The sequence below is a fragment of the Mastigoproctus giganteus genome, chromosome 3 (assembly GCF_048544385.1).
Source record: "Mastigoproctus giganteus isolate SK-2022 chromosome 3, ASM4854438v1, whole genome shotgun sequence".
Taxonomy (NCBI): domain Eukaryota; kingdom Metazoa; phylum Arthropoda; class Arachnida; order Uropygi; family Thelyphonidae; genus Mastigoproctus; species Mastigoproctus giganteus.
The window spans coordinates 2,345,250-2,399,596 of NC_143577.1; the positions used below are offsets into that span (position 1 = coordinate 2,345,250).

At 41.2% G+C, this 54,347-nt stretch overlaps 1 protein-coding gene and 1 non-coding gene across 2 annotated transcripts; one reads left to right on the top strand and one right to left on the bottom strand.

Moving 5' to 3' along the window:
- Positions 1 to 8,257: 8,257 nt before the first annotated feature.
- Positions 8,258 to 50,609, top strand: LOC150087610 (uncharacterized). Its single transcript, XM_090369825.1, has 7 exons — positions 8,258 to 8,270; positions 12,464 to 12,639; positions 19,799 to 19,890; positions 35,228 to 35,298; positions 42,866 to 42,927; positions 47,722 to 48,017; positions 50,561 to 50,609. The coding sequence occupies exons 1-7, from the start codon at positions 8,258 to 8,260 to the stop codon at positions 50,607 to 50,609; spliced, it is 759 nt and encodes a 252-aa protein (XP_090225951.1).
- Positions 46,836 to 46,907, bottom strand: TRNAW-CCA (transfer RNA tryptophan (anticodon CCA)). Its single transcript has one exon. It is a non-coding gene; the product is annotated as a tRNA-Trp (tRNA).
- Positions 50,610 to 54,347: the final 3,738 nt, after the last annotated feature.

Consider the following 54,347-nt stretch of genomic DNA (forward strand, 5'->3'; position numbering starts at 1 on the left):
CATTGAACACATTTATTGAAGTAAAACCACTGTTCAATAAAAGGCAATCCCAAGGATTGAAATAAATGTACAAAGTTCTAAACTGCCTTTCTTTAAATTCTATTTTACTGAGATATCAGTGCTTGGAGATATCACCTCCAAATACATTCAGAAGTGAATGGAAGAAACAGCCCCTTAATTCTGTGACTCGACTGTTACTGGATGAATATAAACTCGATCCTTTTGTTACACATCCTATGTTTGTGTTTATTTATTAAATTTCTTTATTGCTCCGCTCAAGAGCCACCCCCTAGCTGCTGTCTAGGGGGTTGATATTTACATTAAAGGTTAAGGCAGGGACATGTGTCCGGGATTACGTGGAGCAGATGTATGCTTAACCTGAAAGATTATTTTATTTCCACGTCAGTGGGCACCCTTGGAACAGCTGGTTCGGCTAGAAGGGTGTACATTATGAAAATTCCAGTTGATTTTACATTCATTGGAATTGCAAGAGATCAAAACGGATTGAAAACACACAACAAAGTAAAAATCAATACATAAAATGATAAACAATAAAATAAATAAATAACAAACAATAAAAAACACAACGTTGAATCCAGGGAAGCCTTTGCAGGGAATTCTTTTCACATAGCGCTTATTGTTCGTGTTTATAGAGTTCTCTCACTATGTTCTGTTTATAGCACTTCGAGCTGCAGAAAGATGAGGCATCGATTCCCAGGGAGTAATACATTCCGAACGTATTTGCCGGGAACACTGACCTAAGGTATTGCACATTTTGCAGACAACATTGTAGACAAAGTGTTAAACTTCACCGGGTTCTTTGTGAGGTCTGAGGGTTTGCAGAAACATCCCAGATGTCAGGCGAATCCATTTCGCTGCATAGAACTTGTTTGTGCCAAGGTGTAGATTCCTCTCTTTGACGTTGGTTTCCCAGGGTTTCATGCCCAGGTTTGAATAGAGCACGCTCCTATAGATGGTCAAAGGGTAATCCGTCCCTATCTAGCCATTTCAGGAGCTAATATTCAGCCCTCAAAAATCTCTTTAGCTGAGAAGAGGAGGCTCTTGACCAGAGTACCGAAGCGTAGAGCGGTACAGGTATTAAATTTCTTCGGACGTATTCCAAAAGAAACTCTCGAGGCCTAAGACCGACCAACTCCTGCCGAATTGCCCAGTACGCCGCAAGCGTTTTTAGCCTGGCCATCTTGAGGTGGTCTTTGAAAGTAAGCCAGTCATCCCACTTCAACCCCAAATCCGTGTGGGAGTGAACCTTTTTAATGGCGGTCCATTTATTGTGAGCATAATTTCATTAATAGTCCTCCTTTTTGTGAAGGTCATCTAAGCTGCTTTCTGAGGATTCAGTTTAATAATCCTGGAATTCAAAACAGTACTATCGGATTTTCACAGGCGACTGCGTCAGCCTGTACTGGATCATCAGATGTTTATTTTTCTGCTATGGTAGAACAAAGAACATGTGATCTGAAAAATGAAACAGGCTCCTCTCATCAAAAAACAAGAAGGTACAGTTACAGTGGACAACAAATACTGTGGGCTAACAAATATAGCATTGCCTAATCCGACGAATCCCGGGTCTCTGTTGTTTAACTCTGATGGAAGGACCAGAATAGAACGAAAACAGCAAGAGTCCATGGACCCGTCCTACCAGGCGTAAACAATGCAGGCTGGTGGCGTTAATGTAACAGTGTGGGGAACGTTTTCGTGGTGCACGTCAAGACCCTTGATAGCAGTGGAGTAACATTTGCATGGCACAGTCATCTGGAAATTGTTTCTGACTAGGCGCATTCCTTTATGGCCTCAGTGTGACCATTTGCGAATGGATTCTTCAAAAGAAGTTAATGCACCAAAGGCCACAATTGTACAGAACTGGTTCCCGGAACATGAGACTGAATTCAGCATATTGCTTGCTGGCTCCTCAGTCCTCAGATCTCAATCCAATTGACCATCTGATGGATGAGCTGGAACGAGCTCTTCAGAGTAGATAGACTAGCAACCATCCAATCTGCGATGTGGGTGCATTTCAGTCAACATGGGCCAGCATCCCCTTGGCACGTTTCCCATACTTCATTGAAACCTTGCCACGATTACACAGCTGGATCCAATAGAGTGGCCACTCGGTGTATTTCTTTCTTGCGCAACATTAAAATAAATCATTATTTACGGGAGTTGTACGAATTCTATTTGTCATTTTAGGCAATCACGGTATAGCCAAGTTTGAGAATCCTTGTCTTGAGGTATTTTTATTGTTCTCCTTGAAAGTGCGTGACTGCTGTTGCGTGCACATTTCCTTCACGACTTGAACTGAACCTTGCATTACTCTCCCACAGGAGGCGGACTAAGGCCCGAGTTCCAAGCGACTTTGTGGACGTGATCACGATGGTCTCTCTGGTCACCACCAGCGACAACGACGCGGAGTCTTCCAGCAACCCAACAATGAGCAGCAGGGCTCCCTCTGCCAGCAGGCGAAGACGGAGGTCATCAAGGAGAACGGGCGGCAGCTCTCTCTCCAGAGATCGCAGTAGGTACTTAAACACAAAGTTCCAAATTTAGATAAAATAAATTCTCAGCGGTGTGTGTGTGTGTGTGTGTGTGTGTGTGTGTGTGTGTGCACGCATGTTTGTTCAAGAGGCCTACCTGTACACGCTGGTCATCTTTGAGGCGTTTGGGGGCGGGATTGCTGGCACCTACCGGTATAGCACTTCATCTGGTGGGTGCAGGATTTGTGCAATATAGCACACACACACACACACACACACACACACACACACACACACACACACACACACACACACACACAGGATGGTTGATCCAGGTGTTGGTTGGTCCGTGGTGCCGAAATGGCCTGGCACAACACTTTTTTCAGGCCTGTCTCGCAGAGGTTCTGAGCTATCAGAGGAGTACTAGGTGGAGAATGGCTTTTGCCTAAGCGCCACCCTTCATACCAGGACACACACACACACACACACGCGCATATATACACAAGGGCTACAGCATGTGTGTATGTACATGTATATAAAACTTGTATATAAATTGATTAATATTGAGAAAGTATATACAGTTATGTGTTAATAAATAAAAAAAAATAATAAAAAACATCTGATGAAAAGAACCTCTTCCGCAAATCCATTAGTTTCCCACTCAACAATCTCGTTGCTCTTCCCTGTACCTGTTCCAGCAGCTCTGCAGCCCTCATTTTAGAAAAAAATGCAGATCTGCTGGAACGAGTACAGAGAAGGGCAACGAGGTTGGTGAGTAGAACAAAGGGATGTTTTAGCGAGAAAAGCTTAACTTCTGCAAATTGCAGTGTCTAGAGACTATGCACCTGCGAGGTGATCCGATTGAGATGTTTAAGGCTTTGAATGGATTGAGCAAGCTGAATACTGATGAGATTCTTCCTCTTGCTCTTTTGGATAGCACAGTTGGTAGGATCGCCGTCCTCCCCCACATCGGATGGAAAAGCTGGAGATCGAGTCCCGTCCATGACGGGAGGAAATTTCATGGGCCTTTTTCTCAACGTGGCTTAGTTAGTCTGTCTCAGACGGGGGTAGCATGGTTTTTCGTCCAGTAGACAGAAAATCGACCTCAACACTCACGCAATTTACAGACAATATACACGGAGCATGGCCTTATTCGCCGATGCTCCTAAAACCCTACTACAACGTCAAAGTCACCCTCTTGCTCAGACTACACACACACGAGAGGGCATGTGTGTAGTCTGAGCAAGAGGATGGCACATATGAGAGGGCATGAATTCAAATCGAGGAAAGACAGTCGTGACAGTTGTGCTCAGATTGAGAAAAGACAGATGTGTGGGAATTTTGCCTTTAGCCAGCGGGTGGTTGATTGCTGGAACAAACTTGCATATTTGTTGATAGCTTAAACAGATTCAAGGAAGAATTGGACAAAGAAACTATTAGAGGGAATGAATAAGTTGAAATAAATGACAGATGTACCGCATTCATTCGGACACTTTCTTGTGCACGAAAAAATCAGCAAGATTTCTTAGAGATCTGCTGTGGAAGGACAGCAGACAGACGCGTAATTCCTGGACGCAGACCAAGAGATCATCTATTGTCTTTTCCCCTCTCAGGAAGTTATGAAGGATCGGCCTGACCTCGTCCCTCTCGCCACATCAAGTAAGGTAGTTTGTTCTCAATATATATATATTTTTAATGGATTGCTTTGTCGGGAACCGATTTCGGCTGTCAGGGGCCTGAAGCACAAAGTCAAAGGTGGGCCTTCCCTACAGACACGTTTTCAAGGGAACCCTGCGAACCATATCGTAGACCGCTACTCTCAGCTAGGCTTCGTAAGCCAGTGTATAAATCTTCTGCTGATTCTCGTAAACCAAAGCGTGTCTCTTAGGCGCTCGTTGACATGTTGACTCGCCCCTTCAGCTGTGAATTTCAAAGGAAAGCGCACGAAATGGAGGCATTTCGAAGGAACTTATTTTCATCATTAAGACCATGTATTATATGTGTGTACAATTTATGATAATGTCAGGGAAATCATTGCTGAGAATGAGTTAGGTCGGGAAGAGATGTTCTTATCTAATAGGAGTGTATTTCAATTATTCCAGGAGTTTGCAAAGGAAGCCTTTGAATTGAGGAAACGCCTGTTAAACAGTTGAACCAGAATAGTGTGTTGGAAAGATTACTGAAGTGTGTCCAGAATGCTCAAGAGACTAATGGTGATGACGAGGAGGACTTTTATTATTTTTATTTTTTTTCTTATTATTTTTATTATTTTTATTTATTTATTTTTATTTTTCTTATTATTATTCATTTATTTATTATTATTTTTTTCTTTTATAAATTCAAACAACTGCATATGCATCTACTGCCTGTGTCATGTTTATCTCTTTGCTGGAACTTGAAGGGCGTGTAGCTGGTTTATGTTTTTCATTTTGTATTTTCCCAAATTCTCAACTACACGTTTTTCGGCTGTCTCTTTCAGGTCCTCTGATAAAACGAATTTAAATCAGCACCACTTTATCAGTGAAGCAGGGCGAAGAGGCAGTAGACCCCTACAGTGCCCTCTGGGCCAGTGGTTTTCAAACTGTCGCTCGCGATCCCATTCTTGGAGTGTTGCGATTCCTGTCACGAAATGAAGTTATTACTTCTCGAAATTTCTGGGAACTACCTGGGTGCTTAGAGGGAGGCCCCATACATTTTAATGCTTTTCAAAATCATAATATGCGATTACAATTATATAATATTATGCCTATCCACAATCCTTGACCTAACCCCCCCCCTCCACCCACGGATAAAGTATCTTTTATGGACACTGTATGTACACATAATTTTTAATGTCTATAATAATAATTATAATTATAATAATTATTTGAAATTGAAATAAAAATGTATACACGTTAACGCAATCGATGGCTCTTCACAAAAGATCGATACAATATTAATTAAAAAGGGGAGGGGGCCCTCAATGGCCTTCAATTCAGAAGACCTCCGATGGGATTAAGGCAACCCTTGCTATGTATTTATATATCTTTATTTTTTATGCTACACACAGCACGAAGAAAAACAATGGCAGTCACTCAGCTGAGGACGAAAGCTGTTCCCATATGATACGTCTTTTGTTGGATTTGCCCTCTGTGAGCTTCTTGTAGTCGCCATCCATCTCCTGGACGTTGTGGAGCAATGAGTACAGAGAAGGGCAAGATTGGTGAGAGGAACAAAGAGGTTCTTTTTCCAAGAGAGGCTTAAATCCATTCTGTCAGTTGCAGCATCTGGGACTAGGCACCTGCGAGGTGATCTGATTGAGGTGTACAAGGCCTTGAATGGTTTGAGCATGCTCAATGCTGATGGGACACATCTGCTTGCTCAGAGTAAGAACCTGAGGGGGCATAGATTCAAATTGAGGAAAGACTGTTGTACAATAGATGTGCAGAAGTTTGCCTTTAGCTAGCGTAGTTGATTTCTGGAACAGATTTCCATCTGTTGTTGTGGAAGTTGATAACCTAAATAAATTTAAGGCTGAACTAGATAAACATTTGGAGTGACCGGATGGGTGCTCAACTAATGCTAATCTCCTGGGCAAGAATCTGTCGCCTATTCTGAGCCTCCACGCCACACACTGGAGAGAGGGGAGGGCTCAAGAGTTTGGGGGGAATACTTCAATTATACATCTGTCAAAAACTTGGCGTATTGATTTCACCGCTATCATTTTCATTGAGACGAGTAAGTGGAGTGTGAAGATCCGTTCCGAGACTTTTCTGTAATTAATTATTTTGGTCATTTCTGGAGTGTGTGTGAAGGGTGGAAGTTTATGCTTGATAAGGACCCAGCGATGAAGCTCATACTCATCAGATGAGATGGTTTTTAGCGTGCTTTCCTTGCGACACCCAGATTTCAGATCCGTAGGTGATAACTGGCTGCAAAAACCGGTATATGCATTGAAGCGTGTACTCAGACTCTCTGCCATGAAGGAAGAGTTGTTTGACAAGCCATCTGATGCTGCAGACCTTGTTGTGATCATATGCAACATTGTGCTTAAAACCATGGTGCTTTAGGGTGTTTTATGGTCCATGGTGCTTTAGGGTCGAAGATAACGTCAAGATCTCTGTTCTTGGTTACTGGAGGGATCCCCGGAGTTCCATGGATTTCCAGGTTTAGTTGAATTGGGTGTGATTTAAGTGAGAACACTATTTGTGCTGATTTATCTTAAGAGAGAACTATGCTAAGTAAGTAATAAGATTCTTAAGGCTGTTAATGATGATTTCGGAAGCAGAATCAGGTCGGTCTGTCCCATGGATCCGATAGAGGAGCTTCAAATCGTATGCATAACTGATAAATTCCGTTTGCTAGTACAGGAATGGGTCAATGACAGCCATAAAGAGGAGCCCAGAAAGAACTCTGCCTTGGGGAACACTAACACAAACTTTCCTTGTGAATGATTTTTTATTCACAGTCATGTGAAGGACCCTTCGTAAGTAGCGACTTTAAGAGTTCTAGAATATTGCCTTTGATCTGGTATCCCTCCTCGAAAATCTGAAGGAGGGTCCCGATGTCTATGCAGTCGAATGCAGACTCGATATCCAGATAAACACTTTCCATCTCAGCCCTATCTTTTACAGTCCCCAAAAAGGTGTTGGTGGTTGCCAGCAAGTTAGTGATAGTGGACAAGGCATAATGAATAAATGGTGAATCATATGGCAGAACCTCGTTGGTTAAGATGGGGAGAAGGCGCTTCTCCATAACTTTGAGGATACTTGAGGCTTTCATCATTGGCCAGAACTGTGAAACTGAGGTGGCTCCTTATGTTTTGGGAATTGGTCGGACAATATATTGGTTCCAGGCCATTAGGAAACTTTGAGTGGTTAGGATTCCTAGGAGCGTATCTATGATGAAAACATTAACGCTCTTAAGGATAAATTGTGGGACCCTATCATATCCAGTGCAAGACGTTGGTGGGATATATTGATGGCATGGATAAGATCTCTTTTTGTAATGATGATGGAAGAGAGGACATCTCGTTGAGAACCTTTGTGAATGTTCTGATGCTAACTTTGGCTTAAATCTTGTGATGTAGTTCAAGCCATTCGATCGGATTAAGTTGTTGAAGGAATTCATGCCTTGCCTTAAACGGTGCCTTTCCTATCTTGATTGTTTTATCCATGTAGGCTTTCGTGGGTTTGGATTTGCTTCTGAAAACGTGGGCACGGGTTCTTGAGTACTCAATCTTGTCTAGTAGGTCTGATGTGGCTTTCCATTTTGCATATAGCCTTTGTTTAATCTGAAATTCAAGGCTGAGCTGTTGGTTCCACCATGCTTTGTTCCAGCAATAGATTGAAACAGTTTTTGACGCTGCAGTTCGAGCAATAGAATTCAGCCAGCAGATAAGAAAGTGCAGCGCGAGCTACACTTTATTATATTGGTTCAGAGCTACTTTTTTAATATTGGTTCAGAGTTTCCCGAGTAAAAATGGATGCTGCGAAGCAGCATTTCTGTGGTTTGAGGAGTGAAAGATTAATGGCGGTGTTCTTAACTGGTACCTGATGCTGACAAGATTCCCTTGATTTCGGGACATCTTGGCGTTTCAGGCTGGCTGGTGACCTTAGAAAGGGTGTCTGTTTCGTCGATTAGGTCTAACAGGTCTCTGGTAGGGTCAAAATTCTAGAGGATCAGACATACTGCAGCCAGATTGGAGGATAACAATCTGTGAAGATTTGTAAATAAATTTATTAAAAAAAAAAAAAAACACATTTGTACGCCGCTGTCGGGCGCAAATGCATAATGACTGTAAGTGAGGATCGGTACATGTACGCTAGTTAATTTTCATGGTAATAGCCAAAAAAGAGCTTCCACAAAGCAGTTCCACAAAATTCCATTAGCGCTTGAAATATGTTCAGTTTGTTTGTTTGCTTGAGATGCGATTGAGCATCATGCATCTCAAGGATTTAGGACAATGGCAGCCTCATCCGGTCTAAATTCATCCATTTAATCCATTAAATGGATGAATTTACTGGTAAACTTTTGTATACCAGTAAATTCATCCATTGATGAGAGTTTACTGGAAAACCTTTGTATACCAGTAAATAGAGAAAATAACTTAAACCTTTTTACTGTAGATTCAGTGCAGCAAGCAACCAAGCGTAGAAGATCCACATGCCCTAAATACTTCAGGTGATGAATACATTGGTGTTCAAAGAAAGTGCATCCCCTTAAAATTGTAATTGTCGTTGAATAACTAAATATATGGCAATATTTCTTACAATTGCATCAGATAAGATTAGATTGACACGCATAGGTGATGACGCAATATTGCTTCAGCTATGTAAGCACGCTCTGCAAGAGTTGCAGTCATTTCTTGCTTGTGTCAGGATGGCTAGCGTTTTGAAGCGCTTATGCCTTAAAAACCGTAAAGCTTCTTCGTCTGAGCTGAAAAGAGAATGGGAAAAACATACAGGAGTGGTAGCAAGTGCAGTAACAGTCAGAAGACGCCTCTTCAAAAAAGGGATTTGTCGTCCTAAGAAGAAGCCCCTCCTCACACAAAAAATGAAAAAGGCCCGATTAATTTGGTGTAAGGATAATATCAAATAGACCCCCGAGCAGTGGAAGTCAGTTATTTTCTCGAATGAGAAAAAATTCAACCTGCATGGCTCTGATGGGAGACAAACGAGACGTGGTGAAGAATACCATCCAGGCTGTGTGGTGTCTACAGTGAAATTCACAAATGATACGGGGGTGCATTTCGTATCACCTGCAGTTTATAAAAGTTTCCGTAAATGCCAATGGATACCTGGCTATATTGGAAGGAAAATTACTGCCAACCATTAGAGACCATTTCAACCTGCCAAGTAACTACATCTTTCAGGACGACTCTGCTCCTTGTCATCGGGGGCAAAAAGCGAAAGTAGGCACTTCTGTAGTTACTTTAGCTTCATTTCTGCATTAGAGTTCGAAAGTAATGTGTTTACGTTTGTTACAGGTGAAAAAAAATGGTTGGAAGAACGGTCCATTAACTCTTAACTGGTCAGGAAACAGCCCTGCCGGACCTGAATCCTATAGAGAACTGTTGGAATGCATCGTGTGGAATCTGCAGATGCCAGAGAGAAACCAAAGACTCTTCGTGGAAGCCATAATTGATGTTTGGAACCACGAACTATCAGTTGATTATCTTCAGAAATTGATCTTGTCAATGCCTCGACGGTGTGCTGATGTCATCAGGGCCAAAGGTGGGCGGTTCAACTAAATATTAGTTTGCACCTTTTCTTTTTGTTTTCCATTTAAATTGATAAACTGAAGCAGATTTTGATACATTTCAGCCATAATTCTCGTCGTGTTTTTATCAAAACTGTTGTATGTTGGTTGCAAATGCTCATTTTGGAATATTTTGAGAGCACCTGTCAAGTATTACTTAGCTTTGCCTTAACTATTAATAAATATCTTTTGTTTATATTTCTATTTGTGTCATCGCGAAAAAGGGTTAGAAATGTGAAATTCCTCGGTGATGCACTTTCTTTGAACACCAGTGTTTTTGTCCGGTGTTTGATTCTGGAGTTTGAGAATAGGATGAATTGATTTTAGCGGGATTTATGGATATTTTCTCTCTCTCTCTCTCTCTCTTTAGGTTTCGAATATAGAGTATAACTGTTTTGCGTTTGTTGTCACTTCAGAGTGATTAGTAGCGAGTTCAATGTTCGCTCAATGTGTTACTGGGTTTTTGAATTATTGGCATCCCCTCATGAAAATTGCATTTTGTGGATTGTATGATGATTAGCTGATATCAGCTTAAAAATTTCCGGTCATCACGGCAAGATATTTTATGTTTAAATTTTGTTAGATTTTTTCTTGTCACCTGTAGTCCGGTGTTTTCCTCAAATCCCATTTCGATTTGTATTAATCTTAATTAATCTTTGAGTTAAAAAGAATCCAGGTTTCGCATTGTTTCGTTAATGCTGGAAGAGTTAAATATTTTTTGAACCAGTAAAAGGTGGTCCGGCATATTATTAATATGTCACCTACTTTCGACTAATTTCAAAATTTTGTTTTTATCCTTTTCATAGTGGTAAGTCGAAATGCAATCCAAATTAGTTAAAACGTCCATTAATCTTTGTGGTCCATCGCGATTTTACTTCTTCTATAAAGCTGTTGCTGGAGTCTTTTTCTGTTGGACAAATTCTTCAATGGTAGAATTGACCCGAAAAGAGCAGGACTTCGATTATCCGCGAGGACTGAGGTTGACCAATTTGGTACTTTGGGCAATTAACTGCAAATCTGCCACATTTTATAACATTTCGCGAGAATATACAAAAACTAAGCAACTGACAAAAAAACAAAAAATATTTTGTGCAGAGAAGAATTATTGTTAGAATCAGAATATTTTGGCGATAAATAAATTATTGTGCGCAGTTGTAGGACAGGAAGTCATTACTAAGAGGATTAATGACCTCTCCTAAGTGTAGCGTGATTCGAGGAAAGCCGCGCCTTTTTGTAGTTAAAGAGAGAGAGAGAGAGAGAGAGAGAGAGAGATGTAGGAAAGCAGAGCACCTACCAGTGTAGGATTCTGAAATACGCGCCACCAACTTTAAGTAAAAATTAACGGAGGACGGTGTGAAGAAGAAAGCTGATTAAAGTGTTGGCTGATCTTGAAGAATTTATTGAGAATGCTGTTCGTGGAATGTGTTCATGAGCCTACTATCTCCATGTCGCAGCCATGTTAATTGTCTCGGACGAACGATTTCACCCAGAAAAACAGGCAAACCAGCCTTAGTACGCAAGCAGCTTTAATACACGAACTTGCCTTCCTCCCAGCAAATTTCGCACCATTGCATGCAAGACACATGAAATTTATGTGAAGAAAATTACATTTTAGTTTGTTGTTATACTTGCAGAAAGGAGGTAATCTCCAATTACATTTGCTGAATGCAATTACGACATTTTTGGATGCTGAAATGGAAGCAGAAGATAAAGAGAGAGAGATGGAACAAGTGATGGATCCCAAAATGAGCTATAATTTGGCCCTGATCACATTATAGCTCATTGGTAGATCCCAATCCCGAATACATTGGCACATCTTCATACCTGTCCCCTGTTCATTAAATTTGCATTACCCAATCTAAGGTGTTGCGGTTTTTTTTGTTTTTTTTCCAAGCACCGTGTATGTAAAATTATACTTCACCTTTCGTAATTGTCTTTACCCGGATTTGATGATTCTTTTAAGACAACAACGCAAATGTCCATTGTGCAAAAATTGTGCGTGGACGGTTCGAGAAACATTTCCAAAATTTTCAACATCTACGCTGGCCGCCAAATTCTCCAGATCCTGGATCCGAATGGGAATGTCTGAAATATGTTAGAAAGGGCAGTTCAGATCTGCAGTTCTCCACCAGCTGCAATCAGCTGAAAAATGATGGAAGGATTGCGAAATCTGGAGGTGGATTCCCTCAAACACGTACTGCAATCCGTGCCATGATGTGTGCGGGCTGTAATTCAGGCAAAAGGTGGCCCTACTAGATATTAAATAAAGGTTTCTAATTTTTTGGGCAGTGAATGTAGCGCTTAACACATTCTTGACATTACGTTTAATGCAAAAAGTTTTAAAATTTCATCTTTGTTCTTCCAAGGCTAGTTTAAGAAATGTTCGTATCATTTATTCTGAAATTTTGAAATAAGGGAAGGTTTTAGTTTGAGGGTTTTATGTTATATCATATGAGGTGGCGGAGAGTACAGACTAGCTTTAAATAAAGTTTATATTTCAATTATGAATGGCCTCTTTAATTTCATTTTGATGGTTAACTGGTATATTTTGGTTCACATTTTAATGGCAGATTATTTGAATGCATTCTAAAAAGAAATCATCGCGTAGTGCTATGATGGAATTCTTCCAGCATATCTTTAGATAACAACTTCATTCTTTGTGAATGAAGTTGTTATCTCAAGATATCTCAAGAAGTATTGCGTTTTAACAGGTGGACTTTTGTTTCATACAGGGCATCGTTCTCAAAGTAGGGTGGAGAGGAAAGAGCGACTACCGAGGACACCCCGGCCGCAGAAGCCACCCCCGTACAGAAACAGTGCTGTACCCAAAGGCGTCACTCTGCCCCAGATCAACACACCGAGATCACGAGGAGACGATTTCTTAACTGTTCCTTCCATGGTTAGCGAGGTAAGGAGTTTTACCACTCAAACTGCCCACTCGGTCAAGTGCTCGTTCGTAACGTTTTTTTTGATATCATTTACCTGAAAGTCGCGTGACGTTTGAGAGACAGAGAGAGGGAGAGAAAATATTTATCGCAACTAGATGAAATACAATGTTGATAAATGAGTACAGTTGCAACTGTCCGTCACGGCCAAAAGCCCTCACAATTAAATAATGAATCATGTACACGCGATATAAAAAGTAAAATATAAAAAGTGTAATACGGTATGCTGTCGTGGTTCCTCACATGATGCAAGTATTAATTGTATTTACATCTGCGTCACGTAAGCTCATGTTTACAATATACACACCAATGGCACTCGTGCCTTTTCTGTGGAGATGCGCTCTTGATTCAAGACGCGTGTGTATGGTGGGACTTTGCCCCCACACGTAGCGAACGAATTTCTTCAAAGCACAGGAGAGCTTGGCAGACGGTATGAAGAGGAGCACGAGCTTGTTCTTACTGGCTTCTGTGATTCGAGTGAGATGCTAAGACCTTTTTCCTATAGGTTTTATCCGTGCGGAACTTATTCAAGTCGGCATCCAGGTGCTGTACTTCCGCTAGCATTTCATTTTGGAGGAAGGGATCTGAGATCTGAAGCCTGCGATGCTTCGACCGAAGTTCTCGTTTCGGTATTCGCCAGTAACACGAATCCCAAATGGACGGGGTTGAAATTTGGCCCTTGATCATTTTAACTGTGGCTGCCGGTTCCTGTACTTCAATATTACCAGGTAGTCGCTGCTGAAGTAGCTAAGATCTTTAATTTAAGATCATAGCTAAGCTATGGGAAACATTTAAGCAGCCAGAATTCTGCAGTGGGGATTGGCTTCTTCGTAGTAGCTGCTGATGCCCACACTTCAGCGGCATAGAGGAGTAGAGTACAAATAACAGTTGTAATGAATTTACTAATTCTCTGAGGATCCTTGACAAGTATTAATTGCTGTTTAGCTGTCCATCGAACAGAGGCCGCCCTGAACGTGAGCTTGTCTACATACGCATAGAAGCGAAGTTTTGGGTCAAATACTATTCCCAAATCTGCGTGTGTAGGAGTGGCAGTTATTGCAATTACATCGAATTTCCCCAACACTCGATGGAATTGCAATTCCATCGAGTGTTGGGGAAATTCGATATTACTGTATTAATGAATGTTATAATGTTAAATACTTTAATAATATTTGTTCAAGTTTACGTCCTCCCTGGGGAGGGGAGAACGTAAACTTGAACGTGAACTTGAGTACTGAGTACAGGTCTGGAGGTCTTGTTTTAGGAAGGATGTAGAGTTGCTAGAACGAGTTCCACAAAAAACAAACACCTTTACAGTAGTTTGTTTGTTTTTTGTGGAATGATTGAGAGTCCATACATACTTTTTTCAGGTGTGAGGCGATGTTGATTGTTATTGATGTATATCCTCAAGGTCTTTGTTGGAAGCGATAGGTGTGAGAAATATTATATTGTCTGCATACCTGAAGATTTTTTCACTGTTGCGGAGAGGAGGCGCGTGATGGCTGTAAATAAATTTGCTGAATTCTCCTCTGAAATCACTGTACGTATAGTCGATTGACTGTACTTACAGTGATTGCAGTCCCCTGAACAGGCGAGCTCCTCCTTCTCTCACCTTATATATATATTTTTTTAATTTTATTTATTTATTTATTTATTTATTTTTTTTCATGTTGTTCTATCAATCAATCCTGGATTGGGGCTTCCCTGGGCCGGGGAAGCCCTTCTCCTCTTTTCTCCTTCCCTCTCTCTGCATCTTATACAAGTTTTTCTTTCCTCCCTGGGAATTCATTCCCCAGGGAGGAGGGTGTGCAGATAGGAGGGGAGACCTTGCCCTCCCACTGCTAGGGACGAGTACCCGGAGGAAGTCGTCCAGGTAGTCAAAAGGCCAAAACACAACATCACACTACAGAGCACACACACATAAGCTCACAAACACAAATTTTCTTTCCTGTCACTTTCTCCTATGCGGGATGAAAAACCTTTCTCTCTCTCTCTCTCTCTTGCTTGGCCTTTCATCTATCTTCATCCAGCATGGGATATTTCTATGTGGGATGAAATTTTTTATTATTTTTTTTTTTTTTATTACATGACACACACTGGCCTTACCTTGACAGAGTTTGTAGAAACTGAACAGAGCAACGAGGCGGAGATGAACTTCTGTTCTAGGAGCTGCCATACAAAAACACACACACAAAAAAAGAAAAAACAAGTACGTATAGTTGAGCAGCAAAGTGGCAGCCTAATGGTTATGACTGCCAGACCGCGTGAAAAGAGCCCCGGTTCGAATCCCTTCAATGACGCGCGGAACTTTTGTGGTATTTTTTCACTTAGTGCTTGAGTTAGTCGATCACAGCCAAGAACAACAAGGTTTTTTTTTTTTCCAGATCAGTCGAGCTTTTCGTCCGTCCAGCAAAACAGGCAAACCAATCAGAGATCGTTGGCAATTTAAGAAACGTAATTCCATTATCACACATCTTGTGAAGGGGTGCGATGTTACCGTTTCCCAAGAGGCATGTCCATTTGTTAAATAACAGAGAGGGGGTGGGACAACTTAATACAATTGCCTGAAATACTTACAGCATAAACCAAAAAAAAAAAAAAAATCCCTCCTCAAATCACCTGTCCATAGTCTCCAATAGTTTGTCTATTTTTACTTCAATTTATTCAAACTACCCACTTGTGAAACAACAGATGGAAGCTTGTTCCAACAATCAGCTACTCACTGGCTGAAGGCAAATATTCGCACATCCAAACTGCAACCAACCTTCCTCAATTTGAATTTATACCCCTTCACATGTAGTGTGAGAAAGAGGAAGATTACCATTAGCAATGAGTTTACTCAGTCTATTTATAGCCTTAAACACCTCGATCAGATCACCTCACAGGAGGCTTCTTCTTTCTTCTTCTTCTTCTTTTATAGTCTCCAGACGTAGCAATTTTCAGAAATGAAGCTTTTCTTGAGTATAATATCCTTTCGTTCCCCCTCATCAGACTTGTTGTCCTACCTCTGCGTCCGTTCCAGAAGCTCTACATCCTTACCTGTACTCAACGCAGCCTAACCACTGCCCGATACAACGAGACAATCATCTCCTGATCCCGTTAGCAAAATTCTTGTATATCATCGAAAATAAAACCCACGAACTGCCCTGGTATCCTGTCTACGTTGCTCAGAGATCTCATATCTCAAACGATCAATTTGATGTCGTTTGAGAAATGTGTGGTATCGCAATAACTCTTTGTTTTATGGCTCTCCTGGTCATTACCTTAGTATAAAACTCAGGCTAATTGCATTGGCCAGCACCATTTTTACGTCCACTAACCTGTCAGCGCTGCTGGAAGTCAATTTTTATGCGTAGACTTCGAAAGTAATTCTTAAAATTTCGGATCTCGCTACTGTTTCTACATGAGCAGGTTTTTCTGTCTACTCGTGCATCTTACTACGTACACCTTGGGAAGTGGATACGACACTGATCTCTTTTTGCATCACCCGCAAGTAATGTTCGCCACGCGCTCATAGATGGCAGTTATATTGTGGCAGGCAGACAAACGACGTTAACTGCCTCCCACCTCCTCCTCTTTCTCCAGTACCGATGACTTTCACGCTGTAAAAATAATATCCGGGCATTCGTCAATGGCAATACAATATAGCAGAAAAGGTCTCTTCTCTAACCCTGGACGAGAAGTTCACTTTTCAGAAGCATTTCCGACGAACGAGAATATTCTGCATTTCGGGCAATCCGGCAGGAATTATCAGGTTGCCAAAACGTGTCCCTGATGTAATAATAAATAATAAATTTCTTTAATAAGTTAAATGGCATGCATTTGTGATTCCATGTACAGACAACTAGAGGAATCTTACAAAACATCAACTATCCAAGTGACCAAGCACAGAAATGCAAAATTCAGCTACAAGTTAACCATTAAATCGCAATAGGGAATTAATCTTAATTAAAAAACAAATAAGCGTAACATAAAATGACATCGGCATACTAGGACCGGCACCTGCACACCTTTCCTTTACGTACAGAAAGATAGCTCAAGATGTCATCGCGATATACTTGTCAATAGACCACAGGTCAATGTCGACAAAGTCACATTTCGGAAGTGTCTATTGAAACTCTCTAACCTCTGACTCCTTGAGAACAAAGAGGGGGTTACTGCAGAGGTGTCTTCCTAGGAAACGCCAACCAACCAACCAACCAACCGCGTTCCGTATGTTCGTGTGATCATGCTTAGATGAGCAATGCCTTTATTTTTAGCACTTGGGCTCTGTGGACTGCATCGTGTGTTTAATGTTAGGGTCGGGCGCCACCTGTAGCTTCCCACTGCGCTGTATGTACGCTGTGAATGAAGAAATACATTTCATTTATTAGCACATAACTGTATATGCATTCTCAAGATATATTAATCAATTTATATACAAGATTTATACACAGATTTTATAAACATGCTCTTATATATGTACTGTAGTCTTTCTGTACATTTGATTGTGTGTCTCCTGATAAGAAGGGTGGCTCCTAGACATAAGCCCATCTCCACCTTTTACTCCTGTAAAAGCTCAGAACCTCTGCAAAACAGGCCTGAAAAAAGAGCGTTATGCCGGGCCATTTCGCCACCAGGGACTAACCAACACTTGGATCAACCATTCTCTGTGCGTGTGCGGTAATGCACAAATCCCGCACCTATCGGATGTAGTGCTATACTGGTAGGTGCCAGCAATCTCGCCCCCAAGGCTGCCCAGACTTGGTGGCCAGCGGAAAAAAAATAATAAAAAATTCCAACTAGGAACAATGCGCACTTGTTGGAACAAAAGCAACATTATACAATTATGTGTGTGTAAATAGCAAATATATACACTTAGAATGACATTAACTTAACAATATCACTTAGAAAACATTAACATTAACACTTAGATTAACATTATCTCCACTTGAGTCCATCCACAAATGCAAGCCTGCATTTGGGTGTCCAGGAGCAGAAGATCATCTCGCTGTAGACAAGAAACATCCTATAAAGATGACATTACACGAAGTGTTCTGTCGTCAAATGTGCAGCATTTCCCTTAATTGGTATCCTGCAATAGATTTCTTAGCTCCTGTCTTCTTTTAAAAACTTTGGCCGAGAATTCCTGAAGCAAAGCAAAGATGTCCCACCTCTGAACCAAGAGAGGTAAATTATTCTCCGTGAGCTTTGGTAACCTATTTAGTAATTCCTGCCTGTCTGAAGTATACAGTCCGCATTCAAGGATGACATGTCTCCAAGATTCAACCTCACCGCACGAACAGTAGGGGTCAGGTTCTAATCCTCTTTCAAATAGTTTCAAATGTGAAGAAATAGAGCACTACTGTAAATGCAAGGAAAGTGTTATGCGTTGAATGTGAAGTATTGTGTTGGGTTCTGTTATTATGTCCTGGCATTTGGCCGCAGGGCCCCTGCTGGAACGCCACGTTGCCCGCACACACACGGCTGTGGGCGTGTATTGCAGGTTGGAGTAGAGTGCAGATTTGGATGTTGTGTAGAGCTGGCGAGACCACAAATTGGTCCACTTCAGCACCCGGAATTCTGGACCCCATAGTTTCTTGAGGCTGGTGGGTGGTGTCGCAGACCAAACCTCCACGGCATAGAAGCGCGCACTACCGAAGTACGTTGCGAGGTATTTCCTGATTATTTGTTTATTGTGAGTCCCGCACAAATCTATTTTCATTCCACAGAAGGCGGGCGCCTCCGTAGTCATGTGGGCTGGAGCAGCAGCGCGTAGCAGACGCTTCTTGATTACATCGGGGTTCGAGCCTGTCACCACCAAATACGGAGGATACGGAAAGGTCAGGGAATGACCACCGCATATCCCCGGGGCAATATGGCCTTAGTTGCTAATGCTCCTAAAAACCAAATAACAACAACAACAACAACCGAGAAGGCTCGCAAGGCTTTGGAATACTGAGCTTGATTTTTTAGGAATTTGACACTTCCAGTGGGAGCCAGAACCCTTCCTGTTAATTCCTCGGGATTAACCGACACGCCAAAAAATGTATTAGGGGAGATGTTTACATTTTCTGCGGCGGTTTGTCGTGTTTGTGGATCAACAACCTCGCGTTTGTATGGCGTTTAACACATAATATCATCAGCATACGACAAGAACTTGATCCATAAGTGGAACGAATATTGTAGCGAACAGCAGAGCTGAGAGAGAGAGAGAGAACCACCTTGCGAGATTCTTACATCTTTGCTTTTACAGTCTGTACTGTTATTACACGTGAAGTGAAGCATTGTCTTAGATAGAAGCCTTCTTAGATCTTAGATATATGCCAAAAAATAACAAGATGTCTCACACCATTCTCTTTTGGGCTTTAGAAATCTGGTCCTCTTCACCAGTATGCCACCAAGAAAAGATCATCGAATATTGATCTTAAGATGGCTAAACTGACTAGGAGGATTGCCGTCCATTATATCCCGATCGATGTGACCCGCTAACATCGACGCAACTCCTTGGAATTCCCTCTTTCTAGGAAAAATACGTCGAAATTACTGACCAAAAGAGTTGATGCTCCCAAATGTCAACGATAATGTCACAAGTCCCGGATCGCGTCACAGGAGCACGCAGAATCCTCCCCTTTTACAATTTATACCCGTGTGAATTCATTGCAAATCAATATTGTAAATAATATTGCGAGTCAACAAACAATCTTGTAACTATCCTTTTTTGCACCACTCTACCTTGCACGATGTACAGGGGGTTAATCTAGAAAACAATAAACTCAATAAATAATAATAATAGTTTTTTATAGTAATAATAATAAAGGAACGACAGTTGTAGTAGTGTGAGTACGTGTGCAGTTTGTCTGCGCATGTGTTGCTTATTGTTTGTCTCTTCCGTATTAAGGGGAAGGACTTCACGAGGACCTTGGAGATTTATCAGTAATGTCCAATCTGCCACGATTGGAGATTCTTAAGAAAGAATGGACCGTAAGAAAAACTCTCCGATGACATAAATATCTCAGAAATAAAATGTGCGCGCATCATAGTTTAATTAAAGAATCCTGAAATGAATAAGACTCGTTTTAAGACAGCAGGTGCATTACTGAAGGATATTTGAAGTTGGCGTTTCATTGATTTTCTTTGCAGATGTCTAGACAGACGTCAGAGGACGAATTTGTGGACGAAGATGAAGACCACGAGAGCCGCTCCTCGTTTAGCCCCATTGACCATCCCGACAAGTAAGTGCCGCTGATTTCTCTCTCGTATTTTCACTTTTCTTGAGTTGACCACGCGAGCTTACAGGAGTAGCATCCTCCTAAAAGCTGGTTTCGTTTCCCCTTCGATGTTTCTATTCGTGACGCGATGTATTTTTACATACAGATGGATACGTTTTTGCGGAGGGAGGGAGGGACGGAGGGTGATTGAAACAATACTGCCATTTAAAAGAAATGGTATCGAAGGAAATTACATTTAAGTAGGAAGCACGTATCCGCATTGCGCTCGAACCATTTGGTTACTGTCTCGAAACGGACTCCTTTCGAAATGTTTTCAAGCGTGCACGAGAGCAAAATCCAAAGGATGTCCGGTCTTGCTCGTACCCGAGTGAATACGAATGAGAGCTCATCTGGTCCATTGTGTGGATTGTTGTGGAAACCTGATGAAGACGACGAATGGGACAATTTAAAACGTTTTTCAGTTTCGTATGGATTTCAACTATGAACAGATCGCTAAATGAAAACTCTTCAAACCAGTTGCTTACATTTCTTTAATTCCCGACTCTGTATTTTATGAATTGCACGTGTACACTTAGGGAGGGGAGGGGAGGGGAGGAGGAGGAGAGGGGGAAATAATAAGTTCCGGTGGAAACAAGTCCCGCAGCAAAAAGCTTGAAAATATTATTATTAATCTGTTTATTCGAGAAAAGGAAACCACTCCGGGACGTGAAAGTGCCAGGAGGGTGCTAAGTACATGTCAAGGTACGAGATACTACGGGCAGTGGGTTACATGCACTGAACCCGTAGTTTCGCCTCGAAATATTTTATTTACACATTTTATGTTTAATGCGGTATTTGCACATTAATGATTGCGTACGTACATCGTACAAATCATATATCCGGAATAACTGACGTCAGACCTCTTCCGGATAGCCAACTTTTCCGGATAATCGAACCGGAATATTTTCCGGCTAATTTTACCGGTAACATTAATTAATTTAATCTTGCCTTACGATTTAATTAAATTTTAAAAAAATTATAAACTAATCTCGGAAAAGAGAAACATCCATCCGGGCCTTTTTATTCAAAACATGAAAATTCGAAAGATTTTTAAACGCTCTCGGTTTTTTCGAAACCGAAACGAACACAAACAACCTGTGCGTCCCGATGACATTTGCACGCGCAGCAATTGTAACTCGCTCTTTTCCCATCTTAAAACATTTCTCTTTTAGTTTTTTTTAGGGTTTCTCTCGGTAAGCCTTCCACAATAAGCCCGTCTCAACAACATCGTAAACGTTTCTTTCTCTTAATTTGCTACGACTCAAGCAAACTTTCTTTTAAAGGACACCGCTGCCGATCCGCAAAAGGCTGTAACGATGGTGTATTCTCTCAAAAAATCACCGACGCTCATATATCCAAAAATAAATGGAATGCCCATCCCAATTGTCACCACACATACAGATCTGGAAATAATTTTTGACACCAAACTTACGTTCACGTCGCATATTGATTTACTGGTAAAGAGGATGAACTATCTACGATGGACATCCAAGCAGCACCTTTTGCGCGTCACACAACCTGCGACAACCGCACGATAATTAAGAACAACAGCGTATTCCGCCATATTGTACGGTGCTGAACTGTGGGCATCCACCACTCCTATCCACATTAGGAGAATATATGCGACTGAATTCTGGCTGCTGAAGTGGGCCAACAATAAGCACCATCTTCCTCATCAATTAAGGACCACGCAGCTTGCTGAACAACTGAAACTACAGCGTTTGCCAGACATTTCCCATAACCGACTCATAACTTCAATTAAGATGATGACGGGCGTGATGTCCTCACCGTGCTTCTGGCAGATTTGTCAGTGGCACATCCCACCATCTGCCTTAAGAGGCACCAAATCCCCGAGGATGAAAGCAAGCAGACTGAAGATGGCTGATAGTTTGGTACTAGCCAGGGTGTTCGAATTAATCCGCTGCCTATTTGAAATTGCAATTGACCTCGAAAGGCTGATGGAAGATCGAAAGTACAGAAAAAAATCTCGACATAGTTCGTTGAGGCTACTTTTGCCTAACAGTTCTGCGCGTTTTCGAATAGTGTGTACTGAATTATTTTTTTTTTTATGTGAACCCCAAACACGAGAGGTATTAGAACCAATAGTACTTAGTACCGTGCTTGGGTTGGAGGTTGAGAAGACGAAAGACGATATTTGTTGACATTGGACTTGAACTTCTGTAGATTGTAATTTTCAGGAAATACGTATGAAGGAAGGTTGTTCCAGAAAACGGCAGTTGAATGAATAAATGAGGAAGATGAAAAGTTGGTTCTGTGGGTTTGAAGTTGGACAATAAATGGATGTTGGCTGGTGGCGGCACGTGTTCGGACTGTTTTGAAAGAGAGAGCGGGAATTATAGAAGCCAATTCAGAAGAACAGTGCCCATGGAAGTATCTGTAGAAGAAGCATGCAGCAGAAACAGTACGTCTATGGAGAGACTCTGTTAGAGATGAATCATTAATTAACCTAACTGCCCTCTTCTGAATGGAATCAAGAAGCCTGAGAGAGGTTTTGGGGGCACCACCCCCAGATGTGGGAACAATATTCCATGGCAGGGCGGATTTGCGATTTATACAGAGTGAGCAGCTGTTTGGAAGAAAAGTAACGCCGAGAGCGAAAGAGAAAACCAAATTTTTTAGATGCAGAGGAAGCAATATTTGTAATGTGCTTGTGCCAAGAGAGATTATTATTATTATTATTATTATTATTATTATTATTATTATTATCTTTATTTTCTCCTAAGAGAACACCCGCTTACAGCTATTAACCAGGGGGTGCACATTCATATATTCAGATATACGTTATATACATAATTATCTATTTATAATTTTTACAAATCAGTCTTTATAAATTATACAAATATACATTGTCTAAATTATACAAATTATACATTTTCTAAATTATACATTGTATAATTAATTATAATATACATATCATTGCCTTATTTTACATGACAGGCAGATAGAAAGAGAGCACAAGCATAATTTCAATTTTACAAGGAACTAGAGAATGCTCACATCTACACCACTATTCTCACAGCGAGTTCACAGAAAGACAAGACGTATAAAATGTAAACATAACAGGAGCATAAACAGTCCCGACCAGTTCATTCTTCATTTTCTGCATACCCTTTTGTTTCCATCTGTGGGCTTCACTCAACATTTATAGGTGGAGTAATGCATTTTGAAACACTTCGGTCCTGTATCTCTTCTCTGTGCAAAGCTTTTCTGGGTCTGCTTGAAGATCGTTGAACATTTTAATGGTGTTAAAAGGAAAAAATCGCCGAAGGCTTTCCAGCTGTGTGAGCGCGCTACTGATTGGAAGGGATGTTGTTCTATTCTCCAACCTTTGCGTCATGCGGGGTCGAGTCAGCAGGTGGTCAGTTTTCGGCGAGTCGAGTCTCCCAGTCAGCAGTTTTGCAAGCGTGAGAATGTTCTTGGTCACAATAATGTGAGACCAAGGCGTGACATCCAAGTTGGCATATAAAATGGTTCTTGAGATTGTAAATGGCTGCGTAGTGATCCTGTTTAACCATCTCAGCATCCAGTACTCTAAACCCAGGAAAGCCTTGATGGTAGCATCTGGGGCAGAAGACCAAATCTGAGATGCGTAGAGAGGGATGGGGATGACGCATCTTAAAATATATCGTTTAACAAGGTCAGGGTTCCTGATACCTACCAGTTCTTGTCTGGAGGTCCATAGCGCTGCGTAAGTTTTCTTCTTTACATGTCCGAAATGGGGTGTGAAGTTTAGGTTTTCGTCCCATTTCAGACCAAGATCAATGTGTCCTGACTTTTTTGACCACACTGCCATTTACGCGTATTGATATGTGGTTTTTTAATACCTTGTTGGTGAAAACCATTTGGGCTGTCTTGTGTTCATTTAGTCGAAGCCCCATGCAATTAAGGTATTCTTGCAACTCGGCGATTTTGGAGTTTGCTTCGTTGTTGCGTTGTAAAGGATGTGTTTTGGTCATTCGAGGTGACGAAAAATTTCAAGTCGTCTGCATATACGACAAATTGTTTTTGATTTTGAGTCAGGAAGGGATGCAGTGCTGTTGCGAAGAGGGTAGCAGAGAGGACACCACCTTGTGGGACTCCCTGTTGACTTGGAAGGTCTCTTTGTAAATTCCATTTATGGCAGTGATGTGTCTCTCCCTCAAAGAACTCGTTATTATAGCTAATACGTGCCCAGTTATATGGAAATACTCCTCCAAGATGATAGTAATAGCCGAGATGGATATACTGTCGAAAGTGGATGCAACGTCTAAGAAGACAATGTCTAATTGCTGTCTGAAGTTAAGGGCGTGTTGGATTCGAAATAGAGTCTCCATGAGATTGGTGGTAGTAGATCTTTGTGGGATCACTGAATGAAGGTACTCCGGTCTATGCCCGAAGCAGTGATGGTTGATGGTATTTAAAATGGATTTCTCATATAGTTTTTGAAACGAACATCCAATTGCAATAGGCCGGTAGTCTTTGGCTGATTTAGGATTGTTATTTTTGGGAACAGGTTTAACGAAGTACGTATTCCATATCTTCGGAAAGTGGTTTTCACTTAAAATTTTGTGGAAAATGTGAAGGAGCAGATCTATGATGTATACACTGCTGATCTTAATCATGAAGAGTGGGAATTTATCAGGCCCAATTGTGGCTTTATTCTTGAGGCTATTCACAGCGGCTTTAATGTCATCTCTAGCGATACTGATTTGAGACAGTTCAGGATAGAACTCTGCCTTCAGTTTGCTGATTGCTTCACGGATTTTCTCTGTGTTGACTTCACTTTCAACTTGATTTTCTGCTAGAGGAGTTCCAAAGGTGGCTTGGGTCCATTCTGAGAAGATGTGCTCGGGCATTATATCCGTACGCCTTTTCTTATTATATATCCTGCTTCCTTTCTTTAAATGTGATCGCACCATGTCATAGTGAGCTTGACGTTTCAATCGAATGAACCGCGCTCTAGCTTCTTTATATCGAATATAATCAGGTGGGTGTTCAGTTTTTTTCCATTTTCTGAAGAGTTTTTGCTTGTTTTTGAAAGCATATTTTACCTGTAGACTAAACCAGGAATTTGCTCGATCGGAAATTTTAATGCGTTTTGATGCGCCCTCAAGAGCAAAAGTGCTTCTAAGGCATCGTCTACGGGGAGTTGGAAGAGATTTTGCCAGTTGAAATTCACGAGCCGTTTCAAAGTTACGTCTGGTTTTATATACTTGGTTGAGAAGATAACATCAGCGATGTTTTCCCTCCTCCAGTTCTCTTTTTGTCTACAAGCTTGACTTCTCAGGTTGGCTTGGATTGAGAGAGGGATGTGATCAGAAGCGAAGCGAGTCGTACTGTCAGTTAATGTGACATCTAGAGCATTTTAGTACACCAGGTCAAGGCGCTGTGTGCCTCTTGTGAGGGGCGTTTCAAGTTGTTTCATCGAGAGGATTTTCATAGTATCATCCAATACGCTCTTTGCATCTTTGTGCTTAGGAAGAGGCATGTTCAAATTTCCCATCACGATAGATTCTACATTTGGGTTCAAGTTTGCGACGAGCCAAGTAAGGAGTTCATTTCTGGCTTCGCTGTCATGGTTGGGTGGAAGGTATATAATACAAATTAGAAGTCAGGGTAATCCCCAAAAGAGATATATCATTTTGCCTACAAATCGGAGTGTCACCAAAGATAAGCATAGGAGCAGAAGAATCCTTTTTGCGAGATATAAGACAAGACTGAGTTTTAGAAGGATTGAAATCAACTAAGTTGTCTTTGCCCCACTGGAGAATTACCTGAAGATCGGCATTTAAGGAATTGGCAGCAGATTTTCGAGAAGTTGAAGCTGATTGAGCAGGGCAAGGTTTCTCAAAATGGAGAGTGGAATGCAATGTGCTATCTTCGGCAAAACTAAAGATAGCATTTCCTGTCAATGGAAGAAGGTCATTAATATACAAGAGGAAAAGAGTGGGGCAAAGAACTGAACCTTGGGGAACACCGACATTAGTGGAGAATTTAGAAGACAAAGAGTCATCTACCATCACCCTCAGTGAGCGATCAGAGAGAAAACTGGATAACCAATTACTAAAAACAGTTGGCAAACCATAAGATGGAAGCTTATTTAGAAGACCTTTATGCCAAAAACGATCAAAAGCCTTTGAGATGTCAAGAGCACCGAACATTTCCATTGAATTAGTCCATAAATGGGTAACATAAGCCAGAATATCACCAGTGGATCGACACTGACGGAATCCATACTGTTGATCAGACGGAAGGTTTCTAGGTAGTTTAAAATTTGGCGGTTAATTGGTTTCTCCATTACTTTAGAAAGAGTAGAAGTAATTGCAATGGGACGATAATTGGATGGGAGGATTTGTCACCCTTTTTAGGAACCGGCTGGATATGAGCAAATTTCCAAGCAGAAGGAAAAACACCTTTGGAATAAGAAAGTGAAAAAAGGTGGCAAAGAATAGGAGTAAGTTCAGGAGCACAGGTTTCGAGAACAAGTGGAGAAATACCATCAGGACCTGGAGCTTTCTTAGCATCAATATTCATCAAAATCCTTCTGATATCCTTTTGACGGAAGACCACAGGATGCATTGAATGGAGCGTGTTGGGAATGGTGGGAGGTGTTTTACCAAGATCATTAATACATGAAATAGAAGAAAAATGGGATTCAAGAAGGTCAGCTTTATTTTTGGCTGAAGTGACAACAGAACCATGTGGCATGTGGTTTGGACAGAGGTGGGAGCAGAGATGGGCAAAAGTTGCTGCCAATATCTTTAGCTAGAGACCAGAATGCTCGGCTACCATTAGGGAAAGAAGCAAGTTTTCTACTCTTAACGTGTTCAAAGTCTAGTTTGGACTGATTAATAACTGTTTTACAATTGTTGCGAGCTTTGGTGTAGGCAGAAAATGAAACTGAAGAATTAGAAACAAGCCAATTACGATATGCAACGTTCTTCTCTTGGACAGCCTTAGCACATTTATTGGAAAACCAAGGTTTAGATAAAGGACGAGATTTTAATGTGGAGTGTGGGATAAAGGATTCCATTTCTGCAAGAATAATTTCACTGACACGATCTGAGCAAACGTTGACATCAGAAGTTTTGAAACAGTAATCCGACCAAGGAAAAGAAGAAAGAAGTCTCGCAGGTCATCCCATTTTGCATTCTTGTAATGCCAAACAATACGAGGTTGGGAATAGCCACGAGATAAAGGTTCCATTGGAGAAGAGACAATCACCAAGTTGTGATCTGAAGTGCCTAAAGTGCCTTCAACCTTGTACTTAGAAGGGTTGTTTGTGAGAAAAAGATCAAGCGTGTTGGCTGTATGGTTAGGATTGTCCCGTATTCTTGTAGTTAAATGAACAATCTGTGCAAGGTCATTAGAAAAAAAGTCTCAGCATCTCGATCAGCTGGGTCGGTGGGACTAGAAAATTGAAGCCAGCTGGAGTTGTGAAGATTAAAATCACCAAGGAAAATTACCTCACTGTTAGGAAAGTTGGACTGGAGAAAGTCAAGTTGGAGAGAGAGGAAGTCAAAGAGTACCAAGTGACTAGTGGAGTTGGGAGAACGGTACGGTAGAGATAGCAGATGAATTTGACACAATGAGGCAGAGAGATTTTAAGCCAGAGAATTGCGTGCTTATGTGCACAAGTGTCTACTGTGTTTTCAGTAGTTGTTATTCTGAGCAACTTGCACGTTAACTTCCAGGACAGAAATGCCGCGTAAATTTAATGAATCTATATTTTCTATTTGTTTTTTATGTAAATCCCCTGGCATTTACTGCCGAGAAGGGAATTTATCATTCACCATCGTAACACCTTATTTAGTACGGTAGGACAAATGAAGATTAAGTATTTATTCGTCTTCAGAAAGTTTCTCGCCTCGAATATCCAGTTCACGTGCACCGTGTCTCAGTTTAAAGTTTTTCAGCCAACGTGTGCTTGCCTTAAATCTTCTTTACCTCTTAATTTTCCATTAAAATCCGACGCTTTTTCACGCAACATTGGGCCAGACATCTAAAGTTCATCTAAACTTCGGTTCTGAAGAAAATAAAATAAATAGCGCTCTCTAAAGTGGCATTTTCAGGGTTCAACATCGTCTTTTTCCTGCTAAAGAGTCAGCCTGCCAAATTATTCCGGATAACCGATGTTCTGCTGTATTTACAGTTCAGTAATTGCATTTACAACTTACATATTTACACAATTGTCAGGGAACGTATATTTTGCCAGTGAATAGCTTACCAAATTATTATTGTTCTTAAATTAAAGCGGACAATTTCGCTTTTACTCACAATTCTTTGGAATGATTTTTGGAACACTTTGCAGCCGATTCATTTTTCGGTAAGAATCCTGGAAGATCTCTTTCCGGTATGTTGCATCCTCACACCGTTTTTCGTCATCTCTGTGCAGATATGGAGTTAAATATTTTTGCTGCATTTGATGGGAACAATCTGTGCAGGCTATTAAGATTGTTCAGGACTGAACGCAGTGGATGATTTGCTCCTCCGCAACGTCTAGCAGTGGCACGTGATTTGACTAGAATGTTATCCAGGGCTGGAGCATCCACTCTGCCTGTGAGCATTTGTGCGAGAGTGTGTATGTTCCTGTTAATTGTCCGCTGCATCCAGGGTGTGATGTTAAGGTTTGAGTAGAGAATGGCCCTTGAGATGGTAAAAGGGTGGCCAGAAACTCTGCTGGCCACCCTTTTACTATCGCAAGAACCAGTACTCGATCCCAAGGACGGACTTATAATGCGAATCTGGAGCTGAGGACCAGATTTGAGAGGCGTTTTTAAACCGTAGGGAATCACCAAACCGTAAGGAATATACAGGGTCTGTCTAGAGTTCAGGGTCCCGAGCGCGTGCGAATTAAGGGGAAGACAGCAAGGAAGAAGAAGAATAATTCTCCCTATTTGGATCGAGGAGGCCTGTATTTTGCAATTTGGAGCCTGATATGCCCTCGTTTAAAAGTGGGAAAGGTCCTTAATGTGGAATGTTTCTGAAAAAAATCTTCCCCTTTGGTGCTGTTCGCTAAAAACCTTGGGGGTGTTAATATTCCCTTGTTTGGAAATGGAAAAATTGAATGAATTCTCTTTTTTGGTATTATTATCTTTTGGAGTGAGCTAGAGAAGTGACTCGGGGAGAGGGGAGTGGAGGCCCAAGGGAAGAGAAAGGAGGATCTGAGGAAGCTCTTCGGGTTGTATCGAAAGGTGCCGTGAGCCATCTGGTGAGCAACCATCGGATGCGCATTTTCCCTCCAATTCCAATTACTTTTCATCATTCCCCGAGAGTTCTTAATGGAATTCATTCTTTCATGTAATCTTTTCCTGTTTTCGGCAGAACTGGGAACCACACGAGCGTGTTTACAGCGATCCTTTCGTCTTCTGTCCATTTTTAACTATTGTAGTTACAGACAGTTTTACCCGACCGTCGTGTGGATGATGAGGGTGGCCAAATGCACTGGCCATCGGAGGTCCCACGAAGACTCGATGCGTCCGCTCCGAGCGTGCCCTTGAAGTGCCATGGCAACGGTGCAGCGCGTGTATTGTGGGAGATCCGAGCGGGGAAGGTTGACTTTGCGGCTAAGCGAAGCCAAGTAGCGTCACAGGCGCGATTAGATAAGGCGCCTGTTGTGCAATTACAAAACGGTTCTTGCTTCCAGTTCATCGACTTTAAGAATTTATCGGAACACAGCGGACAGACACACTTCCGGGTGGGCGGCAGCCGCTTATCTTCGCCATTAGCCGTTATCTCGCACTCGCGTGCGTGTACTATCTGTTGCTGGCTGACATCCCCTTTCGCGTGACGGAGCGAAATATCTCGACGGCCCTCCTCAGTCGGCGATAAATGAAAGCGATAACGGGCGGCAATTTCCGAAGCGAGATGGCCGAAATAGATTCCGGAGTGAGCAGGACGCATCCGGCAACCTCCCGCAGGAGCTCGGGGGGGGGGGTGAACGAGTGGCGATGACATCAGAGATTCCTACGACCATCGCAGGTAGGCATTCGTGTTGCGTTGTGTTGGGTTTTTGTTGTACCGCAGCTGTTGGGGAGGGGCTTTAGTGATCACCCTGGTGTTCGGCCTATGCGCGAAATGCCTACAGCTGAAGAAGAATTGAACTCGCCTTCCACAACGACCGACAAACCAGGAAATTGACTTTACGTGACCAAAACTGAAAAGAACAGGAGAAAACCCAAATTGATGAGGACAACATATCCACTAGGACAAGAGTTAACGGAGGATATCCCCAAATGATGTTGGACGGAGTGCAAACTTCAACCCTCCAATTGCACACTGGGACACAGGGTTCGACTAGGGCTCATATCTAGAACTGAAAGAAGCAGACTTGATCCTGAAACAGGCTGAAATAACATTTGAGAAAACGAAACATAAGCCAACCAAGTGGACTGGAAACCCAAACATCACAACCGAAATGAGCAGCCGCAACTGCTGCCACATGCCCTATTGGCGACCTGTGCTGGGCTCTAGTCCAACACACCTTTATTTCCCTTCCCTGGCAGGGGGAGGTGACATTGCTCCTGTCCCCTCCTCTCCTCGCCACCCCCTATTTTTCTCCTGGTGGGGCACGGGCATGCCCCACTGTTCTGCCTTGGGGTCGCTTTCTCTATCGTCCCCATACTTCTGTCTTTCCCCCAGTCTTCAGTCTCTCCCCCAACTCTGCCTATATCGCCAGCGACGCCCCACACAATGAAAAATTTTTAAGTGTCCAAATTCTCACCGCATACGTGAACCCCTTTCGGCTTAACTAGATTTTAGCGTTCATCACCCCCTATTTTTTTTTTTTTTTTTAATTTTCCATAGGCCCTAGCCACTAAAATCTCAGGAAACAAGGTGGCATGGCCTGCCAGAGTAAATAATTTCTCAATACTGGTGTATTGAGAAAACAACGATACACAACACTACACTCTAAAATATCCACACACTTTTAAATCTCTGGCCTTCCCAGTGAACTGGTACACCTACAATGAAAGCAACGCGGAGATGGGGGGAACCCCTGGTGCCGTTTGACACCAAATACACTTTACACTTTACACTCCTGGTATGGAGTCAATGAGGGGTGGAAAAGTGCCACGAGGATTATTGGACCATTCATCTGAGAAACTATCCTCAATTCCTTAAATGTCGCGGACGGAGGGATCGATAGCCTTGGACTGACATCCAAAAATTGGGCTTGCCAAGGCAGATTCTCGGTCTTCTCGAAACCGCTCTTTCGCACATTTGGTGAGGTGGGTGGTTTCACTTTCATCTGGAAAGCACTCCTTGTCCATAGAGATAAACGTCCAACATTTCCCGGTGCACTGGACTGCAAATGACGTTCAAAACGATTATTATTATCTGTTTATTTCCATAAGGAAATCACTCCGGGTTTCCTGTTGCCTTCCAATGGGATCAAGGGATGGACTGACGGTGTGCTACAACATGCCCCACACCATTCTGTCTCCTCCACCACACGGTAAACAACAGGACGGCTCCCGTAACTCGTGCAGTGCTCTCAATATGCGCTTAAAAGCCTAAATTACAATCACGTGACTTGCTTCCACTTCGTCCGTCGTTTGCGTTCCAGCCGTATTGTTGTTATTATTATTATTAATTATTAATTATTATTATTATTATTAATTATTATTATTAATTATTATTATTATTAACAGCTACAAAACAGCAAACAACGTGCCTGAGGGTGCAGCTACAAAGAATTATTACATAGCTTCAAAAAGCTTGGAGTATACATTTCCCAAAGTAAAGAAAAAAGTATATGTACAGATAAAATAAACTAAATAAATAAAAGGACTCATCCGTCCTATTTAAGTGAACAGGCAGAGCACTGGTATTTCTTCACACACAATCAGAGTCTTAGAACTTAAAAGAAGAGTCTATTTTAAGTCAGGTACCGGATGAGGTTAGCAATTTCAGTTGCCTCTTGAAGTGTCCGGGGGTGTCAAATATCTCCACATTTGTTTTGTTCATTGATCTTGCAGTCCTGTTGTAGAAGTTGTAGTATCCATAATTTGTACTCGCATAGGATGGTTTCAGCAGTGGATGGTTTCTTAGCGCTCTTGTCGGAGCGTTGAAATTTATTTGTGAGACGAGATGAGGGCAATTCAGGGTACCATTTAATAGTTGGTTAAGAAGGAGTAAATCGGCTTTATCTCTTCTTTTTTCCAGCGTTTCGAGTCCAAAGAATACACACCACTCTTGGTAGGATTTCTCATAGTATTCAAGGCCACTTTTAAAGCAAACGTACTGGATTGCTCTCTTTTGAATATTTTCAATTTCTAATTTTTGGTACGCAACATGTGGGGACCAGACCTGTGAGGCAAATTCTAGGGCTGGCCTAACATAGATTTTGTAAAGAAAGATGAAAAGTGCCAACTGATTGAAGTCTCGGTTAATTCTTTTCAGGAAACCTAGTTTTTTGCTAGCTGTCTTTACAATGTTAGAGACATGGACATCAAAGGAAAATGATTCTTTAATAAAGATACCTAAATTTTTGGCTGTACTAACTTTTTTGATTGCCTTGTTGTTGATACAATAAGAAAAATTAAGTTTGTTTTTCTTGTGTGCATTAGCAAAGCTCATCAGCTCACACTTGTTTTCATTGACTGCCATTTTGTTCTCCTTCAGCCACTGAATAACTCGTTGAAGAGCTTCGTTTAGGATGATGCAGTCATTGGTACTGCGAATTGCTTTATAGATTTTTATGTCGTCTGCAAATACGTTGATTTTGATTTGGTAGGCTCCAAGGGTGCTTGGCAGGTCGTTGATGTAGATAAGAAATAATAGCGGGCCTAAGGATGAACCCTGTGGGACACCAATTTCAGGACTGAAAGGATATGAGGTTTTACCTTTAAATGTCACGGACATTTCTCTACCTTCCAAGTAGTTTTCAATCCAGTTTAGTGCTTGTCCTCTGAGACCATAGTGATGCAGTTTGTTGATTAGTCTCTGATGGACTACCTTGTCGAAGGCTTTGCTTAAGTCAAGGAAGATGGAGTCGACTTGTTTCCCTTCGTCAAGCGCCTGGGATATGTTCGAAACAAACGAGATCATATCTGTGCAGGTGGAACGACCCTTGATAAATCCGTGAGAGTAATCTGACAAATTAAGTTTCATAAAGTTAAATAGCTGCTTCATTACAATGGATTCAATTATCTTTGAGAGTGTATTCAATTGACAAACTGGTCTGTAATTGTTGGGTGAGGATGGGTCTCCTTTTTTGTAAAGAGGGGTAACAATGGCCTTTTTCAGTTGAACTGGATAGATTCCACTCTCAAATACCAACTTTATTAAGTGAAGTAATGGCTTTATAAGTGTAGTTCCACATTTTTTCCATAAGACAGTAGGGATACCGTCCGGGCCTCGTGTGAGATCCTTTTTCATACTGTGGATTGTACTCAATAATTCTGCTTGGTTTATTTCAAATACTGTTAGGGTATCAATGTAGTTGAGAGGAAAATTTTCGTTACCTTCCATCCCGTCATCTGCTGTATCTGTTTTGTAAATTTCTTCAAAGCTGCTAGCAAGGTAGTCTGCCTCAGACAAAGATGACAATCCACTGGGAATATCTAGCGTGTTTACAGCCGCATTTTGATTTTTTGCTTTGAAATAGCTGAATATAGGCTTTTGCCTCGAAGACTCTTCTTTCGACAAAACACAGGTATTTGTTGTAGTCCTGTTTTAATGTCGTTTTAACCTGTCTTCTTAAGGAGGAATATTTATTGTAAAGGCATATTTCTTTATTTGTCTTAAACCTACTATGCATTTTTCGTTTTTTTGCCAGTAGGGATTTTAGTTCCTTAGAGAACCAGTGTGGGTAATTTTTATCAGGAACACTATAGCATGGAACAAGATTGTTAGTTACTTCATTAATGATTTGGTAAAAGCAGTCCAGTGCTTCTTGAGGATCATTGATTTTTAATAGTAATTCCCAATTACAGTTTTTAAATGCATAATTCATATCAGGCCATTTCACTTTATTGAAATTGAGCTTCCGTTTTTGTTCTAAATCCGTATTTTTAACTGATCTCTTCTTGATGGAAAAAGCCACAGGAATGTGATCTGATTTGAAAAGATTAGTTGGCTTAAAGACCACCAAAGGAAAGTTGGTGAAGACTAAATCCAAGTAGTTTTCATTTCTAGTTGGAAATTCACAGATCTGATTCAAATTTAGAGAGATGAAAATTTTTTGAAAAGGCATGTCTGGCCCTTAAGTGTCCAGACATTAGTTGGATTGGCATTACATCCATTATAGGCATGTGGCATATTAAAGTCCCCTAAAACAATTAAATGGTCTATTCCCAGATGTTGATCAAGAATTTGGTCGATAGTGATCTCAAATTCCGTCATAAGAGTGTTATCTACAGGTGGTGGAAGGTAGACAAGCATAACATAGCAGATATAAGAGCCACTGCCCAGTTGGAGAAAAATTCCTTCAATGTTAGCCAAGACTTTGATTTTTGAGATAGGAATCTCTTTTTGGCAGACGATCATGAGTCCGCCACCTCTCTTATCCAGTCTATCCCTACGAATAACAACAAAGCCCGGTGGGACCAATTCACTGTCCTTAACATCCTGAGTGAGCCATGTTTCAGCTAAGAAGTAGATGTCGTAGTCTTCTTGTAATATAAGGGAATAGGTGTCTTTATAGTTGCTATTGTTTAGACATTGCACGTTTTGATAGTAACATAGCAAATCATCTTGTAAATTATTCTTATTTTGCCGAACTGGAATCCTATTTTCCTGTATTTTCTTGATTGTCTGTAGTTGCTATTTATTTCCGTTTTCAATATTCGTAGGTGAGGATGGGTTTGTTGATTTTGTCCTTGTACTTACATTCTTGAGGAAAGGCAGTATCAGTGTTCCTTCAGTCCAGTTGTTAGTGTCCAGAATTCTTGCTTCGTTGTCCTCACTATATGAAACTTTAAAGGATGAGTACTCCTGTGGAAACCTTGCTTTCAGTTTGGTTACCTGAACATTTGACTTACAAAAGCTGTTAACGTATTCTTGTAATTCTCTTTCAGTTGTGTCCGGGGCCAACCTTGAAACAAATATAGCCTTGAGCTTTGGAATAACTTTAAGTTTTTTGTTTTTTGAAGCCCCGATTATCAATTTATTACCCCAGGAAACTGTGGACTATCCACCTCGGGACGGCAATGCCCAGAGGGTGTGAAATTTACTGATTACTTAAACCTCCATGGTCCTAATAAAGTGGCCAGGCAGTGTATGTTAGCCTTAGCATTAGACTCTGCGGTTGGATGTATACTCGTGTATGAATTGTTTTTGTTTATTCTTTCACCAGAATGACGCCTGCCAATCCCACAACGCTGACGGTGACCCTTCCCAGATTAACTCCTTCGGATGACCCCGGAGGTAAGTTTCCTCTCTTTTTTTTTATCTTAATATATAGAAAAAAATCGTAGTCAGTGTCCTTCAGATGTTGGAGTAGTTTATTTCTTGGATGAACCAAAAATGTTGTCTAAACTAGCGAAGGGGGCTTTGGCTGGAATTTGTGCAGAATTTCCAATCAAATTCCAGCTAAATAAATGGCTCTCTACTATATCGTGCTTGTAAATTGCTTGCTTGCTTGTTGCATAAATTATCTTTATTTCTTGTAGGAGACATCCGGTTACAGCTACTGGCCAGGGGGTGATCATACATATTTAATTATACTACAGAATACAACACTGTATACAATTTTAAAATACACGCAGTTGTCTGATTTATACAATATTTGTGAAACTAAATATATCTGTATTATACAATGCTAGAAATACCTGCTTAAGGCTTAATTAATATAAATGAGTAAAAACGTAATACTGCTATATTTACAGTAGATCGTAACTTCTGAATTGACCCATTCGGGGGGGGGGAGAAGATTCACCATATTTACAAAAGCACAAATATTTACAGCTGAACAGCGTACAACATAAAACAACGAAACTTCAGGTGTGATATGATACAATTTAATACAAAATAAAAACTTGAGAAAATTCTTTTACTGTTTCCAGCAGCCGGTTTCTTCTGTGGGTGATGTAGTTGGGATTCCTAAAGACCACTGGCTCGTGCCTGGGAGACGAGGTCGCTGTATCTGTTTCCTTACATCTCTATCTGCAGGTAGCAGCTTGTGCAGAGTTTTTATGGTGTTTGCTGGAAAGAATCTTCCAAGACTGTTCAACTGTGTAAATGCGGCCCTCACTATAAGATAAGAGCTGAGCAAGCGTCATTATATTCCTTGCTGTCCTGGAGACAAATCATCTCAGTAAGGATCTCTAAATTGGAGTATAATATAGCTCTTGAGATGGTAAAGGGCTTAGCTGAAATTCTGTTTAGCCACCTCAAGAGCCAGTATCGAAGCCTAAAGAAAGCCTTAATTCTGCTTTCAGGAGCTGATGACCAGATTTTTAACGCTTATAGGGGAATTTGGATAACGCATCTGTTGATATATTGCCTCATTAAACTGGGGTCTCTAATGCCTATGAGCTCCTGCCTGGTTATTCAGAGAGCCGCATACGTGTTCTTACGAATGTATGCGAAGTGCGAAAGGAAGTCGAGCCCCTCGTCCCATATAGTCCGAGGTCAAGATGTGACTGAACCTTTTGGACAAGGATTTCGTTTATCTGACTCGGCAAAAGCTCGAATCTCTTGAAGTCAAAATAACAGCTGGTGAAACATCATCCTGCGCACATTGCTTTCTCTCCTGGTGGGAAGCATTTCTGGAATTTCGATGGGCATGGAAAGTGAACCTTTTCTGCAAAGCGTGTCAGAACAATGGTGCGGTCCACTGCGAAAGCGAGACGCCTTTTTCGTAGATTCACAGGTACCCATAAGGTGATGTACGATCGAGGTTTCCCTTCAGAGCCATCGGCCATCATAAAAGAACACTTTTCAGCTGACTTTAAATTTGTGGAGGCGCCCGTACTTCAGGTCATCGCCAAGAAAATCACTGCCACATATGGAAACTGCACACAACCAACCCTCCTACTTAATAAAGATGAGCTTCGTACTGGATCCAAGGCTATATCCCCCTGAAACCCTCGTCAAACCCTTCCTAGATCAGAAGCCAGGAACCGCAATAAACCACCGACATCAACATCAAACGCAAAGCAATTAAAGCTACCAAGCTCCCAAGCCAAAAAAAACCGCATGAGAAATCAAATAACTTCACTGAGAACAAACTTAATATAATCTTAATAAATTTAAATTTCGTTTATATAATTTCGTTCAAACTTAATAATAGTAGATAATCTGACACTGATTCTATTTTATTGTTGGCTCTGGGGGATGAGCCCGAACATCGATGTAGGCCCCGTTTCTCCAAAGCTATTGTCCACCAGCCAATGTAAAACCCCTGGCATTGCTGCTGTGAAGGGTACATTGTATATACCACGTTTGTATGCAATAAAGATTATATATATATATATAATTGTCTCCATAAATCTACACGGATAATAATTTGAAACTAGGTCCGACTAAGCTGCAACCAACAAGATACGTTTCCCACCAGAGCCTCCCAAGTGCGTAATGTACTTGCTCCAAGGAGCAGAAATCCAGGAATTGCTGGATTACAAGCTAGGGGGAGTGCATTAAAAGGTCCAGGAAAATAACATCTGCGTTACGTTTCAATCAGTTTTTTTTTTTTTTTTATTTATTTATTTATTAAATCAGTTTAGTGACCCAATAAATATGGTCTGTACCCCTTACACGGCCATTCAGCCAGGAGGGCGATCCGTAATACAATTAATTATTTACCTTCCAAATAAACAAAGTTTACATTAAATATGATAAATATAAATCAGTTTTAACAATCGTCAACTTACACAAATAACAGCCACAAATATGAAATATTTACAAATTTCAGTCGCCGATTTAACAGTAAACAAATTTACAAATTTAGGTAGAGCTTTTTCAGTGGGAGTAGATGTCAGAGCTCCATCCACGTGAAAGTTTCCTGTAGTTTCTTTGTTCTGTGTCCTTTTGAGTCACACAACTTGTCCAGATCAATGGCTACTCTGTTGATCAGCGATAGAGTTTCCGGGGGACATAGCACTTAAACGACCTAGATTGTGTAGCCCTGTTTGAAGACGAAGCCGAGGGACCGTCTGGCAGCATCCTACTGTATTCTGGGGGCATCCATGCGTCCGGTTATGAGTTTAGTGAGTGTTAGAATGTTTTGTGCAGCAATCTGCTGTTTCCAAGGCATCGCGTCTAAATTCGAGTTGAGTACCCGATCTAGAGATGGTATATTCTCTCTCTCTCTCTCTCTCTCTCTCTCTCTCCCTGTTATCTTTTATTAAGCCATTTAAGGATCCAGTACTCTAACCCGAGAAATTTGAGCAAATAAACACGACTTAATTAATTTTACTTTATTATACTGCATTTAACTGGTAATTTTTCGAGTGGAATTTTGGTATTTGTAGAGGGCGTTTATTCAATAATGGAGGTACAGCATCGAAATGCGAAAGATAAAAACCTTGAAATAAGAATACTTTCGGAATATGAGAATTCAGAGTAATGTATTTTGGCAATTGCGTCATAACTGAAACTGTAATTATGCAGGTATTTATTTAATTGTCATTGGCTATACTTTCACGAATTTCTTTAAGTACATTAGACATAAAGTACATTAGTACATTTAAGTACATTAGGCATACAGGAAAAAATATCCCATTTGTTCTTTATTATTATAATACTTAAGATTATTTAATTATTATAATTAGTATTGAGGTCTATTAAGATTATTATAATACTTAAACGTTTGATTATAATTTGTATGATTTTTTGCAAATTTTAATGTGTGATTCTGATATCATCGAACGATGATTATTTTGAGTAATGTGGTTTGTGAACTGATTGTTTACTGTAGTATTTCAGTGTTAAAAATAAATATTTCCTTTTCTTTTCCTATTTTGTTTTCTCATATTGTCTTATTATAGTGGAAATGATGAATATTATGTGATATCAATTCGAAAATGTGGACAATTCGTAAATGAATTCAGTTAAACAAAATCTAATAACAACGCAAAACACAATTGTAATTATATATTCATTCAAATAAGAAAAAAAAACAAAGCTACATATGGCCAAAAAGACACATTGAGGTTGGCGTTAGTTGGATAACTCGAAATAACTTGTTGGGTTTTGGCTAATAATTAGCATTAGCATAGGCATATGATGCAAAAAAGCAAGCTTATGCAGCATCAGCCAAAAAAAAACAAAACCGCTCCCATTTCACATCTCCGTTCGTTCCAAATACCTGTCCAGCTGAGCCTTAAATTTATTTAGGCTATCAACCTCCACGACAAGGGATGGAAGTCTGTTCCACCAACCAACCACCCGCTGGCTAAAGGCAAATTTCCGCACGTCTATCCTACATCTGTCTTTCTTCAATTTGAATTTATGCCCTCTCAGGTGATTACTCTGAGCAAGAGGAAGAATCCCACCAGCATTGAGCATGCTCAAACCATTCAAGGTTTTATACACCTCTATCAGATCACCTCGCTGGTGCCTAGTCTCCAGACACTGTAATTTGCAAAATTTAAGCCTTTCTTCATAAGAGCACCCCTTTGTTCCATTCACTACTCTTGTTGCCCTTCTCTGTACTCCTTCCAGCAGCTCTACATCCTTCTTGAAATGAGGCTTCCAGACCTGTATACAGTACTCAAGGTGTGGCCTGACCATTGCCTTATACAAGGGAATAATCACCTCCTTATCCCTGCTAGAAAAATTCCTGTATATCATTGACAAGACACCATGAGCTACCCTTGAAGCCCGTCTGCACTGCTCAGAGAATTTCATATCTGCCTGCACAATTACCCCCAGGTCCTTTTCGTTCTCTACCACTGTCAGTGAAGTACCACAGAGTTGATACATCACTCTGGGGTTACTGCTTCCCATATGTAGTACTTTACATTTGTCAATGTTAAACTTAATTTGCCACCTCTCAGCCCATCTGCTCAACCTTTCCAGATCCTGTTGCAGCAGCGTACTGTTATTCGTGTACTTAACAACCCTGCCAACCATCGTAACGTCTGCGAACTTGGACATTAATACTGATATACTTTTATCAATATCATTTATAAATACAGAAAACAATAATGGACCCAACACTGAACCCTGAGAGACTCCACTAATAACATTAGTCCACGATGAGCAGTGTCCATTGATTACCACTCTCTGTCTTCTCCCACCCAACCATCCATTTATCCATAGCAGCAATTTGCCTCCAATGCCACACTGCTCCAATTTGTGCAGCAGTCTTCCATCTGCAACAATATCAAAAGCTTTTCTAAGATCCAATTATATGATATCAAAGTTGTTTCCTGCATCCAGTTATTTTGTGACTGCATCATAGTATCCAATCAAATTGGTCAGGCAAGACTTTCATTTAACAAAACCATGCTATGTCTGAGCTATAACCGAAGTCTTGTCTATATGATCCTGCAGTGCTTCTTTAGCCAGTGACTCTATTAATTTTTATGGAACAGAAGTTAAGCTCACCGGTCTATAATTACTTGTGTCGCCCTTTGATCCTCCTTTGTGAATTGAGGTCACATTGCACATCTCCAGTCGATGGGTACCTCCTCTGAGTCCAAAGAAGCTCTCATAATTATGGCTAAGGGTTTGCTTACGTCGTTTGCTGCCTTCTTTAATATAACTGGATAGAACCCATCCACCCCAGGTGCCTTTCTCGTATTTATCTTCAACAATATCTCCTCCACTTTACTCTCAATTATTACAAGATCATCTAGCTCACTGCCAGAGTTTACTTCACCTCTGGCATTCCCCTTCCCGAATAACTCCTCATGTGTGAATGTAGATGCGAAATACTCGTTGGGTTTGTTAGCCACCTGAGCAGGATCCTCAACTGTTGAACCATCAATATCCAGTGCACCAATCTGATTCATCCCTGTCCTTCTAGAGTTTACATAGGTAAAGGACTCTTTGTTGTTTTTCTTTGCATCCTTTGCCAAGGATTTCTCATAATCTGCCTTTGCCTGCCTAATCTCCTTTGTGACTTGGTTACAGACCAGCTTATATCTATCGTAGGCTTCCATGTCACCCGTTAATTTATATGTATCCCATGCATTTTTCTTCTTTGTCATATGTCTCATTAATTCATCTGACATCCATTTAGGCCTAAATGGATAAAATTAATTTCGAACAATATTTCTTAGTTGGTATGTAAAGCCTAGTAGTTTCCAAGATAAGTTCTTTGAATGCTTCCCATTTTGAATTTGCTGTTGGTAACATCATCAGTTGGTCCCACTGTATAGAATTTAAATACTGTCTCAGTCCATCGTAGTCGCCTTTACGGAAGCAATAACCCTTCCCTTTACCCCTAATGGTAGTTACCTCTTTGAGTAAATCCCACTTCAGCACACTGTGATCACTGCCACCTAGTGGTTCATTTATCTGCAGATTCTTAATGCATGAAGAATCACGATGCAACATGCTGGTGTAGAAAACAATCATCCAATAAATCCACAAAAGCCTTGCTAGTGTGCGAGTGACCAAACCACAAATTCCAGTCAATATCTGGGAAATTAAAATCTCCCATTATAAGACTCTCTGATTTACTGGCCCACTCTATTTCCCTGTACAGTTTCTTATTATACTCATCAGAGTCATTAGGCCTATAGCACACTCCTACTCTCAATTTTGATTTACCTAAGTTTATGTCACACCAAACTGACTCGACACTGCCCTGTCCATCGATGTCGACTGCCTTCACTTCCTTGGATTTTATGTGTTTCTTAACTAATAGCATAACCCCTCCTCCCTTCCTATCCAGTCTATCCTTTCTGTAGACGTTGTACTCCCCAAATTGCAGTTCTGCATCCCTTATATCTGTGTGACAGCACGTCTCTGATATCCCAACAATATCTGCCTTTGATGTTTTGAGCAATACCTCAAATTTATTTACCAAACTTCTAGCATTGGTGTACACGCAAGTATACATGCACCTGTTTCTATTCTTAGCTACCCTAACACAGCTAATGTATTTATTTGATCCGCAACGACTCCCAGCAGTCTCTGGAAATACCCTACATGTTGTTTTTCCGTAGTAGAGTTTCATATATTTTTTTTTCCAACTTTTAATCAACAAATGGAGTTTTTGAAGTATTCCGACTTCTTCAGAAAACGGGTGGAGGGGTTAAATCCCTCAATTTTCCATATAAATTATTTCCGTACCCCGCTGCGCCCCAGAGTATTATTCACTGAATGTGTCAATGTTCTGCCCCTAAGGAAACATTTCCGATGATCGAACTCCAGAACTAGGTTTTGACCTGGTTCTGGAGTTACTGGGGAGAGTCAAACGCTGGGAGAGAGGGCGGTAACTCCTTCCAGAGTACCGCAATTCTGATCTAAAGGGACAACTGATGTTCGTTCCATTTTTAAAATGGATTCGTCGATCGCAATGGACAGTTTAACGGCGTCGTCAAACTACTGGACCTTTTGCTTCTCACAATTTCATCCGACGATTGAGTGCAACCTGTTATCCGTCAATAATCGATTTGGAGGGCTCTAACCAGAATGATTGATGATCAAAACGAACCATTGACAAAAACCTAGCAGGACACAATCTGTTGAAAATTCGTTGCAGAAACCACAGAGTTGTGCCTCTTTATATGAGGTTAATTCTCCATCCTATCGGCTCCGTACCGTTGGGGGGGGGGGGTGTCACGGCCACATAATTCAGAGATGATTTGTGGTGTCCTTGATCCTTCATCCAGTTTGTGAGTCAGGATTTCGATGAGCCCGAATTCAGCTTTTCCGATGTGAAACCCCTGGCTATTGGCCATGTTATTGCGATGCAATAAAGAGTTATTAAGTTAAAGGCAACTCCGTCGGCTGAACATCCTCCGTTGGCCCGATTTGATCATCTCCCTGAATCAGTTGAACGGAGTGCACTACTTTTCTTTCTTTTGTGTTTCAGGTGGATCGTTGGTGTCTCCGAGAGATGCCATCAAAGACCATCCCGCCTACAAGACCACCACGGTAAGCGATCCTTTCCTTATCTTCATGTCCATTTTTGTTTTAAGATATGAAAAAAAAAAAAAAAAAAAATCGTTACCAAGCATATGAAGTTTTTCCTTTTTGCCATCCGTGTAGGCTAAATATGTTGATATTTTGAAGTTCCCACAAAACAGATACGAGTCCAGATACCTTTTCCTGGCGTGCGATCAAGGAGGCTGTAGCATTTTGTATACAGACCGCCTTTGATTTTCATTTTTTCTTGGAAGCCGTAATTAACGCAATAAACACTCCACACGAGCGCTACCATTAAGGTTTAATCCGCATTACATTTGGTACGAAATTTGAAATGATCGAGGTCGAATTCATTCGCGACACAAGGGGATCATTCCGGAGGTAACATAACCCCAACTACCTGGTGTACCACAGATTTCGATTTCCGCCCACTGCTTTTTAAAACTTATAATTAATGGGCGCTATAAAAATATTTAAACCGATTGCACTGATGATCTCAAAATGTGAAACGGTCATGTGGTCAGAGGAATCACCATACACTTTGCTTTGAAAAAGAAGAACTCTTTATTGGCTTGTAGGCGTGGGTTTACAGTAAAGGCTAATACAATCAAGGATAACATAGGAGAAAAAAAAATATATATTATTATTATTATTAATTATACAAGTATAGGATTAAACATTGGAGAAAACAAATTGCGAATTTACGTATGAAAATATATACACAACATCATGTTATCAAGTTAAATTATTCTCCAGGGAGCAGTCCTTTTACAGTGCTGGAGTCATCTGAGCAGAAAGTTGGAACAATGTAGTGAGGGATCCATGGCAGTGATGGACAGGTCCTCGGGACCAGGTTCTAATGCCCTGTGACGTGGTCCTCAGAAGGAAGTGGATGGAGTAGGTTCTGCCTGTATTTTTTATCCAATGCGAACTTTTAGAGGTCGCCATCCAAGGAGTATACGTACTGCAGCATTTGCACGGGTAAGAACCGATTGGATTACTTTAACCGGTTTGGAGTTGCCTTAGGGTGGCAAGAACCTCACGAGGTGATGGACCCTGCTTGCCTTGTTGTGTATGTATGCGGACGGCATTATCGAGGCCACGTTATGTCAAGGAGCTGGGTATATTCTTGGCGTGTTTACGCCATATCCTAAAATTTCATTACTTCATACAGCATGACCCCCCCCCCCACTATTTCTCACTATTGAATACACAATGAATTGTCAAACTAATAGAAAAAACTTATCTGCGAAAAGATCTAAACCTCCCAAAGACATCCTCGTTCATTTCAAAAATATACGTGGTCTCAGTTCCAATCTCAATGATGTCCATTTCCACTTGCAGTCTGCCAAAACTCATGTACTTTTTCTGACAGAATCCCGGTTATCAGTTGATTCAACGACATCTCAGCTGTCCAAATTGTTTGCTGTATGATTCCTTTCGCCTGAAAGGTGTTTCTTGTGCATACGTCCACTCTGATATATCATGTCAAAGACTAAATAATTTGGAATCTCCTCTGGCTTAAAATTCTCTCTACCACATTCTGTCAAATTCATCTGTTGCCTCTATCGTTCTCCGAACTCCACTAATCACTTGGAACTCTTTCACATCCTTTCTTTCAAACTCGACTTTCTCCACTCCAATTCTCCTAACAGTGAGGTAATTTTCCTTGGTGGTTTTAATGTTCGCAACTCCATCTGACTTCCGTTTTCTAGTCACAACAACCCAGCTGATCGAGATGCTGAGGCTTGTGCAATTTCTATTGACTTTGCATAGAATGTTCATTTATCTAAAAGAATACCAGACCAATTCTAACCACGCATTCAACATGCTGAATCTTTTTCTCACAAACAATCCTTATAAGTACATAGTTCGGGTGAGTGGTCCTCTAGAGCCTTTTTCCCGTGACCATTCTCGTGTTTTTTGGCATTACAAGGATGCAAAATGAGATGATCTGCAATATTTCATTTACTCGTTTCCTTGGTCGGATTAACGTTTAAAATCTGCTGTAAACGTTTTCTCAGGTCGTGTCAGTGAAATTATTCATGAAGGGGTATTATCCTTTATTCCACACTCCACCTTTAAAATATCGTATATTTATCTACATCTTGATTTCTCAATAAATGTGATGAGGCTGTCCAAGAGAAGAATGATGCACATATTGCAACTGGCTTGTATCCAAATTTCCAGGTTCATTTCCTACACCAAAGCTCGTAACAATTGCAAAGCAGTTATCAATCAGAAAACTAGATTTTGAATCGGGTAGGAGCAGAAAACTTGCTTCTTGTCCAAATGGTAGTCGAGCATTCTGGTCTCTTGCCAAAGCTATTGGCCGCAACTTTCGCCCATCTCTGCTCCCACCTCTGTCCAAACCAGATGGTTCTATTGCCACTTCACCCAAAGGTAAGCCACCTCCTACCATTCCCAGTACACTGCATTCAATGCCTCCTGTGGTCTAACGTCAAAAGGATATCAGAAGAATTTTGACGAATCTTGATGATAAGAAAGCTCCAGGTCCTGATGCTCCGCTTGTTTTCAAAATCTGTGCTTATTTTGAGATGAGAGCTAGTCATTTTGCATTTGAAGAGAAGAGGCAAACTTGTGGATGGAGATCATCAGTGACTGGGAGTTGTCAAAGAAGACAATAAGAGAGTCATTTGCTGATTCTGTTCAGTGGACTGAACTTCATAAAGTCTGTAGTGGCAGAATCAAGGCGAAACGGTGTAAGGTTCCTGACTTGTCTACAAGGAGCATTGAAGTTGATTTTATTTAGGATATCAGATGCTTCATAAGTTCCAGTGATTACTTTGGCTAGAAGGGTGATGTCAGCAATAACTCCTTAAGAGTTTCTGATCAAAGTAACCACACAGCGATTCATAGTACACTGTGCGATAAAATAGAGGATTACGGAACGTAAGGTAACCGATAAAACTTTTTTGGACTGCTTCAATTTTGTTAATTAATGTCGAAAATTACTGATGGCTGAGCTGAACTCAAGGACTGGGAGAACAATGGTTATATAAAGGATGACAGCATATCTGTAGTTTTTGAACTCGTAGGCGTTCCGTTTGATAAATCCGAGTGTTTCGAAAGCTTTGCATCAAATTTAGCACTGCTGGAGAAGAGAATCCCCAAGTCGTTAACCCAGTTCACGCCTTTCGATGATCACAGAGTTACTAATGTACTCCGTATTTATTAGTTGTGGAGATCTGCCGGATGAGAAAGAGATTACTTTGCATTTCGAGGGATTAGCAGGGGTTTACACCGTGGGAAAATCGTTTTACACCATGTAAAACGATCTGACAAATATCCGTACACCAGAAAGCGTATCTTTTCTTATATGCTGATGATATCGAACTTTATGAATTGTGCAAATTCACTTAAACTACATATTCACTACATTAAACTTCGGACATTGCTTGAATGCTTTTGTCGTTGGACCAAGTTAATAATCTACGAATAAATATCGATAAATGCAAGGTGGTTTCTTACGAAGATCCTCGCAAGGAATTTATATATCTTTTATAGTTATTTGTAAATATGTTATTATTGTGATTTTTTTTTCTTCCTTTCTAACTTTGTACAGTTGTGTCTGATTCTCATGTTCCCCTTGTATACGTACAACGTGGCAGCTTTCTCACACATTGAAAGGGGGTAAAACTGCTCTGTGTGACGTTAAATAAATAAATAAATTAATTAATGTTGTCCATAATCGAATTATTTTTATGAAAACAAAGCATTTCTGGTATTTGGCTGCAGAAGCGTAACCACAGTTAGATACGTGTACTTAATAAAGTGGCCCCTCGGTGTAGGTTCGATTATTTGAGAACTTTGTAAATAAACGCAATTATGTTAACTGAAACGCGTGCACTTCCACATTGACTACATCAGTCAAAAGTTCGATCTAAAGAGAAAGTTGAGCCGGACGTGATTCGAACACGCAACCTTCTGATCTGGAGTCAGACGCGCTACCGTTGCGCCACCGGCCCACACTGCAAGGAGGGGAAATAATGGGATTATATTTCGACGATATCAAAATCATATTATTTATAGAATCTAAATTATATTAAGGCGTAGGTTAAAATAAATGTAATACGGTTTAAATGAAGTTTGACTTGCCCGCTTAAAGAAATAAAACTCTAGGAATAAGGGTAATGGCGTTATAGATGTAGATATTGAAAAGCAGCGGGCCCAACGAGGAGCCTGAAGGGACTCCTGTGTTGCACCTCTCAGAATGATATCCCTCACCGAAGGTTTCCACGAGTGTAAAGAACAGCTAAAGCCAGGGTGAGGTGATCTTTGTGGGGTATTGTAATGTCAACTCGTGCAGCTCTAGATAGGTTTTATCAAATTAGCGGAAAGAGTGCCGTTAATCCCTTTTAACCAAAACCCCATTTTAAGTCCCAAGGAGTATTCGCGTTTTGTTAATTTCATTCATTTTAATGTAGGTGCCAAAACTTTAATTTACCTGCAAAAATGAAAAGTGGGTTTCGTGTAAACATTTTTTATATCATCGCGATAAATCACTCGACCTCACATAATTTTGTGGGTGTCTACGGAGAGGGAGGGAAATATAATCGTCGGCAAAATTTGTGCCACACACTGCCTTATCTGAATGGGCCAAACTGAATTTGTGTGGATGGAAGAACGTGCTTCGACATTACTACACGAACATAATAATGTCGTTGATGCGTTGATGGCTGGGGTTGATGATCGGTCGTAGCGTACGAACTGCGAGGAGGGTCGAGTTATTCGTGCTCGTGCATTTTACGCTCGTAATATATCGTTATAATCTCTTCGCAGGGTTCGAGCGATGTCCCGATGTTTCCGCCCCTGAATGACCTCTCGCAATTTCTCTCCATGAACGACCTTCCGCCCTTTCCATCGGGGTACCTGTGCGAAACGTGCATCCTCTGCCACGGGCCTCTCTTCGCTGGGAAGAACGACAAGATGAAGTCTTCGGAGCCCGAGCCACGATGCGAAACTCCTCCCTACCTCAAGGGCCAAGGAGACATTCCGGAAGCCGTCAAGGAGTGCTGGGAGTTGTACCGGAAGTTGTTTGAGAAGGGCGTTCCAGTCCAATTTTCCACCCTGCAGAGGTAAGGTCTTCCTTTTCTCTTTCTCGTGCATATGCTTGCGAGTGTGTTTTGTCTTTACACGTTGCAAATCCTCTCAATAAACGTTTAACGCGGAGCGATGACTGATTTGTGACCACCAGCCGCTATTCGCCTAGGCATTGACTCCACTACATGTCTGAATACGTCAATAGGGATCTACAGCGATGTTGTTTACAAGGCTTTCCACAGTGTCGGAATACATGACAGTTGCTTGTCCATACGTCTCACACCCTTTAAACATCCCATAGGTGTTCAACTGGATTGAGGCCAGGCGAATTTGGAGGCCAATCAAGATGGGTGATATCTTCATTGTGTTCCTCAAATCACTCATGCACAGTGTTGGCCCGATGACATGGCGCATTATCGTCTTAGAAGATCCCGTTTCTGCCCAAGAAAAATAGCAGGGTGCACATGGCCTCCTAACAGCTGCCACTAGACCTCATCAGTGAAACTTTGGTCCATGCACACCAGGAATCCTAGTTCTTGCCACGAAAACATCTCCAAATTAAGCAACCACCTGCCTGGATAATGAGCACCATGTAGATGGATCCATGGACTCTATCCATCCACACTAAGGCATCAGGCTTTGGGGCTCATCCTACCAGCACCCTCGTTTCCATTCCTCCAGTGTCCAACCATCATGTTGTTGTCACCACAGCATTCGGCGTCAGCGATGATCAGCGATTAGGAGAGGCTGTCTCTCGGGTCGTCTGCTGTGAAATCCCATACGTCTGAGTGTGCGGCGCATCGTCATTTATTATTATTCAATTTATTAAGCTCGATTTCATCCCCTGTACAGCTGGTTGGCTAGAAGGGTGTTCATAGTATTATAAGTGTTTTTTTTTATTTTATTATTATTATTTTTATTTTATTTATTTTTTTTTTTTTTTTATTATTTTTTTTTTTTTTTCACTTGACCTTTGTCAGGAAGCTTAGGCAACCCTGGCAAAGGCCAGCCAGAGTATAATGGGTAGCCTGGCTCACCTCCCAGTGGTGGTGGCGGGCAACGTGGGGTCCCACTAGGGGCTCTGCGGCCAAGCAGCCAGAGACACAACAACAAAACATAACACTACTCTGACAGAAACCAGACATTACACTTTTTCTGGCTTTTACAGAGATTCTGTATTTCTTCACAAAGTACCATGGTGCAGATGTGGGAAACCACAGGTGGCGCCTTTCACAAAACACTATGCCACTATGCCACTATAAGTGAAAAATACATTAAAAGGAGAAGAGATAACATTTGACAATGCTCTTGCGTGGAGTTGGAATAACATTTGTATGCATATTTGCAAGAGGGACATTGTTCTTGGGAGATTACATTTGGGACATTGTTCTTGGGAGATTACATTTGGGACATTGTTCTTGGGAGATTACATTTGGGACATTGTTCTTGGGAGATTACATTTGGGATATTGTTCTCGCATTTTCCATATTATACTGCGATGTCAACTGTCCCACAGTGACCTGTCGTTCAGCCGGTACAAGGCATTAGTGCACCTTAACCACAGTGGGCTTCCTACCAGACGTTTCGTTTTCGATATGAGAGCACCCGACACAGACGCCCCTTTAGAAACTCCGTGGTATCTGAGGTATCCACGTCCCATAACTGCTACTTTCACTCGCACGATCAGATGCAAATTGTTCTAACGGAGGACGCTGTTCGGTTTTTTAAAGATATTTGGCAGAGTCCATTATGGACGGGCGTGGTCAGAATTCAGTGATCACTAAGTCCATACCACGGAAATGGATAACCTTCGAGCTTGCCAATTGTTGCGAGGAAGAAGTTTCCCAAATGTATTTCTCGCGCGATGTATTTATTAAATGTATTATTAGCAGCAACGCAGTACGCTTGCGCGGCATTACATTTTCAAGGGATGACAATTAAGTCGCAGGACCGAATCATTTAAAGAAAACCAGATGTTTGAATGAAAAAAGCTTTTTTAATATTTTTAAAAGCAATCGCCTGGGCAGCTGCACATTCGGAGGTCGCTCGCAGAATCATTTTTAAAGCGAATTCCAACGTTTCTTTTCTCTTGGTGTTCTCTAAACCTTCAAATTATGCGTTTCAGCATGGATTCGATTCGGGATTACAAGGGAAAAGCATCCACAATTGGCCGATCGTTGGCTTAAAAGAGGTCACCGAATAAACCCCACTTTCAAGAAGGGTCAGCTCTTTCCGACAACAAAAAATGTTAAACGCGGAGTAGGGGATTGAAAGAAGTGATGAAAGATTTCGTGGCGCCAGTTGAGTTGCGTTTGCAGAAGCCGGACGGGCGATCTCACAGCTGCACCACGCGATTGCTTGAAAAGATATTAAACGCCTTTCTCATTCTAACGTTTTCTCTTAACGTTGACTCGGGGTTCTGAGACTTAATTGTCCAACCCTCTGTTATTATTATTAAATGCCATTTCACACGAACTGTTTAACACCAGCGTGCGATGATGGTCGGGAGCAACGCGAAAATAAAGAGTTTTTTTATCTGTTTTTGCTAATGTGTTTGTCTTCGTATTTATCTTTGCAGAGCCATTATGACGCCATTAGAAATACGTCAAGTGCAGAACTTAGAATAAAAGAACACTTCCGTCCAGATGGCGTTCCAATGTACCAGCGAGTTTAGGCGGAAATGAAAGGCTGAAGAGTTCGACACAGAACCAGTCTTCTTGGCTTCTTGAGGCGGTTATCGCTATGAAATTCCCTCAAGTTGTGTCACGAGCAGTGTCGTCCCTCTAGCACCAAAGGCCGCATCTGCGCGCTGTACGACGAGAACTGTCGTCAAGAAGTGGTGGATGAATTTGAGGCGGGTGTGTCCCCAGAGGATTGGATGTTGGCCACACCACGCCTCTGCTTACGAAAGAACTTGCCATCTTCGAAGTGCCGACAATGTCAATTGTGAGTGTCTTCAAATGCGCCGCAAATTCAGACATAAAAATTGATTTTGTCCATCACGGAAACGGATCTCCGGACACCAAAACCCAGTTGTACTCTCTTTCAGTTGTGTCATCTTTTCCTGTTTGGAATGTGCTGCTCGAATGGTCACGTGAACGTCTCTCAGAAAATTCGAAGTGGACAAAGAACGATTATCTTTGCGGGAGAGTTTTCATCTCCAATCCTTTCTTTTTGATCGTGTTCAGACAGAAACATCTCCAGATTCCTTCCCCTTGCCAGGTTCGTTGCTTCTCCAGTCCCCTTTTATGAGTGCCCATTCATCGATCTCCATTGCCGTTCGATGCTTCCGTTTATTTGTACACACATCATCGCCGCATTGTCAACACATTCTGACTCCAACTTCATCTACACATCAACGTGAAAAGATGCTGCAAATGGCTGCTTTATGTTATTGGCTTTTTTTTATGATGCATACATACGCAGTTTAGGCCGTACTGGTGTGCTAATTCGATATACACAGGTGTTCAAAGAAAGTGCATCACCCCTTAAAATTGTAACTGTCGTGTCCGAATAACGAAAGTATATGGCAATATTTCTTACAGTTTGCATCAGATAAGATTGACACGCGTAGGTGATGACGTAATATTGCATCAGCTGTTACTTTCAGCTATATAAGCACACTCTGCAAGAGTTGCAGCCATTCCTAGCTTCTGTCAGGATGGCGAGTTGCGTGCAGTTGACGCCACGAAGAAACAGTTGCTTTACGTGAGGAAGGACGTTCTTCCCGTCATATTGCTTAGAGAGTGTCTTGTAATCAGTACTGTCTGCGCGGGTAGCATAGCGGAATCGTCACCGTCCTCCCCATACCGGGTGGAAAAGGCCGGTTCGAATCTCGTCGATGATGCGAGGAACTTGATTAGTTTTTTTTTTCACTCCATGGCTGAGTTAGTCGGTCTCAGGCATAGATAGCAAGGTTTTTTCCCCAGAAACTGTGGTTTTTAGTCCAGCAAAACAGACAAATCGACCACAGAACACACGCAATTGACAGACATAAGATACACAGCATGGCTGATGAATTTCATTATTCAGGTGGCCTTAAAATAAAAAGTTTGTAATCAGTACTGCGACAGTGAGTAGATGTCTTTCCAAACTAAAGAATACTGGTTCTGCTGATAGGAAAAAAGGAACCGGATGCAAACGAGAACCGGACTACGCCAAAACAGGATTCCGTTTTGAAGGGCTTATGCCTTTAAAGCCGTAAAGCTTCTTCTTAGTCTGAGCAATGAAAGTCAGTTATCTTCTCGAATGAGAAGAAATTCAACCTGCATTGCTCTGATGGGAGACAAACGATTCGCCGTAGACGTGGTGAAGAATACCATCCAGGCTGTATGGTGTCTACAGTGAAATTCCCTACCAACCAAACGATATGGGGTGCATTTCGTAACACCTGCAGTTTATAAAAGGTTCCGACTTGCTGCCAATGGATACCTGGCTATATTGGAAGTCAAATTGCTGCCAACCATTAGAGACCATTTCAACCTGCCAAGTAACTGCATCTTTCAGAACGACTTTGCTCCTTGTCATCAGGGGCGAAAAGTGTAAGTAGGCACTTCTCTAGATATTTTAGCTTCATTTCTGCATTAGAGGTTCGACAGTAATGTGTTTACGTTTGTTACAGGTGAAAAAAAAATGGTTGGAAGAACGGTCCATTACAACTCTTAGCCGGCCAGGAAACAGCCCGGCCGACCTTGAATCCTATAGAATACTGTTGGCATGCATCGTGTGGAATCTGCAGTTGCCAGAAAGAAACCAAAGACCCTTCGTGGAAGCCATAATTGGTGTTTGGAACCACGAATTATTAATTGATTATCTTCAGAAATTGATCTTGCCAATGCCTCGACGGTGTGCTGCTGTCATCAGAGCCAGAGGTGGGCGGTTCAACTAAATATTAGTTTGCACGTGCTGAACTTTTCATTTTATTTTCCATTTAAAATGATAAACTGGAGCAAATTGAAGGCTTCTGATTATATTTCAGCCATAATTGTGGTATTTACCAAAACTGTTGTATGTTGGTTGCAAATGCTCATTTTGGAATATTTTGAGAGCACCTGTCAAATATTACTTAGCTTTGCCTTAACTATTAATAAATATCTTTTGTTTATATTTCTATTTGTGATGCTAGTAATTAATGCAACGTACCATCGCGAAAAATTATTATAAATATGAAATCCCTAGGTGATGCACTTTCTTCGAACACCGGTGTAAGTACCAAAGAAAGACCCCCGGAGCCGAGTGGTCAGAACCGGGAGTGTAGTAGCACATGTTCTTTGAGTAGACCAGGGTTCAAGCCCCAGACTGCTAAATACGGTCGATCTGTCAACCCGCACTGGACAGCGTGGCCGATTACAGCCCATTTCCCTCAATGAATCATTGAGGAGCCTTCCATCCTGCAGTTGATTGATAATGGCTGCAGTTTACCTTTTATTTACTGGAAGGGCTGGTGGTTTTGGTTTTCAGCTGATCACCACGGAAGGATAGGGAAGGGGACAAGGACGATGACAATTGCAGAAAGCAGTTCGTGATTTTGTGGTAATTTTGATTTTTATCTCTGCGTACTTACACAATAACATCTGACAGGAATTTAATTTAATACTTCTATTTACGAGATGCGTGTATTCAATATTTTATAAAATCTCTTTATTCGGTATAAATATTACGAGACTTATGGGTGGAAAATTACCCGCGCAAAATTATCGTTAAACTGATTTTCGTCGCAAAATTTAAAAATGAGTCACAGATGAGGGATGCCTCAAAAGAGAGTTGCCACCTAAATTTCAGTCAGATGTTTATCAAAGGTGTTATATGTTTTTCTTTTTGGAAATCGAAATGCGAAAATCCGGACTTTCTGGTTTTGGCATTGGTTGAATAAATATCGAATATCTCCAAACCCAAACATGGTTTCAACAGACGAAATCAAACCAGCCTCTTTTGCATCGAGTCCTACAGTTGTCGTGTTATGGATAATCCATTTTAAAATAGGGTTCGAAGCGCCAACTTCAGGTTGCATCCGTTTTTAATGGGTCAATCTGCAATGGCCAATCTGCGTATGCACTCAAAAACAAGTGAAATTTCCCAGCGAAGTGTCCGCTGGGAAATTTCATAATTAACGAGTGAGCGGTCTGGTTTTCCATCCCTATTTTTGCGATCGACTCCTCACCAGCAAGTTTCATTTCAGCGTTCATATCTCGTTCCCAACTCGAGCAGGACTCAGTTTAGAGAGAGTGGTGTAGTCTTCCGCCTCGTGCCACGTTCTTAAATGTATTGGCAGCTGAAGCGCGCCAAATATTTTTATGAATAAACAGTTCGTCGAAAACGAGGCGTAAAAAATAATTAAACGAAGAAACTATTTTCGATTGTAGCGT

Excerpts from the sequence above, each read along its gene's own strand:
- LOC150087610 (XM_090369825.1), top strand. Across the intron at positions 12,640-19,798 it reads TTCCTTCCATGGTTAGCGAG|ATGTCTAGACAGACGTCAGA; the intron begins GTAAGGAGTTTT and ends TTTTCTTTGCAG. Across the intron at positions 42,928-47,721 it reads CCGCCTACAAGACCACCACG|GGTTCGAGCGATGTCCCGAT; the intron begins GTAAGCGATCCT and ends ATCTCTTCGCAG.